The 66,757-nt window shown below is 41.9% G+C and overlaps 2 protein-coding genes across 6 annotated transcripts; one reads left to right on the top strand and one right to left on the bottom strand.

Annotated features, from left to right (window-relative positions):
* Positions 1–9,707: 9,707 nt before the first annotated feature.
* On the bottom strand, positions 9,708–45,242 carry LOC129836505 (uncharacterized). 5 transcript variants are annotated; one of them, XM_055902816.1, is made up of 8 exons: positions 27,123–27,209; positions 22,954–23,036; positions 22,389–22,718; positions 19,651–19,971; positions 18,534–18,656; positions 17,156–17,188; positions 13,225–13,286; positions 9,708–12,905 (listed from the first exon to the last, which is right to left on the bottom strand). In XM_055902816.1, exons 2-7 carry the CDS (start codon positions 23,024–23,026, stop codon positions 13,237–13,239), a joined length of 930 nt encoding a protein of 309 aa, XP_055758791.1. In that variant the 5' UTR covers positions 23,027–23,036; positions 27,123–27,209; the 3' UTR covers positions 9,708–12,905; positions 13,225–13,236. The 5 variants fall into 5 exon arrangements, with proteins under 5 accessions (XP_055758791.1, XP_055758782.1, XP_055758766.1 ...); XM_055902791.1 differs by lacking the exons at positions 13,225–13,286; positions 17,156–17,188; positions 18,534–18,656; ... (2 more) ...; positions 22,954–23,036; positions 27,123–27,209 and adding exons at positions 31,279–31,326; positions 32,506–32,538; positions 33,029–33,154; ... (2 more) ...; positions 36,113–36,195; positions 45,129–45,241 and having other exon boundaries at positions 9,746–12,905; XM_055902799.1 differs by lacking the exons at positions 9,708–12,905; positions 13,225–13,286; positions 17,156–17,188; ... (3 more) ...; positions 22,954–23,036; positions 27,123–27,209 and adding exons at positions 27,472–30,864; positions 31,279–31,326; positions 32,506–32,538; ... (3 more) ...; positions 36,113–36,195; positions 45,129–45,239.
* On the top strand, positions 36,152–61,787 carry LOC129836528 (ADP-ribosylation factor-binding protein GGA3-like). The gene is made up of 8 exons (XM_055902838.1): positions 36,152–36,248; positions 36,583–36,710; positions 52,649–53,800; positions 53,895–53,998; positions 54,385–54,465; positions 54,651–54,788; positions 56,558–56,639; positions 60,503–61,787. Exons 3-8 carry the CDS (start codon positions 53,725–53,727, stop codon positions 60,517–60,519), a joined length of 498 nt encoding a protein of 165 aa, XP_055758813.1. The 5' UTR covers positions 36,152–36,248; positions 36,583–36,710; positions 52,649–53,724; the 3' UTR covers positions 60,520–61,787.
* The last annotated feature ends 4,970 nt before the right edge of the window (positions 61,788–66,757 follow it).

Genomic DNA, 66,757 nt, shown 5'->3' with positions numbered 1-66,757 from the left:
TTTTCTACATGTGAAATTACTTTCCATTGAGAAGAGTAAAACACATCATATCTACTATTATAAACATACACCTACCATTCACTACTACCAGAGTGGAGCTTGTTCCTTGGTTGATATAATTTGACTTTTGCGTAAACACACCAGCAGACACCTGTGATGGTAATGGTCAGTTGGTCCACAGGTCCCTCAGTCTTCACTCTGTCCCAGTAGCGTTTCCTGGGGCTCAGCTTGGAGTCATGCTGGTAGTAATAGAGCACCTCCCTGTCTCTGTCCATCCCAACATACAGGTACATTCCTTCCTGGTCTTTTAGAGTGGTGGAGCACTTCATGGTAACCTGTTCCCCTGTCTTTACCCGGAGAATGGTTTCTATGGAAAATAGGTGGAAGAAACAGAAACCATGATTTGGTGCAATGTAATACATCGATTTTTTACTAAAAACATAACTTCATAGTTTAACTTTTACGTCTGCACCCATTTTTCCCCCAGAAAGGTTTAAATACCTTCTAAAAGCAAGGACTATTATACATTTTTACTTTGGTTGGGAGGTAATATGTGACTGTCACTTTTAATTGAGACAATCACTTTCCGAAAAAGGTGTTCAACTAAATTGATACTTCACGGTTCAAATACATTTAAATATATATATATTTTTAAAGTGTTACACTATTATTATTATTTTTTTGCAGAATAACATTTGTGTTGATAGTCAGAGTGGCCTAGGTGTTGTTGCCTACTATCACCACCTGGGGTCAGCCAGGATCCAGTTGCAGAGGGAGTTGTTCAGTCCAAGGGTCCCAAACTTGTAGTCTGTAGATCTGTTGGGGTGGTATGCAAATTGGAGTGGGTCACGGTTACCCAACTGGTGGTCCGCGGGATGACTTTGACATGCAGGTGGTTTTATTTATTTGGCCCCCCAAGTTTTCTGAGAATTATTTTTAAATAAATGCAGTATATATACACAGTGCATTCGGAAAGTATTCAGACCCAGTGACTTTTTCCACATTTTATTACATTACAGCCTTATTCTAACAGATTACACTGTTTATACCCCTCAATCTACACACAATACACCATAACGACAAAGCAAAAACAAGTTTAGACATTTTTATATATAAACAACTAACTGAAATATCACATTTACATAAGTATTCAGATCTGTAACGGATTTCCTCCTCCTCTTCATCCGAAGAGGGGGAGCAGGGATTCGGCCAAAACGCAGCGTGGTTATATGACATGATATTTATTAAACAAAACCGAAAACACGAAGAACACTTGAATAGATACAAAAACAACAAACGACGTAGACTGACCTGAACGTAGGAACTTACATGTAACGAAGAACGCACGAACAGGAAAAACAGACTACACAAAAACCGAAACCGAAACAGTCCCGTGTGGCGTAACATACACAGGAGACAACCACCCACAACAAACAATGTGAAAACACCTACCTTAATATGGCTCTCAATCAGAGGAAATGAAAACCACCTGCCTCTAATTGAGAGCCATATCAGGTCACCCTTTAACCAACATAGAAACACATAACATAGACTACCCACCCAAACTCACGCACTGACCGTCAAACACATACAAAATAACAGAAAACCCGTCAGGAACGTGACATAAACCCCCCCCTCAAGGTGCGTACTCCGAACGCACCACCAAAAGTCTAGGGGAGGGTCTGGGTGGGCGTCTGACCACAGTGGTGGCTCAGGCTCTGGGCGAGGTCCCCACCCCACCATAGTCAATCCCAGCTTACGTCTCCCCCTTAGAATGACCACCCTCATAATACACCCACTTAACTTTAATGGTAACCTTAAGATAAGAGGCAGCACCGGGACAAGGGGCAGCACCGGGATAAGGTAGCTCAAGACAGAGAGATAGCTCAAGACAGAGAGATAGCTCAAGACAGAGAGATAGCTCAAGACAGAGAGATAGCTCAAGACAGAGAGATAGCTCAAGACAGAGAGATAGCTCAAGACAGAGAGATAGCTCAAGACAGAGAGATAGCTCAAGACAGAGAGATAGCTCAAGACAGAGGGGCAGTTCTGGATTACTGGCGGCTCTGGCGGATCCTGTCTGGCTGGCGGCTCCTGTCTGGCTGGCGGCTCTGGCGGATCCTGTCTGGCTGGCGGCTCTGGCGGATCCTGTCTGGCTGGCGGCTCTGGCGGATCCTGTCTGGCTGGCGGCTCTGGCGGATCCTGTCTGGCTGGCGGCTCTGGCGGATCCTGTCTGGCTGGCGGCTCTGGCGGATCCTGTCTGGCTGGCGGCTCTGGCGGATCCTGTCTGGCTGGCGGCTCTGGCGGATCCCGTCTGGCTGGCGGCTCTGGCGGATCCCGACTGACTGGCGGCTCTGGCGGATCCCGACTGACTGGCGGCTCTGGCGGATCCCGACTGACTGGCGGCTCTGGCGGATCCCGACTGACGAATGGCTCTAGCGGCTCGGGACAGACGGGCGGCTCAGATGGCGCCGGGGAGACGGATGGCTCAGATGGCGCCGGGGAGACGGATGGCTCAGATGGCGCCGGGGAGACGGATGGCTCAGATGGCGCCGGGGAGACGGATGGCTCTGGCCGGATGAGACGCACTGTAGGCCTGGTGCGTGGTGCCGGAACTGGAGGCACCGGGCTAAGGACACGCACCTTCAGGCTAGTGCGGGGAGCAGGGACAGGGCACACTGACCTCTCGAAGCGCACTATAGGCCTGGTGCGTGGTACCGGCACTGGTGGTACCGGGCTAAGGGCACGCACCTCAGGGCGAGTGCAGGGAGAAGGAACAGTGCGTACAGGGCTCTGGAGACGCACAGGTGGCTTAGTGCGTAGTGACGGAACTGGAGGCACTGGGCTGGAGACACGCACCATAGGGAGAGTGCGTGGAGGAGGAACAGGGCTCTGGAAACGCACTGGAAGCCTGGTGCGTGGTGTAGGCACTGGTGGTACTGGGCTGGGGCGGGAAGGTGGCGCCGGAAATACCGGACCGTGTAGGCGTACTGGCTCCCTTGAGCACTGAGCCTGCCCAACCTTACCTGGTTGTATGCTCCCCGTCGCCTGACCAGTGCGGGGAGGTGGAATAACCCGCACCGGGCTATGTAGGCGAACCGGGGACACCATGCGTAAGGCTGGTGCCATGTAAGCCGGCCCGAGGAGACGTACTGGTGGCCAGATGTAGGGCCGGCTTCATGACATCCGGCTCAATACCCAATCTAGCCCTACCAGTGCGGGGAGGTGGAATAACCCGCACCGGGCTATGAACACGTACAGGAGACACCGTGCGCTCTACTGCGTAACACGGTGTCTGCCCGTACTCCCGCTCTCCACGGTTAGCCTGGGAAAGGGGGCGCAGGGCTCCTACCTGCCCTAGGCCCACTACCTCTTACCCCCCCCCAAGAAATGTTTGGGGTTTCTTCACGGGCCTCCGTGCTAGCCGCATACCTTCATATCTCCGGTTCCTCTCTCCGGTTGCCTCCGCTCTCCTCACTGCCTCCAGCTGTTCCCATGGGAGGCGATCCCTTCCAGCCAGGATCTCCTCCCATGTGTAGCAACCCTTGCCGTTTAACACGTCTTCCCATGTCCATTCCTGTTTAGTATTCCACTGCTCGAACTCGGTTCTGGTGTGGTGGGTGGTTCTGTAACGGATTTCCTCCTCCGAAGAGGGGGAGCAGGGATTCGACCAAAACGCAGCGTGGTTATATGACATGATATTTATTAAACAAAACCGAAAACACGAAGAACACTTGAATAGATACAAAAACAAACGACGTAGACTGACCTGATCGTAGGAACTTACATGTAACGAAGAACGCACGAACAGGAAAAACAGACTACACAAAAACCGAACAAACAAACCGAAACCGTCCCGTGTGCGTAACATACAGACACTGACACAGGAGACAACCACCCACAACAAACAATGTGAAAACACCTACCTTAATATGGCTCTCAATCAGAGGAAATGAAAACCACCTGCCTCTAATTGAGAGCCATATCAGGTCACCCTTTAACCAACATAGAAAACATAACATAGACTACCCACCCAAACTCACGCCCTGACCGTCAAACACATACAAAATAACAGAAAACCGGTCAGGAACGTGACAAGATCCTTTACTCAGTACTTTGTTGAAGCACCTTGGCAGCGATTACAGCCTGGAGTCGTCTTGGGTATGATGCTACAAGCTTGGCACACGTGTATTTGGGGAGTTTCTTCTATTCTTCTCTGCAGATCCTCTCAAGCTCTGTCAGGTTGGAGGGGAGTGTCGCTGCACAGCTATTTTCAAGTCTCTCCAGAGATGTTTGATCAGGTTCAAGTCCGGGCTCTGGTTGGGCCACTCAAGGATATTCAGAGACTTGTCCCAAAGCCACTCCTACACTGCCAGCTGGGCTGCGCATGCTCTGAGTACGCGCCCTGGAATACTTCCGGCCCCGCGGCATTGTGAGTGTTGACCAGATTAAAAAACCTTACGTCGGCCTCGGAGAGCGAGAACACCCAGCCCTCTTCAACTGCGGGAGCCCTTGTGAATGGCTCAGTGTTGTCTTTTTGCCTAAACGTGGATAAGATGCATTGAATTCGTCAGGTAGAGAGGCTTATATGTTCCATTTGCTGGTTAGCTAGCAAATTTCTTGCCATATTAACATAGATGTGAAAAGAGTCCAAACAGATCAAAACAAAAGAGATTGTATCAAGAAAGAACGTTGAGAACTTGGAGTGACAAGTGAGAATTATTCTTGCAAGCTGACATGACGTTGCATGATGTAGCCTAATAAAATGAATTTTCAGACATCGCAAGATAAGTGTATTCAACCAAATTAAACTCGCTATATCATTTTCCACAGCAGTCAGATTCAACCCTGACTGCTATCGAGTTTATATAAATCCCTGTTGCACGTGTAAAACCAGAGTCAAGTCCAGCCCCAAGGACCGCCAGAGGGCTCTATTCCTGACGTTGTCTGATCTCTGGTGTCCCAAGGCAGTCAGCCCAGCTGGTGATACACTCGTGTCCCTGCGACGAGCAGGTACATAAAACATCCTCCAATTTGGCTGCAAAGGCATTGGTTTCCTCCTAAACTAGCTTCAATGGCAACCAGGCCTAAAAACCAGGGAAAATATCGGTAGCGTCCGAAATAAAATAAAAATGTGCTAGCACCACGCTAGGGTGGTTAATGCTACTTCCGGAGGTTGCAAACAGCCAATCCGGTTTCACCATTCTGTTGTTTACCCCTTGGATGAACTCACCTATGACAATGGCATCACCTTGGTCTGTGACCACCATGAATTCATTATTTATTTTACCTTTATTTAACCAGGTAGGCTAGTTGAGAACAAGTTCTCATTTACAACTGCGACCTGGCCAAGATAAAGCAGTGCGACACAAACACAGTTACACATGGAATAAACAAACATACAATCAATAACACAATAGATAAAGTCTATGTACAGTGTGTGCAAATGAGGTAGGATAAGGGCGTGAGGCAATAAATAGGCCATAGTGGCGAAATTAATTACAGTATGGCAAATTAAACACTGAGGTGACAGATGTGCAGAAGATGAATGTGCAAGTAGCAGTACTGGGGTGCAAAGGAGCAAAATAAATAACATGGTGATGAGGTAGTTGGATGGGCTATTTACAAATTGGCTATGTACAGGTGCAGTGATCTGTGAGCTGCTCTGACAGCTGGTGCTTAAAGCTAGTGAGGGAGATATGAGTCTCCAGCTTCAGTGATTTTTGCAGTTCGTTCCAGTCTTTGGCAGCAGAAAACTGTAAGGAAAGGCGGCCGAAGGAGGAATTGGCTTTGGGGGTGACCAGTGAAATATACCTGCTGGAGCGCCTGTTGCGGGTGGGTGCTGCTATGGTGACCAGTGAGCTGAAATAAGGCGGGGCTTTACCTAGCAACGACTTATAGATGACCATGACCTGGAGCCAGTGGGTTTGGCGACAGATATGAAGCGAGGGCTAACCAACGAGAGCATACAAGTTGCAGTGGTCAGGGGTGGGTAGTAAATGGGGCATTGGTGACAAAACGGATGACACTGATCAACTGCATCCAATTTGCTGAGTAGAGAGTTGGAGGTTATTTTGTAAATGACATCGCCGAAGTCAAGGATTGGTAGGATAGTCGATTGTCTAGCCCTGTTGATTTGTAGGGGTCCAGATTTTGCAGCTCTTTCAGAACATCAGCTATCTGGATTTGGGTGAAGGAGAAATGAGGAGGCTTGGGCAAGTTGCAGTGAGGGGTGCAGGGCTGTTGATCGGGGTAGGAGTAGCCAGGTGGAAAGCATGGCCAGCCGTAGAAAAATGCTTCTTGTAGTTTAATTATTGTGGATTTATCGGTGGTGACAGTGTTTCCTAGCCTCAGTGCAGTGGGCAGGAGGTGCTCTTATTCTCCATGGACTTTACAGTGTCCCAGAACTTTTGGAGTTAGTGCTACAGGATGCAAATTACTGTTTGAAAAAGCTAGCCTTTCCTAACTGCCTGTGTATATTGGTTCCTAACTTCCCTGAAGAGTTGCATATCGCGGGGGCTATTCGATGCTAATGCAGTACGCCACAGGATGTTTTGTGCTGGTCAAGGGCAGTCAGGTCTGGAGTGAACCAAGGGCTATACCTCTTCCTGGTTCAACATTTTTTGAATGGGGCATGCTTATTTAAGATGGTGAGGAAAGCACTTTTAAAGAATAACCAGGCATCCCCTACTGATGGAATGAGGTCAATATCCTTCCAGGATACCCGGGCCAGGTCGATTAGAAAGGCCTGCTCGCTGAAGTGTTTTAGGGAGCGTTTGACAGTGATGAGGGGTGGTCATTTGACCGCAGACCCATTACGGACGCAGGCAATGAGGCAGTGATCGCTGAGATCCTGGTTGAAGACAGCAGAGGTGTATTTGGAGGGCAGGTTGGTTAGGATGATATCTATGAGGGTGCCCGTGTTTACTGATTTAGGGTTGTACCTGGTGGGTTCATTGATCATTTGTGTCAAGTTGTCTAGGTGTTATAATTATTTCAGCTCTGCCCAAACTTGAAAACGGCTTGCTCAACCCGTGAAGGATGCAAAGGGACAACTCAATTCCTTTCCAGTGTTTTATTATGGTTTTGATGCCATTTGTTGAATATGTTGAAACAGTTGATTTGTTGAATAGAGTAGTTGAATGACAGAGGAATAGGAATAGCAATAGGTTGATAACCTTAAACAGAGAATAAACATGCATTATTTTACACTAAACAATGCATGACACAGCAACAAAGCATGGCTTTGAATAAAGTAAACGTTTAAACAATTTAACCTAGCACTTCTAGCAATTACTTCTGCAGTCAGAAAATATCCACAACAAAAGAAGTCACATCTCCTACCAGAGTTAAACATGTAAATTGTGCTAAGCACTGGATGCAACATAATAAATAATTCCAAACATTACATACCAGTTGCGTCTTTAGGGTTGAACAATGAGCTGTGTGTATGTTGAGGACCAAACATTTTATACCCATGCTTATCTGCCAGGTGCGCATGTAAAAGTAGTCCCTCCAGAAATCCTGGCTCAATTTTTTAGTTCCACCCGGGTTTTGGGGTTATCTGCCCTCTTGAGGCCTGGAGGTCTTTAAAGGAAGAGCTGCCATTTTGCTCATGTTTTGAGTGCTCTGTTTTTTGACGCAACAATTTGTGTGAGATTGAGAGCATCAAGCTTAGATTGTAGGATGGCCGGGGTGTTAAGCATATCCCAGTTTAGGTCACCTAACAGCACGAGCTCTGAAGATAGATGGGGGGCAATCAATTCGCATATGGTGTCCAGGGCACAGCTGGGGGCAGAAGGTGGTCTATAGCAAGCGGCAACGGTAAGAGACTTGTTTCTGGGAGAGGTGGATTTTTAAAAGTATAAACTCAAATTATTTGGACACAGACTTGGATAGTAAGACAGACTTCATACTCCCCGGTGTCTGCCATCTTGGTATTTGTCAACAACATGAAGACATTCATATTCTTGTTGTTCCAGGATGGCTCAGCCATTCCAGCAGTCATTCTAAAACAAAATAATACTGGCTCATGCTGTGCTGTTCAATCACAACAATGCAGGATATTCAGCCACTCTTGTAGGACAATGGAAATTGAATAGAACTGCATTCCAATGCATTTCAACATGTGGCCATCATAACACCCTGATGAAGTCTATACACTGAGTATACAAAACATTAACACATGCTCTTTCCATGACATAAACTAACAAGATGAATCCAGGTGAAGCTATGATCCCTTAATGATGTCACTTGTCTAATCCACTTACATCTGTGTAGATGAAGGGGAGGAGACAGGTTAAAAAAAGATTTTTAGGCCCTGAGACAATTGAGACATGGATTTTGTATGTGTGCCATTCAGAAGGTGAATGGGCAAGACAAAAGATTTAAGTGCCTTTGAACGGGGTAGGTGACAGGCGTACCGGTTTCTGTCAAGAACTGCAACGCTGCTGAGTTTCACGCTAAACTGTTTCCTGTGAGTATCAAAAATGGGCCACCAACCAAAGGACATCCAGCCAACTGTGGGTCAGCTAGATGTTACGCTGGTGGAAATATCGCACCTCTACGCCCCTGTCCAGCCCAAAAGAGAGAGGCGGCGGCAGGTGGGAGGAGCTATAGGAGGACGGGCTCATTGTAATGGCTAGAAAGCAATAAATGGAACAGAGTCAAACATGTAGTTTCTATACGTTTGATACCGTACCATTGATTCCAGCTATTACAATGAGCCCGTCCTCCTATAGCTCCTCCCACCAGCCTCTGACATACAGGTACATTCCTTCTTGTTCTTTTTAAAAAGTGGAGCACTTCATAGTAAACTTCTCCCCCATCTTCACCCAGAGAATGGCTTCTATAGAAAAGATAGGGAAGAAAGAGAAACCATGGTTGTTAGATTCAAAGATACATATGTACCATACTGATGATTTAACACAGAATCAACCTTGATTGGTGGATTTGGGTTCTGAGAATATGAAATATACTTATTCATGTCACTGAGGGAGAGAGGGGAATGTATAATGTTTACATTCTGTCTGGATATGTTATTGTTAGCCATCAGGGGTCCTATGGGAGAAAAGAAACTGTCTGGTACAAGTCAACATGACAGCCGTGAGTTGGGGAGGAGTGAGCACTTTGGGGTAGAGGTCAGGTCAGGTCAGATGAAGTGAGGAAGAACAGATATCACTAAGGTTCTGTCTAGCAACAGAGATGCACTGGCTGTTCAGATGTGGAGGAGGAGACTCAACATAGGAGAAAGGGTTAAATATCAGAGCTTGTGTGAATATGTATTTTGTCTGTTCAGCTGTTCGATCCTTTGGGGTGGAAAAAAAACGTGGTTTAAGCTTTCATAGTGTCCGTTGAGTTCTTACTCTGATATTTAGAACCTAACAGTGGGAGGAAACAGCTTGCCTTACCTGCTGCTGAGGTCAATTCATTGAGTGACAAGTGGGACAACAGAAAACACCTCAGAAGTGGCATCACCATCACCACAGCTGGCTGTGTACTGCTGTCTCTGTCTTACATCTGCTTATATGGACACAGGAAATAGGATACATCTGATATCACAGCCCCACACAGTCAACCACACCTGCATGTATTACTGAACACTATATACAATCTAATTCAGAATTTGTCATTTAATTTTATGTTATATATTAAATTATATTATAATTTCAATGGTTTATTCTGTTAGACAAATAAAATATGGTGAGTGGAGAATTTATGGATTGCATTGTTATAAAAACACAACAATAGACCCACCTGTAAATCAACTTTATTGCATTCCAGTGGTGATTTTAGCATGTAAATTTATGTAGACCCTAAGAGTTTGTGGGCACCGTTTGCCACCGTTATAGTGCAATTTATGTATTGTGTTGTGGCTTTGCTGGCATGCATCTAAAACTTTTTTTTTGTGAGGCGTCTGTTTCTCAAACTAGATACTTTAATGTACTTGTCCTCTTGCTCAGTTGTGCCTCCCACTCCTCTTTATATTCTGGTTAGAGCCAGTTTGCGCTGTTCTGTGAAGGGAGTAGTACACAACACTGTACGAGATCTTCAGTTTCTTGGCAATTTCTCACATGGAATAGCCTTCATTTCTCAGAACAAGAATAGACTGTCGAGTTTCAGAAGAAAGTTTTGTTTCTGACCATTTTGAGCCTGTAATCGAACCCACAAATGCTGAGTATCTGGAGCATCAGCTAGTCCAAAGGCCAGTTTTATTGCTTCTTTAAAATCAGAACAGTTTTCAGCTGTGCTAACAATTGATCATTAGAAAACCCTTTTGCAAATAGCCGTTTAAAATGATAAACTTGATCAACTTTAGCTAACAACGTGCCATTGGAACACAGGAGTGATGGATGTTGATAATGGGCCTCTGTAGATATTCCAACAACACAAAAAAGCAGTTTCCAGCTACAATAGTCATTTACAACAATAACAATGTCTACATTGTATTTCTGATCAATTTGATGTTTTAATGGTCACAAAAATGTGCTTTTCTTTCAAAAACAAGGACATTTCTAAGTGACCCCAAACTTTTGAACGGTAGTGTATATTTTTTGGGGGCAAAATAAAACCACCGGCCCATGGGCTGCCAGTTAGGGGAACCCTGCTCTAATGGACAAGTTGTCTTCTGTTCAGTGTCACATTTTTGGATTCAATCAAACCAGGGTTGTATTCACATGGAACGAAATGATAGCAGATTGACCAAAATGTGTGGGGACCACCTGAACTTGTCCAATAAGAAACATTTGTTTTCCGTTGAATTGTTTTGCTACGGTGCGCACTAATGAATGCAACCATGTACTGTCGCTGGGATAAAAATAGTCTTTAGGTACTGTAACTACTTATATAATGCATAATGATGGATAAAAAAAATAAAAAAATCTTTGTGCAGTAATTATATAAATTTTTCTCACAATGGTTTACTGCTTTTGGTTCCTTAAAACAGTTTAGACCTTAGAACATTTCAGATTAGCCTCACCATCAATTATGATTTTTATTTTATTTTTATTTTTTTAAAGATTGTAGTAATTAAAAACTACAATTAAAATCGTCATCCTATTTACAAAACCTGAACAGTGTCAAGGTGTGGGATTTGAAAAGGCATTTCAAAGTGTGAAATATACAAAAAAACAGGGGACAACAAAAAAGTATGTGGAGTAGGCCTCAAGCAGGCACATCAAAAAAAATCGCTTGATATACACTTCATACAGAGAAGAAAACCCATTTTGTTGAACTGCGAAATAAACAAAACTTTACACATGAACATCTCAAACCACCATAGAGCTAAGCCAAAAGTCCAAGCTTCTTTGGAAGAGCCCTGACCAGTGCCAAGCAGGCTAGAATATAAATCGATTAATCATTCTAGCTGTATCTATAGTGCCAACTTCCAATCATGTACTGAAGTAAGAAGGAACTGATACAAGATTTGGCAGGAATTATGGGAGGTGGAGTCTTGTCGTGGACACCATTCACCTCAAGCTGCCACAATACAACAGATTACTCAGTCTATATGTAATGCCATCAGCAACATGGTAGCAGTAAAACATCATGGGAACTGAAACAGTCATTATATAACTACAATATTAAGACAATAGCAGCCTCTTTCATAACATAAAACAATTGTGGCATTTACATAAGTATCATAATCAACCACCAGGTAAACATTTACATGTTCAACTTGAAACTAATAACAAATTCTCTCAGATTACTAATTGACTCTTGTTATTCAGGTTTACAGTTGCGTTCCATTGCACTGCCTTCATGGAGGCGAGCCCTGGGCAAGATATAAATATAGATCTGAATTTTACACCAGCAGATGGCGCAAGACAAGAAGAAAGGAGAAAGAGGAAGGCCACAAACAAAATCCTCTGTGGGAGGATCAACAGGCTGACTTCTAGTAATGATTATATGTTACATTCAGTGCCAAAAATTATAAAACACAAAGTCAAGTCAAAGGTTGTATGCATTCCAAATGGCACCCTATTCCCTCTGGTCAAAAGTAGTGCACTATATAGGGAATTGGGTGCCATTTGGGACTCAATCAAATAGAATAGAAACAATGTGGGGACTCACATTCTTCCCAGAGATATTGTAGCAGAATCAAAGCCCAGGGAGAATACTGGCAGACGCATTAGTAGCTGTTGAAACCTGATGATCAACATGTTTACAGTTTTCTTCCATTGCATTTCCTGGACGTGCGCTCTGAGCAAGATATAAATCTGCATTTTACACTAGCAGATCGAGCAAGACAAGGAGAAAGAGGGAGGCCAAAAACTAAATCTGTGGTAGGAGCAACAGGCTGGCTTTTGGTTATAAGAGTGGTTGTTGTACAGTCTTGCCAAACCCTCTTTCAGAAGGGAAACCAGTTTAAGTACATGTTTTCAGAAAAGTGCAGTGTTCAAATTGAATGTTCGCACAACCTTAGTATAGAACAGCGTGTAACATTAGTGATTTGATGGTATGGTGTTACAGTATAGTAATAACAACCAATTGTGTAGAATCTACAGTAGAGGAAACGTGGAATGTTAAACCATGCACCTTGCAGTATAGTGTGTACAGTGATTCGATTACCTGGTATTACAGTGTACCAATGTTCTACAGTGGTAGAATCTAGAGTGACACCATGGCTACCCTGTATAGAAATATTGATATATAGGGCAGTTACATATCATTTGTAATCAACCACAGACTTTAAAGGCTGCCATCAGTAGATTGTGAAGAAATAAATGCCTCAATTAGAATGACCTGAGTGCCAAAGTGACTGTCATCGGACACTTAACAGGAAACAGTCCAAAGGATAGTGACAAGCCCCTTATTGATCGTCAAGGAAACAGTCCCTTACAGAGACTGCCAGTTAACGAATCAGTTACTAAAGACTGGAATGCTGGTCCTGTCACTGTTTAGACCTGGAGAGACAGAGTGAGAGGGAGAGAGAGAAAGAACGAAAGAGAGAGAGAGCATATTGTTACACAACAATAGAAAGTAAAAACAGGAGACACTTCACTAATCATTACAAGGAGCAAGAGCAGCATGTAAACTACAACATAACTACAAGGTTAACTACAGGATACTCAATCATTTAAAAAAAACATGTCCCCTATGAAGCTATGGTGCTGAATAGAAAGATAGCTATTCTAAATACAGTAGATGTAGATACAATAGGTTTTAGATATTCATTTTAGATGTGCAATAGAGATAGACATATTAGATGTAGATACAACATACAGTAAGGATAACTTATCCTTCCGCCTCATCGTGGTGCCTGTCAGTTGGGTGGCCACTGTCCCCTATAACCAACAAGGACAAGTCAGAAGCTGATCTGTGACATATTGTGGAGGAATGTCATGTAACGTTTCAATCTCAAGAGGAGCATTGCCTCCTCCAAAATTCAGTGAAAATAAGAGTTGGGCAGAAATAAAATAAAACGTTAGTCAAGAGACTTGCAAGTAGGGCTGGGTGACATGGCCTAAAAGTAATATCTCAATAACAAAATCCAGAGGTTTGGACGAATACCGATATATCTCCATTTCTTGTTTTTCTCTAAACAAATTTAAAAAAGCCAAGACTTAATTATTAACAGAATTTTCTTTATTCAAATGTTTTAAAAGGCCTCAAGGCCCATTTGTGCAAAACAAATTAACACATCCACATGTCTATTCTATTGTTTAGGAATGTTTGACCACTAGCTGTTTAAATGTAATTTATATAATCATTTTGATTGAAAATGTATTAATTTAGTTAATTTGTTGTTATAATTAAAACAGCCTGTGGTTATTTGCTATTGGATTGGCAGAATGACAACTACTAACACATTAGCCTACAGCTGGCCTGAACATAACTTTTTTGAATGCACTTTAATTATCCAATGTCACACTTACCGATGGCGAGGAGAAACCTGTGCCTAAAGCACAGCAGGCGGGTCCAGTAGTTCAAGCGCAATGCTTTTATCATGTTGCTCCTGCTGTCAGTTATCATGCACACCTGTTGGTCTTCGCTCATCTTCCACGATGCCAGAGTCTTTGAGATCCTGGACTATTACTTCACCCGTATGATCATCGGGGATGTTAGACATCTGTTCTACAATTTCCAGTCTTCATTTATGTAGTGGACTGTCAAATTTAGGTATGGCTCTGACGTTCTGCTCGACCATAGATCGGCTGTGGTGGAAAAATAAGAAACACTAGCCAGCTTCTCTGCGACTCTTTCGCGGGTAGCAGTGTATATTCGCGGCAGGGCTTCTCCGTGAAATACTTACGGCTTGGCAGCTGATTTGTGGTCACCTGTACCTAGCAGATTTTTAAACGCTGACTTTTCTACTGTAAAGATTGGAACCATATCTTTCGCTATGTAATAGGTCACTGCATCCGTTATCTCCTTCCACCTCAAACTTTTGTCATAAGGGATTACATTTGAAAAGGAAGCGACTATGGCAGTTTGTCTTTTAGCTGACATTTTGGAAATTGGGCGACTGGAATCGGCATTGCGTAGTCTCACGAATTCCTCCCATTCCACCGCGTGTTTCAGTTGCAGGTGATGGAAGGGGTTGGTTGTACTGCTGCTTTTCGTAGCAACTGTCTTTCGACACATTTTGCACAGGACATTCGTTTGCTGAACAACAGACCTCTTCAACCCGAACCACTTCCATATTACTGAAAAAACCTTGCTGCCCTTTTCGGGGATGATTTCATGCTCACGAGTGGCTGAGTTGGTTTCCCTACTGTCCATTTTGGTGGAACTCTTACCGCAGCTACACTTCGTCAGCGTGGTTACAATTTGTGAAAGGCTGTGTAGGGTTGTGATTGGTGGATAACCTATGTGCACGTGTTGGCACGCAATTGGGACATGATTCCACATTGGGCTGACAGCGAAGAGACAGTAAGACGCTGGATTTGTAAAACGTTACAACATTATAACAGAACCTCAATTCTTGCGATAGACATTTTCCATATCGCATTAAAACAAACTCTAATATATCGAGAGAAAAAAACTTGATCGCCCAGCCCTACTTGCAAGACAGGTCTTCCCTCACAGTGCAGATAGGCCCATATTTCACCCAGCATTACATAATAAACTCAGCAAAAAAAACGGCCATTCAAAGATAATTCGTAAAATCCAAATAACTTCACAGATCTTCATTGTAAAGGGTTTAAAAACCGTTTCACATGCTTGTTCAATGAACATGCACCTGTAGAACGGTCGTTAAGACACTAACAGCTTACAGATGGTAGTCAATTATGGTCACGGTTATGAAAAATTAGGACACTAAAGAGGCCTTTCTACTGACTCTTAAAAACACCAAAAGAAAGATGCCCAGGGGCCCTGCTCATCTGCGTGAAGGTGCCTTAGGCATGCTGCAAGGAGGTATGAGGCCTGCAGATGTGGCCAGGGCAATACATTGCAATGTCTGTACTGTGAGACGCTTAAGACAGCAGTACAGGGAGACAGGGCGGACAGCTGATCGTTCTCGCAGTGGCAGACCACGTGTAAAAACACCTGCATAGGATCGATACATCCAAACATCACACCTGCGGGACAGGTACCGGCTGTCAACAACTGCCTGAGTTACACCAGGAACGCACAATCCCTCCATCAGTGCTCAGACTGTCCGCAATAGGCTGAAAGAGGCTGGACTGAGGGCTTGTAGGCCTGTTGTAAGGAAGGTCCTCACCAGAAATCACCGGCAACAACGTTGCCCACGGGCACAAACCCACTGTCGGTGGACCAGACAGGACTGGCAAAAAGTGCCCTTCACTGACGAGTCATAGTTTTTGTCTCACCAGGGGTGATGGTCGGACTCGCGTTTATCGTTGAAGGAATGAGCGTTACACTGAGGCCTGTACTCTGGAGCGGTATCGATTTGGAGGTGGAGGGTCCGTCATGGTCTGGGGCGGTGTGTCACAGCATCTTTGGACTGAGATTGTCATTGCAGGAAATCTCAACGCTGTGCGTTACAGGGAAGACATCCTCCTCCCTCATGTGGTACCCTTCCTGCAGGCTCATCCTGACATGACCCTCCAGCATGACAATGCCACACTACTTATTCTGTGCGTGATTTCCTGCAAGACAGGAATGTCAGTGTTCTGCCATGGCCAGCGAAGAGCCCGGATCTCAATCCCATTGAGCACATCTGGGATTTGTTGGATTGGGCGTTGAGGGCTGGGGCAATTCCATTCAGAAATGTCCGGGAACTTGCAGGTGCCTTGGTGGAAGAGTGGGGTAACATCTCACAGCAAGAACTGGCAAATCTGGTGCAGTCCATGAGAAGGCAATGCACTGCAGTACTTAATGCAGCTGGTGGCCCCACCAGATACTGACTTACTTTTGACCCCCTTTTTATTCAGGGACACATTATTCAATTTCTGTTAAGTCATATGTCTGTGGAACTTGTTCAGTTTATTTCTGTTGTTAAATCTTGATATGTCATACAAATATTTACACATGTTAAGTTTGCTGAAAATTAACACAGTTGACGTTTTCTTTTTTTGCTGAGTTTAGGATGACCAAAATAAATAATCTCCCTTCACCACAGCCATGCAGCTAAAACACCAAAATTAGAACAGGGGTGAGTCAATTCTTAAGTTTTCCCCATGAGAACAATACAAAAGTGGAGCTATCATCATCGCCAACTGTTTTGGTAAACAATTAGTAATCATCCGGCCTCCATTTTATACTCCACTTGTGACGGATGAAACACTACCCTTTGACCTACATTCAATCAAATAAGTCATTAAATTCAAAGGGAGGGAACAGACAGACATGTGTTCCGGCTGAGTGGCTAGTTTCACAAACCAAAATCATGTGAATGCTAGCCTGGTCAAATATCTGTTTGTACTACTCTTGCCAACTCCATAGCTCATTGTCAAGACAAAGATGTTAGGCATGACAATGAGTGACAAGGGGTTGACATGATAGCCTGAGGGCCAGTCTGTTTGGGCTATGTGAATGCATTACGGAGTGTTGCTTTTGCCTTGGAAAATGTAATCATTTTCATTTGTTGAGTTATAATTATCAAATTATGATGCTGGTCATTATAAATTATATGTATTGCTTTTACAGGGAATTCTGTGAACTGTCTAGGAAAGACGGGAAACCATGAACCCAAAGTGACAAACAAAAATTACATTTTTTAATAAATACTGAATATTGAAGGACATACTCATTAATGGTAAGGTTGACTGCCTTCGAGCCCCTGTGGAAAAAAAGAACACAAGACCTACTATTACAATTTAGCTTAAGACAAACTATACTGAACAAAAATATAAATGCAACATGTAAAGTCTTGGTCCCATGTTTAATGTCCTGAATTAAAAATCACAGAAATGTTCCATATGCACAAAAAATGTATGTCTCTGAAATTGTGCACAAATGCATTTACATCCCTGTTAGTAAGCATTTATCCTTTGCAAAAATAATCCATCCACCTGAGAAGTGTGGCTTGTCAAGAAGCTGATTAAACAGCATCATTACACAGGTGCACCTTGTGCTGGGGACAATAAAAGGCCACTCTAAAATGTGCAATTTTGTCACACATCACAATGCCACAGATGTGTCAAGTTTTGAGTGAGTGTGCATTTGGTATGTTGACTGCAGGAACGTCTATCAGAGCTGTTGTCATATAATTTAATGTTCACTTCTCTACCATAACCCGCCTCCCAAAGACGTTTTAGAGAATTTTGCATTACGTCCAACCGGCCTCACAACCGCATGTAACCACGCCAGCCCAGGACCTCCACATCCGGCTTCTTCACCTGCGGGATCATCTGAGACCAACCAACTGGACAGCTGATGAAACTGAGGAGTATTTCTGTCTGTAATAAAGCCCTTTTGTGGGGAAAATGAATTAGCTGGTCCTGGCTCCGGAGTGGGGGGCTTAGGCTCACCCATTGATGCACCCCTTCCCAGTCATGTGAAATCCATAGATTAGGGTCTCATTTAATGTTTCCAGTTAACTGATTTCCTTATATGAACTGTAACTCAGTAAAATGGTTCAAATTGTTGCATGTTGCGTTTATATTTTTGTACAGTATACAAAAAAGTTAATAAGTAAAGCAAAAGTGATGATGAACAATAAATAGCCTACTAGTGCAGTTCATGCTTAATCCATTAATATTGACTTGGATTGAGTATCAAATACACTGATTTTCATGGTTAGTATAAGCCTATACCACACATGGCTGAAAGCCACTGATCATATAGTAAAGATGTCTGATGTTTAACTACTGTACATGACGACTGGCTGAGCCTGGGTATTTTTACTAGGTTGTTTGACTACTGAGGTACTTGGCAGTGTAACTTTAAGGTTTTCATCCCTATTCAGAGCCAAAATGGGTGGCTGCCAACTGCCAAAGCATGCAGTCCCACTATACAGGTTCATTTAGCACGCCAAGCAGAGATCCATGATACACAACAAAGCTTCATATCTGTTCACGGAGGAGTTACACACACAGAGAGATCACACATATCAGCCAGGCCCATGTAGCACAGTCTAAGAGAGCTGTCATCAGTCTGTACTGTACGACAATTCATGTACTTACGTTGGACAGAGCGCCTCTTTAATATCAGCAGCGCAGCAAGGAGTCCAATGACCAGAGATCCTATGACCCCAACTGTGGCAAGCCACTGGGTAGTGGAGTCAGAAGCAAAATCATCTTTTGAACCTTCAAACGCAGGTGGAAAATAAACAATTCACAGATATTTGAATTAAATACAGGTAGTGCTACTCTGTGCATCTATGTCTGGTCTCAAAGTCCATGATTGAGAACAAATAAAACAATTATTTTTACAAATCTAATCCAGCAGACCTGGATTCAGTCAACCAAAGTTCAATGTCATTTCAACTAAATAGAAGTTCCAATATTATTCTAAAATATCAAATACACAGGAAAAGGTCAGTTATGATTCTTGATTATTTTGATATCCTAAAATAAACAGACTAGAGCTCTTTTCTAATCTAAATATAATCTTAATTTACTTCCCATTGCTAAAACTAATTCGTTTTCTCATCAGATGGATAATTTGTATTTGGAAATTCCCCACCAGGCAGGTCAGAAAAAAACATTCAAAATGGCTGCGAGAGGTGGGAAACAACTGCAGATAAGGAATGTTCTGGTAAGAAGGTATTATGACTGCACTGAATCGTGATAAGATGGAGCATTAGAGACAGATTGGAGACTATGAGCTCTAATTTGCAACTAACTCCACTATCATTATTAACCTAGTAACTTCCTCTAGGCTCACCAGATGACAAGCAGACTGGATTAAGCAAACATTGAAAATCTTCTGGAATCATATTGAAACATGTATGGAATGTTTCTTAGCCAAACCACGACTTTCATCTTCTTTTTTCCAGTTTCAAGGAAGATGTTGAGTCAGATTTGGGAGCATGTTATGGCCTGATCTACTCCACCCCTCAGTGACATGTTCTCTCATTATAATCTGATTTATTGTGCTCACACATGATAAAGATGTCGTAAAAAAGGCCTATGCTGATTAAAGTAGACTAGATTGAGGCTGAATTGTTTACAATGATCAGGGTTAGGATGAGCGAATCAGGGAGACTGGCATGTTTTGGATTTGGCCCTGCTTTCAAAAAGGATGACATCACAAACATTCATACACACTGTGTATACTGACCACGATGGCAGAACGTACCTGCTGAACATACAAACGGGATCTCAAATGATGCCTTCCCCTCCTGGACTCCATTGGTGTTGTGCACTGTGCATGAGTAGTTTGTGGAACCACTGTATGTAGCCTTCAGAACGGTTAGTTTACTGGAGAGGCTAAACAGTGTGTCGTCTGTCTTTTTGGCCACCAGTTCAGCACTGCCTGTGCAGTTCGTGCCAAACTGGTCAAACCACCAGATCAACCCTTTCTGGTGCCCACCTGTAGAGTTGCAGAAAATGGTCACATCTGTGTTCTGTTTTATGCAGTTCTCAGGACTGGAACTCATGGTTGGTGATTTGTACATAGCTGGAAGAGAGAGAGAGAAAGAAATTATATTACATAAAGTTAAAGTTGGAAGTTCACATACACCTTAGCCAAATACATTTAAACTCAGTTTCACAATTTCTGACATTTAATCCGAGTAAAAATTCCCTGTCTTAGGTCAGTTAGGATCACCACTTTATTTTAAGAAGGTGAAATGTCAGAATAATAGTAGAGAGAATGATTTATTTCAGCTTTTATTTCTATCATCACATTCCCAGTGGGTCAGAAGTTTACATACACTCAATTAGTATTTGGTAGCATTGCCTTTAAATTGTTTAACTTGGGTCAAACATTTTATGAAGCCTTCCACAAGCTCCCCACAATAAATTGGGTGAATTTTGGCCCATTACTCCTGACAGAGCTGGTGTAACTAAGTCAGGTTTGTAGGCCTCCTTGCTCACACGCGCTTTTTCAGTTCTGCCCACATTTTCTATGGGATTGAGGTCAAGGCTTTATGATGGTCACTCAAATACCTTGACTTTGTTGTCCTTAATTAAGCCATTTTGCCACAACTTTGTAAGTATGCTTGGGGTTATTGTCCATTTGGAAGACCCATTTGCAACCACGCTTTATCTTCCTGACTTATGTCTTGAGACGTTGCTTCAATATATCCACATAATTTTCCATCCTCATGACGCCATCTATTTTGTGAAGCACACTAGTCCCGCCTGCAGCAAAGCACCCCCACAACATGATGCTGCCACACCCGTGTTTCACAGATGGGATGGTGTTCTTTGGCTTGCAAGCCACCCCCTTTTTCCTCCAAACATAAAAAGTGGTCATTATGGCCGAACAGCTCTATTTATGTTTCATCAGACCAGAGGACATTTCTCCAAAAAGTTCGATCTTTGTCCCCATGTGCAGTTGCAAACCGTAGCCTGGCTTTTTTTAATGGCAGTTTTGGAGCAGTGACTTCTTCCTTGCTGAGCAGCCTTTCAGGTTATGTCGAAATAGGACTCGTTTTACTGTGGATAGAGATACTTTTGTACCTGTTTCCTCCAGCATCTTCACAAGGTCCTTTGCTGTGGTTCTGGGATTGATTTTCACTTTTCGCACCAAAATACATTCATCTCTAGAAGACAGGACGTGTCTCCTGCCTGAGCGGTATAACGGCTGCGTGGTCCCATGGTGTTTATACTTGCTTACTATTGTTTGTACAGTTGAACGTGGTACCTTCAGGCATTTGGAAATTGCTCCCAAGGATGAACCAGACTTGTGTGGAGGTCTACAACTTTTTTCCTGAGGTCTTTTGATTTTTCCCATGATGTCAAGCAAAGAAGTACTGAGTTTGAAGGTAGGCCTTGAAATACATCCACAGGTACACCTCCAATTGACTCAAATTATGTCAATTAGTCTATCAGAAGCTTCTAAAGCCATGACATCATTTTCTGGAATTTTCCAAGCCGTTTAAAGGCACAGTCAACTTAGTATATGTACATTTCTGACCCACTGGAATTGTGATACAGTGAATTATAAGTGAAATAATCTGTCTGTTAACAATTGTTGGAAAAATTACTTGTGTCATGCACAAAGTAGATGTCCTAACCAACTTGCCAAAACTGTAGTTTGTTAACAAGAAATTTGTGGAGTGTTTGAAAAATGAGTTTTAATGACTCCAACCTAAGTGTATGTAAACTTCCAACTTCAACTGTACATGTGGGTGCAGTTCGCAACAACATCAGTGGGTAAACACCGTTAAGGCAGACTTTGCACCTTTTCAACACCCATATAACTTGGAATGAGATTACTGGAGGAGTGATCTTTAATCAACTTGAATTACCTTTCTTTTATCACTCACATGTTCTAATTGAGTCTGTGTATATTATTTGTAAACACTGATTGCATGACATGGGTAGAATGGCATTATGGAGGCTAGTTGTGGACATTCCCACTGGTACTACTCTGTGCTGTTTGAGCACTGTCATTCTGAAACAATAAGTAACTCTGTGCTCCTGCTGTGCTGTCCAATCACACACACATACAAATAGATCTGAACTCCCCCTGAACATATTCCAGACTTAACATCCTTATCAACTTTGTATCATGTGTGTGTGTGTGTGTGTGTGTGTGTGTGTGTGTGTGTGTGTGTGTGTGTGTGTGTGTGTGTGTGTGTGTGTGTGTGTGTGTGTGTGTGTGTGTGTGTGTGTGTGTGTGTGTGTGACAACAATGGAAGTTGAATAGAACTTCATTTCAAGATGTGGGCATCATAATACCCTGATGAAGGCTATGAGCTGAGACATATTTCAAAAAATAAAATGTTGTATTGTATTCTTATATTGCCCTTAAAGAGTGGCTGAATATCTCACATGTTCCGTTTTATCCTTTCATGAACCTGTGTTGAAAGGTGCTTGTATTTTTATAATCACATTTAGTTGAACTGTAGAGAGTATAGGACTCACCTGTGACACTGAGGCTCATTGTAGCTGTAGCATCACCACTGTCTGTTCTCACCATGCATTCATACACCCCCTTGTCGGCCATCTTGGTATTAGTCAACAACAAGGACACATTCATATTCTTGTTGTTCCAGGACGGCATGGCAAATTTATATCCAAGGGCTGAGGCATTTTCATGTTTATGGTATTCCAACAAAATTGCATCACCTCCCACCCTCTTCCAGGTCACCGTCAAGATGGTCACGCTCTGAACAGCTTTGACAATACACTCTAGCAATGACTGCTGACCATAAACCCCATGGTATTCTCCTTTACACTCCAGTTCGACAAATGCTGTAAGTAAAATATCATCACAGAGTAAAAGACCACATAAATACAGAAGATAATTACTGTTATAGTAGTCAGTTTTCTCATAATGTGACCAATCTTATTGAGCATTTAGTAAAAAATTATATACAGTTCTTCTAAACCACAAAGTTAATAATCTGCTGAAAACAATAAATACATTGTTGTATTTTTGTATATAACATTTTATAATCATTATTATGGAATTCACGGCACAACTTACTCTCAGAGAAATTTCCAGCTCTGATACAGGCTAAATGGATCGCAACAAACAGGAAGCTGGTAGCTGAAGTCATCTTTGGATTTCTGAGTAGGAAGAGAGAAATGTACAATGACAACACTTGTCACAGCAGTATGAGGTAAGTCTCTAGACTGCGTGAGGTAGGTCTATAGACTGCCTATCACTCACAGAGTGGCACTGGACTGTCATATGGAAATAAAGACATAAAACAGTTGCTAACAGAAAGAAATCTAAAGTAAAGGGTTGAATACGTCTTAATTATACTGAACAAAAATATAAACGCAATATGTGACAATTTCAAACATATTATTGATTTAGAGTTCATATGATGAAATCAAAGTATATTGAAATAAATTTACTTAGGCCCAAATCTATGGATTTAACATGACTGGGAATTCAGATGCATCCATTGGTCACAGATACATTTAAAAATAAAAAGGCCTCACAGTATTTCTGTGCATTCAAATTGCCATCGTTAAAATGCAATTGTGTTCATTGTCCGTAGCTTATGCCTTCCCATACCATAACCCCACCGCCACTATTGGGCACTCTGTTCACAACATTGGCTCAGCAAACCGCTTGCCCACACGACGCAATACACTTGTCTGTGGTTGTGAGGCTGGTTGGACGTACTGCCAAATTCCCTAAAAGGATGCTGGAGATGATTTATGGTATAGAAATGAACATAAAATTCAGCTCTGGTGTACATTCCTGCTGGCAGCATACCAATTGCACACTCCCTCAAGACTTGAGACATCTGTGGTATTGTGTGGTATGACAAAAACTGCACATTTTAAAGTGGCCTTTGAGTGTCCCCATCACAAGGTGCACCTGTGTAATGATCATGCTGTTTAACCAGCTTCTTGATATGCCACACCTCTCAGGTGGATGGACTATCTTGGCACTAACAGGGATGTAAACAAATTTGTGCACAATATTTGAGAAAATATTGTGCGCATGGAACATTTCTGGGATCTTTTATTTCAGCTCATGAGACTTGGGACCAACAGTTTACATGTTGCATTTATATTTTTGTTCAGTGTAAGTGCATAGTGAATGAGGGCCTAACAACTGTCCCCTATTAAACTATCTACTGGTCACCTTCCACCTGGATTGTCAACATGCCTGTTTCAACTATTTCTTTGGCAGGCAAACACAATAAAATGTGAACATTATACAAATAGACAAAAGAGCATTTACATTTTAATAATTTAGCAGACACTTATCCAAAGCGACTTAAGTGTTCATCTTAAGATGCACTATATGTACAAAAGTATGTGGACACCCCTTCAAATGAGTGGTTTCGGCTATTTCAGCCACACCCGTTGAAGACAGATGTCTAAAATTGAACACACATCCATGCAATCTCCATAGACAAACATTGGCAGTAGAATGGCCTTTACTGAAGAACCCAGTGACTTTCAACTTGGCACCGTCATAGAATGCCACCTTTCCAACAAGTCAGTTCATCAAATTTCTGTCTGCTACAGCTGCACCGGTCAACTGTAAGTGCTGTTATTGTGAAGTGGAAACGTCTAGGAGCAACAACGGCTCAGCCGCAAAGTGGTAGGACACACAAAATCGTCTGTCCTCGGTTGCAACACTCACTACCGAGTTCCAAACTGCATCTGGAAGCAATGTCAGCACAATAACTGTTTGTCAGGAACTTCATGAAATGGGTTTCCATGGCCAAGCAGACGCACTCAAGCCTAAGATCACCATGCACAATGCCAAGCTGTGGCTGGAGTGGTGTAAAGCTCGCCGGCATTGGACTCTGGAGCAGTGGAAACGCGCTCTCTGGAGTGATAAATCACGCTTCACCATCTGGCAATCTGACAGATGAATCTGGGTTTGGCGGATACCAGGAAAACGCTACCTGCCACAATGCATAGTGCCAACTATAACGTTTGGTGGAGGAGGAATAATGGTCTGGGGCTGTTTTTCATGGTACGGGCTAGGACCCTTAGTTCCAGTGAAGGGAAATCTTAATGCTACAGCATACAATGACATTCTAGACGATTATGTGTTTCCAACTTTGTGGCAACAGTTTGCAGAAGGTCTTTTCCTGTTTCAGCATGACAATGCCCCCATGCACAAAGTGAGGTCATTACAGAAATGGGTTGTTGAGATCGGTGTGGAAGAACTTGACTGGCCTGCACAGAGGCCTGACCTCAACCCCATTGAACACCTTTGGGATGAATTGGAACGCCGACTGCAAGCCCATCAGTGCCCGACCTCACTAATGCTCTTGTGGCTGAATGGAAGCAAGTCCCCACAACAATGTTCCAACATTGCTGGAGAGCCTTCCCAGCTGTAATAGCAGCAAAGGGGGGACCAACTCCATATGAATGCTCATGATTTTGGAATGAGATGTTTGACGAGCAGGTGTCCACATACTTTGATAATGTAGTCTAGCTAGGTGGGTCAACCACATATCGCAGACATAGTAAATACATTTTTCCTCAAAGTAGCTATCAGCAAAGTTAGAGCTAGTAAGGGAGGGAGAAGTCAAGTGCAAAAGGCTTTTTTTCACACTGAAGAAAACGCATTCTATTACTAAGAAAACAATGTGTGGGAGATGACAGTACTGTTAAATTAATTCAAGAGTTATTCTCACCCACAATATACTTGTTGCTTCTGGAGCCAATGTACAGTCGTGGCCAAGTTTTGAGAATGACACAAATATACATTTTCACAAAGTCTGCTGCCTCAGTTTGTATGATGCCAATTTGCATATACTCCAGAATGTTATGAAGAGTGATCAGATGAATTGCAATTAATTGAAAGTCCCTCTTGCCATGCAAATGAACTGAATCCCCAAAGAACATTTCCACTGCATTTCTGCAGTAGGCTTCAGGGCGCCCAAGAAAGTCCAGCAAGCGCCAGGACCGTCTCCTAAAGTTGATTCAGCTGCGGGATCGGGGCACCACCAGTACAGAGCTTGCTCAGGAATGGCAGCAGGCAGGTGTGTGCATCTGCACGCACAGTGAGGCGAAGACCTTTGGAGGATGGCCTGGTGTCAAGAAGGGCAGCAAAGAAGCCACTTCTCTCCAGGAAAAACATCAGGGACAGACTGATATTTTGCAAAAGGTACAGGGATTGGACTGCTGAGGACTGGGGTAAAGTCATTTTCTCTGATGAATCCCCTTTCCGATTGTTTGGGGCATCCGGAAAAAAGCTTGTCCGGAGAAGACAAGGTGAGCGCTACCATCAGTCCTGTGTCATGCCAACAGTAAAGCATCCTGAGACCATTCATGTGTGGGGTTGCTTCTTAGCCAAGGGAGTGGGCTCACTCACAATTTTGCCTAAGAACACAGCCATGAATAAAGAATGGTACCAACACATCCTCCGAGAGCAACTTCTCCCAACCATCCAGGAACAGTTTGGTGACGAACAATGCCTTTTCCAGCATGATGGAGCACCTTGCCATAAGGCAAAAGTGATAACTAAGTGGCTCGGGGAACAAAACATCGATATGTTGGGTCCATGGCCAGGAAACTCCCCAGACCTTGATCCCATTGAGATATTGTGGTCAATCCTCAAGAGGCGGGTGGACAAACAAAAATGCCAGGGCGGATTGCAGAGGTCTTGAAAAAGAAGGGTCAACACTGCAAATATTGAGTCTTTGCATCAAAAAAATTTATGTAATTGTCAATAAAAGCCTTTGACACTTATGAAAGGCTTGTAATTATACTTCAGTATTCCATAGTAACATCTGACAAAAATATCTAAAGACACTGAAGCAGTAAACTTTGTGGAAATTCATATATGTGTCATTCTCAAAACTTTGTGACTGTAGCTGAAGAATGCGAAAAGGTATAAACAGCTGCAATGGGAGAATAAGCAATTTTTCCCTCCCTTGTGGGGACTACTGGAAGGACCTTTCACAGAAAGATGCATGAAATATGCCTACAGATACAAAACTGCAGGCAATGATCAAGGGATAGGATGTAGTACCCCGCTAACTTGGTTGTGGTTTGAGACACCAAAAAATCCATATAGTATACTTCACATGTGGAGAAAGCTCCAAAATGTTGGACACACAAAATGAAATATTTGCAGGACTCAGAACCTTCATTTTAATGCGCTGTGTTAAACATGATTTAACACAGAATCAACCTTGATTGGTGGGAGGAAACAGCTTGCCTTACCTGCTGCTGTGGTCAATTCATTGAATGAGAAGTAGAACAACAGCAAACTCCTCAGCAGTGACATCACCATTACCACAGCTGTCTGTGTACTGCTGTCTGTCTTTGTCTGACATCTACTTATAAAGAACAGGAAATAGGATACATCTGACATCACAGTCCCTCACAGTCAACCACACCTTTCATGTATTACTGCAGTCTAATTTAGAATTCTTAATTGAATCTAAATGCTATATATATATATATATATATGTTATTCGAATCTCAATGGTTTATTGTGTTAGTGTGTTGGACATAAAATATGGTGAGTGGAGAGTTTAGATGGATTGCATTGTTATAAAAGCACAACAGATCCAACGGTAAATGAACTTTATTGCATTCACAGAACTACAGGCATGTTAAAAAAGCATATCAAAGTTACATCATGTTGTGTTCATGTTATTCATCTTTCAGATATCGATTTTTCTCAATGTTAATCAAACTCATATCATATCTTCTCTTGTCACGCTTTGCATCAGAATTTGAATGTGAGGAGAGAATTCCCTCTAGTGGACATGTTGCTTCTGTTCAGTGTCACATGTCTAACTTCAGTTCAATCAATCCAGGGTTTTATTCACAAGGGACGAAATGAAAGCCGATGTAGATGGACTCCCTGAACATAAGATAAGTTTTCCGTTGTGAATTGTTTTGCTACTGTGTACTAATGTACTGTCGCTGGGCAAAAAAAATAGAGTCTTCAGGTAACTACTTATATAATACATCATTTTTTTTTCTCTTTGTGCAGTAATTACATACATTTTCCTCACAATGGGTTTACTGCTTTTGGTATCTTAAAACTTATGAAAACAGTTTACATCGTAGATCATGAAAGAACGCAGATTAGTCTCCCCATCAATTATGATTTTCATTTGTTTAAAGATTGTAGTATTTAAAATCAACAATTGAAAATATTTACAAAACATTCAGTGTAACAGCTTTCTCACTGTCCTATATTTAATGAACAGTATCAAGGTGCACGATTTGAACAGGAATTTCACCGTGCAAAATATACCCAGAAATATCATACAAAATGATATTCTGCATTTTACATGTTTTATCTGGACAAAGCAAAAATGCTTTAATCTCAATGACATCCTTAATAACAAAGTCACATGTAAAAACATACAAAATGGAGTAAGGTACATATGAGGTAAGGTGCAGAGTAGGCCTCAAGCAGGCAAAAACAGGAAGTTGTCTGTTTTTTGTTCCTATTATCAAAACACTTGACATATCACTTCATACAGACAGGAGTCCTCTCTCATCTTGGCCTCTTACACTACGAAATAACATGTCTTATTTTTGTTAGAATTGGCAAATAGTCATAACTTTACACACAAACATCTCAAGCCACCATAGTAGATGTGAGCAAAAATCATCAACAACAAAAAATATCAAAAAGCCCTGACTAGTTCCATGCAGGCTGGCACAGAGATAGGTTAATCATATCTGTATCTACAGTGCCAACTGACACGTATGCACTTAAGCAAGAAGGAACAGATACTGTAGAAGAGTTGGAAGGAATTGTGGGAGGTGTAGTCTTGTTGTGAGCGGCATTCACCTCAAGTTGCCACAATACAACAACAGATGGCTCAGTCAATATGTAACGCCATCACCAGCAACATGATCGCAGTAAAACATCATGTGAACTGAAACGATCATTATGTAAATATCAGACAATTGCTGCCCCTTCCACGACACAAAATGTTTTGAAATGTTTTTCCAACGTGATCATAATCAACCACCAGGTGAAGATGTTTACGTTACCTTGAAACTAATACCAATTCTCTCTGATTAATAATTGACTCTAGTCCATTGTTTTTCGTGTTTACTGTTGCGTTCCATTAAACTGACTTCATGGAGGCGAGCCTGGGCAAGACATATACATAGATCAGAATTTTCCACCAGCAGAAAAAGGAAGGACAAAACAAAAGAAACTGTTGCGGTAGAACTATTGAAGCAACAGGCTGGCTGTTGGTAACAAGGTTGGTTAATGTTACAATAAGCTCCAGAGATTACACAAAGTCAAGTCAAAGGTTGACTTCAAAATGGCACCCTATTCCTTCTCGTCAAAAGTAATGTACTATTTAGCATAACATTTCTTCTCATACACATTGTAGCAGAATCAAAGCCCAGGGAGAAAAGTGGCAGGCACAGCAGTATCTATAGAAACCTGATGATCAACAAATCTTTGGTCAAATGAAACATGTCGTATTGCACTATACAGTCTTGCGAAACCTCAGAGGCAAAACTAGTTTAACTTCATCTTTTTTTTTTTAAAAGTGCTGTGTACACTCATGAAGAATGTTCCCTCTAAGCTGCGCATGTGCAGCTCCCCGGGACTGATATGCAGAAGAAATATCAGCCCTGTGCGAGACTGAACTTTACTCAACTTTCTAGAGTTTTCCCCGTTAGTTAACACTATCAGCGTTTCCCTTTACTGTGGGAATTGTGATCGAATCAACGCAATATCAGCCACTTTCAATACAACATACCGAAACAAAACAAACTATGCAAGACTTACTATGCACAACTAAATATATAAGCGATTTTGTTGTAGGCAGAACTCATCGGAGTAGGATTCTATTGCATTGACAGGCAGACTCAGGCTTGTACTCTACACAGACCAGTGCACCATAACCTATCAGAGCTGCAGTAGGCCTATATGCAAATAGACTATTGCCATATATAGATCTGTGCCATTCACTTTGAACTGGACTGTTTTTACAGCGTGAGCGGTTGTGAGTAGATCAAAGCGAGAGCTATATGTAGCGACGTGTGCACATTTGTACATTTGTTCACTACGAGTTATTAGCCCAGTTATTGATAATTTGTAGTCAGATATTGGGGGGGGTGATTGCTTCCTACAAGAACACAAAACGTGTGCCTTTCAGTCTTGAATAAGCTAAGTAGCCAATAGGCAGAGGGTAGCATAATTTGTCTCATTCTCTGTAATAATGGTATGGGAATAATGATGCAAGTGGTTTCTTGCATCACACAACACAACAACATTTTCAGTCACCTCCTTGTCTGAAGGACAAGTGGATAAACAGGTTAATGTGAAGCCCTGCATGTTTTTTTTCAAAAGTCTCATTGAATGTCGGCCAACATTGAACACCTCACATTGGTTGCTACTGTAGGCTGAATGATAGAACAGCTATTTCCATGTTATAATGTTATGGGATGCATTTTCTCCATTGTTTATTATGGTAGGCCACTCTGGTATGCCTAAATTATGATCAAATAGCCACAGTAGCCTACTTGACTACTGTTAAAACTAACTTAAAGCAGGTACAGCCTCGGTGTTCACAGTAAACCCGCACCGGAAGTTGCACAGATTTTCACAATATTCAAATTTGCGCTCAGCAGACCTGAGCTTCAACAATCATGCTGGTAGAATCTACAGTATACCTACACCATGGCAACTCTATATATAACCATTCATGTTAGGCTTTTAAACATAGGCTGTTAAAGAGTTATATCATTTGTAATCAACCACAGTGCTTAAAGGCTGGTATCCTCAGTAGATTATGAAGAAACAAATGCCTCGAATCAGAATGACCTGAGTGCCAAAGTGACTGTCACCGAACACTTAACAAGAAACAGTCCATCAAAGGACAGTGATGGTAACAAGACCCTTATTGATCGTCAAGGAAACAGTCCCTTCCAGACTGCCAGTTAACAAATCAGTTCCTGTCGCTGTTTAGACCTGGCGACAGGGAGACAGAGAGAGAGAGAGAGAGAGAGAGCAAAAGAGAGTGAGAGTGAAAGAGAGAGACAGACAGAGAAGGCGAGACAGAGAGAGAGACAGAGAGAGAGAGAGAATGATAGAGAAAGAGCATATTGTTACAAAATAATAGAAAGTAAAAACAGGAGACACTTCACAAATCATTACAAGGAGCAAGAGCAGCATGTAAACTACAACATAACTACAAGGTTAACTACAGGATACTCAATCATTTAAAAAAAACATGTCCCCTATGAAGCTATGATGCTGAATAGAAAGATAGCTATTCTAAATACAGTAGATGTAGATACAATAGGTTTTAGATAGATATATTCATTAGATTTACAATATAAATATAGATATATTAATTGTAGATTGAACACGTGGACACAGTACCTTCTGCCTCAACATCTTGATCATGCCTGGTATCTGTTTGGTGGCCACCTAAAAAAGAAAAACAGTATGTCACAGAGAAGCTGATCTGTGACATATTGTGGAGGAATGTCATCGAACATTTACATCTCCAGATGAGCATTGCCTCCTCCAAAGTTCAGTAGAATTAATAGTTGGGCAGAAAGAGAAAAGTTAGTCAAGACAGCAAGTCTTTCCTCTCAGTGCAGGTAGGCCCATATTTCACCCAGTATTACATAATAGTATGACCCAAATAAATAATCTCCCTTCACCACAGCCATGCAGCTAAACTAGCTTATTTAGAAAAGGGGTGAGTCAATTCTTAAAATTTCCCCATGAGAACAATGGTAAAGCAAAGCCACTATCATCGCCAACTGGTTTGGTAAACAATTAGTAATCATCCGGCATTCATTTTATACTCCACTTGTGACGGAAGAAACACTACCCTTTGACCTACATTCAATCACCCTAGTAGTCATGTTTAATAGGATAGCTAAGTCAGATACTGTGTGTACAGCATATCAGATATTATACAGTGACAGATACAGGGACGGCCTCGGACCAGAAATCTAACAAACAGGCAATAATGTCTAACACACAGGCCCATTTTTGCGCCTGGAGGGCCGAACACCTGCCCTGGACTGAGAGGACAGATACTGTATGTACAGCATATAAGACAATGTAAACAAAGTTTCTCCCTCTGAAGCTACAGTAAAGAGGAACTGATAGAGGATGTGGTTAGTGAGGAGATTTGGAAGGGTGAGAACAGACAGACATGTGTTATTGGTGAGTGGCCACAGTTTCACAGTTTTACTGACCAAGGCTGAGTGGCTAGTTTCACAAACCAAAATCATGTGAATGCTAGCCTGGTCAAATATCTGTTTGTACTACTCTTGCCAACTCCATAGCTCATTGTCAAGACAAAGATGTTAGGCATGACAATGAGTGACAAGGGGTTGACATGATAGCCTGAGGGCCAGTCTGTTTGGGCTATGTGAATGCATTACGGAGTGTTGCTTTTGCCTTGAAAATGTAATCATTTTCATTTGTTGAGTTATAATTTTTATCAAATATTCAAAATATGATGTAGGTCATTATAAAGTATATGTATTGCTTTTACAGTGACTTCTGTGAACTGTCTAGGAAAGACGGGAAACCATAAACTCAAAGTGACAAATTAAAATGACATATACTGAATATTGAAGGACATACTCATTAATGGGAAGGTGGACTGTCTTCGAGCTCCTGTCAAAATCGACACAAAACCTACTATTACAATTTAGCTTAAAACAAATTCAATAAAAAAGATCATCATTAAACCAGAAGCGATGCTGATGAACAATAAATAGCCTACAAGTGCAGTTAATGCTTAATCCATTAATATATTAACACTAAATAGCCTACAAGTGCAGTTAATGCTTAATCCATGAACAGATTATAGTTTAATTACAATATTATACACTGAGTATACAAAACATTAAGCACACCTGCTCTTTCCATGAAATAGACTGACCAGGTGAATCCAGGTGAAAGCTATGACCCTTATTAATTGATTGGCTGAGTTACCAGACAACATTACAGGTTGTGTAATCCCCCATGCAAAGCCAAAATGGATGGCTGCCAGAGCATGCAGGCTTGGCAGAGGCAGAGCCACTGTACAGGTTCATCTAGCACCAGCTAGCATGACAAACAGATACATGATCAGATACATGAGTATGACAATTAATGTACTTACGTTGGGCAGAGCGCCTCTTAAATAACAGCAGTGCAGCAAGGAGTCCAATGATCAGAGATCCTATGACTACAACCGGGGCAAGCCATTTGGTGGTGGACACAATATCTAAGTGGTCAGCTTTACTACCTGGACAGACAAAATTGACATCAATTGGGAGTTACAAAATCAATAGGCAATTCATATGAAGTGAAGAGAAAAAGGTTAGTTGTGCTTGGGTCAAAGTCAGTATCAGGGCATTTCACACACACAGACTTGAGCTCTGTTCAAATCTGCATGCATCTTAATAACCTTTTACTGCAGTGGGCTAAAATCAAGGTCACACAGAGAGATTATTAGTCTTAAACAAATCTTGAAGACTGAAATATAACAAAAGCTTTTGACATAGAAACATTGGATTTGTAAAAAAAAAAAAGAAAAGAAAAAGAAAAAAAGGAAAATATTCATAACATTCCACCCATGAGGCCAGAGAGGGCCCTTTTGGTCATTGACTGCAAGAATGGGCTACTTTACTTCCCATTGCTAATTCGTTTTGGCATTAGATGCATCCTTTGTCTTGGAAAATGCCCTGCCAGGCTAAAGAACAACAGCTGGAGGACTGCTTGTAGTCCTAAAACCCGGAAATGAGTTACTCTGGGTTCGTTCAGCCATTCATATGGTGAAAATGAATGGGGAAAGAATATGGTTTTGAGATAAATACCGAAAATAAGGTCAGAGGTTAACAAAGGTTTTGGAGATTTTATACATTTTGTTCTATGAGATACTATTAGTCAGTTAACATGACCTTTATGAATTATGAAGCCTTTATGTGCTTTATTAAATTACATAAAGGCTTCAAAATTCACAAAAAGTTATGCTAACTGATGAAGATTATCTCGTAGAACAAAACATAAGATCTCCTAAACCTTTGCTTACCACAGACCTTATTTTTGGCGTTTATCCAAAAACCCTACAAAAACTCCATTCGTTTCCCCATTGGTTTCGTCCAACAAACCATTGGGGGAGTTAGTGCCTACAAAAAGATGCCATTATTATTGCTATCTATTGTTTCTTACCCAAATCAAATCAAGACAAGCATTTTCCTTTTTTTTCCAGTTTCAAGGAAGATGTTCAGTCAGATTTGGGAGCATGTTATGGCCTGACCTACTCCACTCCTCAGTGACATGTTGTTCTCTCATTATAAGGCTGACTTTTATTGCGTTCAGAAATGTGATAAAGATGTCGTAAAAAAAGGCAAATGTTAATAAAAGGAGACTAGATTAAGGCTGAATTGTTTTACAATGATCAGGATCAGGATGAGGGAATACGAGAGACTGGCAGGTTTTGGACTTGACCCTGCTTTTACAAAGGATGACATCACCAACATATTCATACCCATAGGTAGCAGGCACGGCAGCACGTACCTAAGTCTCGCGGCGCAAACTGGATCACAAATGATGCCATCCCCTCCTCGGCACCATTGACATTGAGCACTTTGCACGTGTAGTTTGTGTAACTGGATGTAGCCTTCAGCACTGTGAATTTACTGGAGAGGCTGAACAGTCCATCTTCAGTCTCTTTGGCCACCAGTTCAGCACTGCGCGTCCAATTGCTGCCAAACTGGTCAAACCACCAGATCAACCCTGTCTGGTACCCGCCTGTAGAGTTGCAGAAAATGGTCACATCTGTGTTCTCTTTGATGTTGGTCTCAGGGATGGAGCTCATGGTTGGAGTCTTGTACTTAGCTGGAAGAGAGAGAGGAAGGGAAACATATATTATACATGTGGTTGATATACGCTACATCAGTAGTTATACAACGACAGTGGGTAAACATTGTCCGGTAAACATTATCCAGACGGACTTTGCACCTTTTCAACGTCAATCCAATGGTTATGACTTGGAATGAGATTACCGTAGGAGTGATTTTAATCAACTGGAATTACCGTTCTTCTATCTCTATTACATGTTCTAATTTGGTCTGTGTACACTGTGATTGTATACCATGGGCAGAAAGAAAATATGGAGGCTAGTTGTGGAAATTCCCACAACTAGCCATTTGAGCACTGTCATTCTGAAACAGAAAGTAACAATGCTCCTGCTGTGCTGTCCAATCACACACTTACAAATAGATCTGAAATCCCCCTGAGAATATTCCAGAATTAACATCCTTAACAACTTTGTCTCATAACTGTATGGAAGTGCTTTCTCAGAATTGAAAAGCCTGTCCAGCTATATTTCACAATTCTATCCTCGATACAAGTCTTAGTGGTTGTATGGTTGCGTGTGTGTGTGTGTATGTGTGTGTGTGTGTGACAACATTGAAAGTTGAATAGAACTTAATTCCAAAGCATTTCAGCGTGTGGGCATCATAACCTATGAGCCGAGACACATTTAAAAAACATGTTCTCTATTCTTCTATTGCCCTCCAAGCTTGGCTGAATATCTCACATATTTAGTTTGCTCCTTTCATGAACCTGTGTTGAAAAATGTGTATATTTTCCTAAAATCACACTTGGTTGAACTGTAGACAGTCTACGACTCACCTGTGACACTGAGGCTGATTGTAGCTGTAGTATCACCACGGTCTGTGTTCACCATGCATTCATACACCCCCTTGTCGGCCATCTTGGTATTAGTCAACAGCAAGGACACATTCATATTCTTGTTGTTCCAGGATGGCATGGCAAATTTATATCCAAGGGCTGAGGCATTTTCATGTTTATGGTATTCCAACAAAATTGCATCACCTCCCACCCTCTTCCAGGTCACCGTCAAGATGGTCACGCTCTGAACAGCTTTGACAATACACTCTAGCAATGACTGCTGGCCATAAACCCCATGGTATTCTTCTTTACACTCCAGTTTGACAAATGCTGTAAGTAAAATATCATTACAGAGTAAAAGACCACATAAATACAGAAGATAATTACTGTTATAGTAGTCAGTTTTCTCATAATGTGACCAATCTTATTGAACATTTAGTAAAAAATTATATACAGTTCTTCCAAACCACAAAGTTAATAATCTGCTGAAAACAATAAATACATTGTTGTATTTTTGTATATAACATTTTATAACCATTATTATGGAATTCACGGCACAACTTACACTCAGAGGAATTTCCAGCTCTGATACAGGCTAAATGGATCGCAACAAACAGGAAGCTGGTAGCTGAAGTCATCTTTGGATTCCTGAGTAGGAAGAGAGAAATGTACAATGACAACACTTGTCACAGCAGTATGAGGTAAGTCTCTAGACCCCGTGAGGTAGCTTTATACACTGTCTGTCACTCAAAATCGCGCCGGACTGCAAAAAAAGCAGCAGAAAGCAGCTCCCCAGCTGAGGCTAGTCAGAGTCTTCACAAGGATCCAGTCTACCACCACCAGGGCAGAGCATCTACCAGGCAGTCAGTCTAAGTTTAAATTCAGCTTGTAATAGATCATTCTGTCAGATTAAGCCTCACTTTAAAATGTTGGTTGTTGATTCATATGTGTTCTTGTTTTGATGGCTGTGCCATTTTTATTGTGATTACACACGAATGGTTCTTAATTTATTATTTTCTTATTTTAATGCAATAGATGTACCAAGGGATGACACAGAAACATCTGGCTCCGAGCAAGACAGTGAGCCAGAGCTGCCATGAATGTCACCGGGCCCCTCCCAACTGCATCAACCACCAGATATGCTGTTCCAAAAGGAACCAATGGTAGGCCAGGACTATACTTCAAACTACTCATTTTAGCTAGCAGCTGTTAGTATTTAATCTTATGGCTCCCTTAATTATACATTTCCATAGAGATATGACATTGTTTCATGTGTATTTCAAGATCCAGATCCTGTACAGCCGTGTTTGAAAACATTTCCCAGAACTCAGCATGGTACTAGGAAAAGGGCTTTCAACAGCTCCTGGTATAAGGACAATTCATGGATTGAATATTCTGTAAATCAAGGTTTTATTTATTGTTTCGCCTGTAGGCAGTTTTTCTTTGCCCAATACACCTGAATCTGCCTTCACATCACAGTCAGGTTTTTGTAACTGGAAAAAGGAGCCGTTTAAAGATTCTGGGTTTAAGCTCCATTCGAAGGCAGAGCATCATATCAATGCTATGTATGCTTGGAATCAGTATAAAAGGGATATTGACAGGAACTCATCAATGTTAGATGTCAAAAATGAGGACCGAAAAAAGAAAGTGGAGGAAAACTGTACTTACATTAAAACAACTGCAGATGTGCTCCTATTAACTGCCACTCAAAATATAGTGCGGAGAGGTAATCGAGAGTCTGATGACTCTCACAACAAGGGTAATGTTTTGACAATCTTAGAAGAAACAGCAAAGCATGATCGTCTCAAAGAGAAAAAGATGAATGCATGTGGCAATGCTAAGTCCACAAGCCACCAAATCCAGAAGGAAGTTCTTGAGGGCTTAGATGAGACGGTACAAAGTGAAATAATAAGAGAAGTAAAAGAAAGTTACGTTTTTAGTGTAATTGCAGATGAAAACAAAGATTTGAAGAAAAAATAACAAATGTCTTTAGTTGTGAGGTTCAATTACAAAGGGGCCATCCACGAAAGCTTTTTACACTTTCAGTCAGCTGAAAGCTTAGATGCAGCAGGGCTCACAAAAATGATAATTGATTGCCTTGAAAAACATGGTCTGGACTACAGAAATAATCTTGTGGGGCAAGGCTATGACGGTGCATCCGTCATGAGCGGAAAGCATTCTGGTGTGTCTGCACGGATTAAAAACAGTGCAAGATTTGCATTCTGTGTCCACTGTAATGCACATTGTTTGAATTTCGTTCTTGTAAATGCTGTAAAATCAGTGCCTGAGGCAGTTCACTTTTTTGCTCTCCTGCAGAGGCTTTATAACTCTGTATCTGGCTCGTACGTTCATCTCAAGTGGCTTGTAGTTCAGAAAGAGTTGTATCCATATCAGCAGCCCAGGGGACTACAGAGACTTACGGATGTAAGGTGGGCATGCAGATACATGGCATGCCGTAATCTGAGGGACAGGCTTCCAGCAGTTCTGAGAGTGCTACAGGATATCACACTTGAAAATAGTGGTGATAGATTAGTGGAGGCAAGGGGCCTTCTTTCTCAGATAGATTTACATGTCATAGGGCTTTTGGTTGTCTTTTGTAAAGTGCTTGGTGATGCCAAATGTCTTTCTGACATGCTCCAATCAAGCTCTCTTGACCTAGCAAGGGCTGTGGATCTAGTAGGTGCCCTTACAGACACACTACAGGACTACAGAAGTGAGGGCTACTTTGGAGAACTATGGAAAGAGGTTGAAGAGATTGCAGAGCACTGCAAAATAAGTGTACAAACAGTGTGGAAAAGACAGCTTACGATTTCATGACTCATTGTTGAAGAGCACCGTAGGACAGAAAAATTGTGACCAAAGTGATGGTGAGAGCTTCCAAAGAGCTATCTTTTATCAGGTGCTTGACAGTCTCACAGCTGAGCTGCAGAGGCGTTTTTCAAAGAAGAATTGCGAGATAATGCAAGGGGTCCAGTCTTTCAACCCAAAGAGTACAACATTCTTGATTGAGGAGCCTGTTTGCCTTTGTTCAGACCTTTGAGTCAGATTTAGAGGACCTCAAACATGAGGTTCATCAAACCAAGCGGCTTCTTGATAGGAGAGAGAAAAGTGGAAGGGACAGACCGTCTACTCTCCTTGACTTTGTTGTGTTTCTAGAACCTTCTAGAACCTTCCATGAGCTATTTTGACTTTGTAAGATTTCTGTTGTTACACCAGTCAGCAGTGCTTCTTGCGAGAGAAGGTTCTCAGCTGTAAAACTGAATAAAACCCACCTTAGGACAACAATGGTTGATGACAGGTTAATTCTGAATAGGTCTATCGGACAATTTTCTTGGGCAACTATAACTATATCTATTTTGCCAATTGGATTGGTCCCCTCTACCACACGGAACCCCACTAATCTACCGACGGAAACGCACAAGGTGGCTAAAAACAGACCTCCATCCTCTGCCAGCTTGCTACCCATGGCCCGGCTAGCTGTCTGAATCGCCGTGACCCCAACCAACCTCACTACTCCCTCGGCTAAGCATGCCTCTCTTTAATGTCAATATGCCTTGTCCATTCCTGTTCTGGTTAGTGTTTATTGGCTTATTTCACTGTAGAGCCTCTAGCCCTGCTCATTATACCTTATCCAACATTTCAGTTCCACCACCCACACATGCGATGACATCACCTGGTTTCAACAATATCTCTCTCATCATCACTCAATGCCTAGGTTTACCTCCACTGTATTCACATCCTACCATACCTTTGTCTGTACATTATACCTTGAAGCTATTTTATCGTTTTATTCACTCTTTAGCCCACTCTGCCAACCCGGATGTCCTAGCCGTGTCTGAATCCTGGCTTAGGAAAACCTCCAAAAACTCTGAAATCTCCATCCCTAACTAAAAAATGTTCAGACAAGATAGAACGTCCAAAGGGGGCGGTGTTGCAATCTACTGCAGAGATAGCCTGCAGAGTTCTGTCCTACTATCCAGGTCTGTACCCAAACAATTTGAACTTCTACTTTTAAAAACCCACCTCTCTAAAAACAAGTCTCTCACTGTTGCCGCCTGCTATAGACCACCCTCTGCCCCCAGCTGTGCTCTGGACACCATATGTGAACTGATTGCCCCCCATCTATCTTCAGAGCTCGTGCTGCTAGGTGACCTAAACTGGGACATGCTTAACACCCCAGCCATCCTATAATCTAAGCTTGATGACCTCAATCTCACACAAATGATCAATGAACCTACCAGGGACCACCCCAAAGCCGTAAACACTGGCACCCTCATAGATATCATCCTAACCAACTTGCCCTCTAAATACACCTCTGCTGTTTTCAACCAAGATCTCAGCGATCACTGCCTCATTGCCTACATCCGTAATGGGTCAGCGGTCAAACGACCTCCACTCATCACTGTCAAACGCTCCCTGAAACACTTCAGCGAGCAGGCCTTTCTAATCGACCTGGCCAGGGTATCCTGGAAGGATATTGATCTCGTCCCGTCAGTAGAGGATGCCTGGTTATTTTTTTTAAATGCCTTCCTCACCATCTTAAATAAGCATGCCCCTTTCAAGATATTTAGAACCAGAACTGGTTCTCTCCAGACCTGACTGCCCTTAACCAACACAAAAACATCCTATGGCGTTCTGCATTAGCATCGAACAGCCCCCGTGATATGCAACTTTTCAGGGAAGTTAGAAAACAATATACACAAGCAGTTAGGAAAGCCAAGCAGAAATTTGCTTCCTGCAACACAAACTCCAAAAAAGTTCTGGAACACTGTAAAGTCCATAGAGAATAAGAACACCTTCTCCCAGCTGCCCACTGCACTGAGGATAGGAAACTCTGTCACCACCGATAAATCCACTATAATTGAGAATTTCAATAAGCATTTTTCTACGGCTGGCCATGCTTTCCACCTTGCTACCGCTACCCCGGTCAACAGCACTGCACCCCCCACAGCAACTCGCCCAAGCCTTCCCCATTTCTCCTTCTCCCAAATCCAGTCAGCTGATGTTCTGAAAGAGCTGCAAAATCTGGACCCCTACAAATCAGCCGGGCTAGACAATCTGGACCCTTTCTTTCTAAAATTATCTGCCGAAATTGTTGCAACCCGTATTACTAGCCTGTTCAACTTCTCTTTCGTGTCGTCTGAGATTCCCAAAGATTGGAAAGCAGCTGCGGTCATCCCCCTCTTCAAAGGGGGGGACACTCTTGACCCAAACTGCTTCAGACCTATATCTATCCTACCCTGCCTTTCTAAGGTCTTCGAAAGCCAAGTCAACAAACAGATTACCGACCATTTCGAATCCCACCGCACCTTCACCGCTATGCAATCTGGTTTCAGAGCTGGTCATGGGTGCACCTCAGCCACGCTCAAGGTCCTAAACGGTATCTTAACCGCCATCGATAAGAAACAATACTGTGCAGCCGTATTCATTGACCTGGCCAAGGCTTTCGGCTCTGTCAATCACCACATCCTCATCGGCAGACTCGATAGCCTTGGTTTCTCAAATGATTGCCTCGCCTGGTTCACCAACTACTTCTCTGATAGAGTTCAGTGTGTCAAATCGGAGGGCCTGTTGTCCGGGCCTCTGGCAGTCTATGGGGGTGCCACAGGGTTCAATTCTTGGGCCGACTCTCTTCTCTGTATACATCAATGATGTCGCTCTTGCTGCTGGTGAGTCTCTGATCCACCTCTACGCAGATGACACCATTCTGTATACTTCTGGCCCTTCTTTGGACACTGTGTTAACAACCCTCCAGACGAGCTTCAATGCCATACAACTCTCCTTCCGTGACCTCCAACTGCTCTTAAATACAAGTAAAACTAAATGCATGCTCTTCAACCGATCACTGCCTGCACCTGCCCGCCCATCCAGCATCACTACTCTGGACGGTTCTGACTTAGAATATGTGGACAACTACAACTACCTAGGTGTCTGGTTAGACTGTAAACTCTCCTTCCAGACTCACATCAAACATCTCCAATCCAAAGTTAAATCTAGAATTGGCTTCCTATTTCGCAACAAAGCATCCTTCACTCATGCTGCCAAACATACCCTCGTAAAACTGACCGTCCTACCGATCCTCGACTTCGGCGATGTCATTTACAAAATAGCCTCCAATACCCTACTCAATAAATTGGATGCAGTCTATCACAGTGCCATCTGTTTTGTCACCAAAGCCCCATATACTACCCACCACTGCGACCTGTACGCTCTCGTTAGCTGGCCCTCGCTTCATACTCATCGCCAAACCCACTGGCTCCAGGTCATCTACAAGACCCTGCTTGGTAAAGTCCCCCCTTATCTCAGCTCGCTGGTCACCATAGCAGCACCCACCTGTAGCACGCGCTCCAGCAAGTATATCTCTCTGGTCACCCCTAAAGCCAATTCCTCCTTTGGCCGCCTCTCCTTCCAGTTCTCTGCTGCCAATGACTGGAACGAACTACAACAATCTCTGAAACTGGAAACACTTATCTCCCTCACTAGCTTTAAGCACCAGCTGTCAGAGCAGCTCACAGATTACTGCACCTGTACATAGCCCATCTATAATTTAGCCCAAACAACTACCTGTTCCCCTACTGTATTTATTTATTTAGCTCCTTTGCACCCCATTATTTCTATTTCTACTTTACACATTCTTCCACTGCAAATCTACCATTCCAGTGTTTTACTTGCTATATTGTATTTACTTTGCCACCATGGCCTTTTTTTGCCTTTACCTCCCTTATCTCACCTCATTTGCTCACATTGTATATAGACTTATTTTTCTACTGTATTATTGACTGTATGTTTGTTTTACTCCATGTGTAACTCTGTGTTGTTGTATGTGTCGAACTGCTTTGCTTTATCTTGGCCAGGTCGCAATTGTAAATGAGAACTTGTTCTCAACTTGCCTACCTGGTTAAATAAAGGGTAAATAAAAAAATAAAAAGTCACCTCAGAATTCTCCGTGTTGAGCCAAGGAGGCACGCTCCCTCAACATGGATGACTTTGTGAAACATTTTGCCAGTTCTCACCAGAACCGCAGAATTATGCTGTTTTAAATCTACCTAGGATAATTTGGCACTTAGGCTGGTCATGATTAAAACCTGCACTGTGTACTAGCTAGTACACTGGCATTCTAACATTATAAATCCAAAGGGTATGATGTCACACAGATTTCATTTGGTCTTGATTAGGCCAATTCCAAAACTTGTCTTTGCTATTAGTTAACATAATATATATTAGCATAAATATGATACTGCACGTTTGTAATATTGATGGAAACCAAAATGATTTTCATTTTTCAAGTCCATTTCTGCTTGATACCTGGTATGTCAAATTGCAGTGTGTTTTTTTTGTAAATTTCCTTTTTTGTAAATAAACTATGCAATTTATTTAACACACAAATGCTATCTTATCTCCAGGGTGCTTTATTTTCTGAAAATATTTTGATGTTCAACACATATAGACCCAGATGATATATTCATGAAAACAGAGTGATCCAAGTCTCTCCAGTATGTGAGTACAGTACAGTGTGTGTGTGTGAGAGAGAGAAATAAAGAAATTGATCTGCAGTTCTGAGGTAGAGACACTGACTATTCATAGTATGTTAAAAAATTCTAGTGAGGTAACCCTTTTGGACCACACTATCTGCCACATTGAAGAACTCTGGGTTAAGTGAATTATCACTTCTACCTCTAATCAGCAATCATAGGATTCATTCATGCTCCTTAACCGCCAGGTTAGGGTTACACACTCATTTTCTGTCATGGTCTATGGACCCCCTGAAGTAGCCTTGCCCCCCCCCCCCCCCCCCCCCTGGCCACACCATGTAGAAAACTCTAGCTCTGCCACTGTTTGTAAGGAAATGAAAAGTCATGGAAATTTCTTTCATAATTGTTGTTAACGTAATTCATGAAAGCACACTTTTAAATATGATCAATCAATTAAAAAACGACATATCAGCCATTATCGGAATGACCCTTCAGTGCATGTCTGTGGTGTGTGCCAGTGTGAGTGGTCCATTGCCCGAGGAGAGAGAGCGAGACATTTCAGCAGCAGGTATAAAATAATGACGGATTAACTAGATCACCAATTTAAAACATAACTTGTAGCAGTTATCTCGCTAGTTAACTATCGCTATCTAAGCATTAGTTCCGTTGTTGCCTTTCCACCCGCACTGTCGAGCCTAAATAGATCTGCACTGTTGGAAAACGGGAATTCTCCTCAATTAAACAGTAGCCATGTAATTGCGACAACGTAACAAAAATATTTGAAGAATAGCCTAATTGACAAATAACTTGCTGTGCATAGATCTCCCCCGAAACATGAATATTTATGCCGTATATATAAACATGTCTAGTTAGATACCTTTGAAGTAGCCTACCTTATCCATTTGATCCCTGATTTATTGAATGAGGGAATTCTTTTATAAAGACAAAAGTATTTGGTTGTAATGTTGAAAAAGCCAGGAGCTCTCCAGATGGAGGGTTAACCACATGTTGACATGTGATTAACAGTGCAGTTCTATGTGGGGGGCTAAGTGCCTTGGTCAAGGGCACAACGGCAGGAGGTGGTAGGTCTACATATCCTCATTGCTTCTAGAGCCAATGCAGCTGAAGAATAGGAATAAACAGCTGCAATGGGAGAATAAGGGATTTTCTTTTCTCCCTAGTGACGCATAAAATAGGCCTACGGATGCTCAGATGTATGGAACAATCGAGAGACAAATGTGCAGTACCCTTCTCTTCAATTTTTTCTTTAGCAGTCTTTGTACTCCACCTGGTCTTTGATAGTACTGTATATATTTTTTTAATGACATATTTGTCATTGTGATATATAGAGTGTACTGCCTTGCACCTTTGCGTTCCCAGATGGTTGTGATGCAATTATCAATTCCTTTTTTAATAAACTAGACATTGTATGGGTGTAATGTTAATAGAAAACATTTTTTATCTGGAGTAAACCAACCAGTTATTGAATACATTTTGCAGTAGAATCGCAGTTGAGTAAAGGGGAAGTAAAGGAGAAGGAAGTTCTATAACTATAATTCAGTTTATGGACTCAGCACTTCACGTGGTTGTGGTTTGGGAAAAAAAACGAACAAGCAATTCCATATAGTATACTTGACATGTGGAGAAAGCGCCAAAATGTATGATAACACAAAAGGACTCCGAACTTTCTCTTTTACTGTGCAAATAGATAAGAGGTGGTATAGCCTGTTCGACTAGGGAAAGTCCACCATGTATTTTGAGGGTAATATTAGCCCTAAGCAAAGAAACATTACTAGTAACCGTACCTCAAAAATCTACTCCTCGTGAAGGATAGCCTAACGTTACCCATAATGGTTTTGAGTAGCCACTGTCAGTTGCATATAACTCACAACAACCCACATGCAGGCAACCTAGTTATTCTCAAATCCTCCATGTAGTGTACTGTAGGCAGGGTCAACTTTTAAAAAGTTGCACATACAAATAATTGTGTCTCGAACACACTAACATTTATTTTTCAAATTTATAAAACAATATCAATGAGCAACAATTAAGAATATTTACTCAGAAAAACAAAACAGTCTACAGACAAGGAAAACGTAAAAATCTTACCTCGCAAACCCCTACAGGCTGTTGACGTTTAGAAGGTGTCGAAAGATCTGATAAAGATTGCAAAATTGACATGCAACAGGCTGTTTCGCTACTTTCGCTTTCGCTATTACGTGTCAATTGACGTGTCAATTACTGTACGTGCCTTCAGAAAGTATTGACACCCCTTTAATTCCTAGGTACAAATCTGTCGTTCTGCCCCTGAACAGGCAGTTAACCCATTGTTCCTAGGCCGTCATTGAAAATAAGAATTTGTTCTTAACTGACTTGCCTGGTAAAAATGTATTTTAAAAAAACACACAAATCACCATAATGTCAAAGTGGAATTATACTTTTCGAAATTTTGACAAATAAATTAATAAAAAATGAAAAGATGAAATGTCTTGAGTCAATAAGTATTCAACCCCTTTGTTAAGGTAAGCTTAAATACATCCAGGAGTAAAAATGTGCTTAACAAGTCACATAACAAGTTGCATGGACTCACTCTGTGTGCAGTAATACTGTTTAACTGAGGAGGGATTAACAACATTGTAGTTACTCTCCACAATATTAACCTAATTGGCTGAGTGAAAAGAAAGAAGCCTGTACAGAATAAAAAATATTCCAAAACATGAATCCTGTTTACAACAAGGCACCAAAGTCATACTGCAAAGAATGTGGCAAAGCAATTCACTTTTTGTCTTGAATACAAAGTGTTATCTTTGGGCAAATCCAATACAACACATTACTGAGTACCACTCTCCATATTTTGAAGCATAGGGATGGCTTTATCATGTTATGGTATGTTTGTAGTCGTTAAGGACTGGAGAGTTTTTCAGGATAGAAAGTAAATGGAATGGCGCCAAGCACAGGCAAAATCCTAGAGGAAAACCTGTTTCACTCTGCTTTCAGAATGACAATAATCTAAAACACAAGGCAAAATCTACACTGGAGTTGCTTACCAAAAAGACAGTGAATGGACCTGAGAGGCCGAGTTGTAGTTTTGACTTACATCTACGGCAAGACCTGCATTTTTTTGTCTAGCAAAGATCAACAACCCAAAAAAAATAAATCGAATAACATTGGGCAAAATTGCGAGATAAAGCACAATACAGGTGTGGAAAGCTATTGGAGACCCAGAAAGACTCAGAGCTGTAATCGCTGCCAAATGTGTTTCTACAAAGTATTGACTCAGGGGTGTGAATACTTATGCAAATGAGATATTTATGTGTTTCATTTTCCATACATTTGCAAAAATGTATAAAAACACGTATTCACTTGGTCATTATGGGGTATTTTGTGTAGATGGTGAGAGAAAAAAACACACAATCAATTTTGAAATCAGGCTGTAACACAACAAAATGTGGAACAAGTAAAGGGGTATGCATACTTCCTGAAGGCACTGTATATTAACTTTTCTATTCATTGAACAAATATCAAGGTAGAAAATTTCCCAGTCATTGATTGAAACAAACAAATTGTAGTGTCTGCTACAATAAAGACCGTAGCCCCCTTCAAAAGGTAGTCAACTGTGCGTAAAATGTGATTGACATTCTGACTGGAAAGAAATATTGAAATACAACGCCACCCCTTTCCCTTGGCACCAATGCGGCACTTGCACGAGATAGAAAATATTCAGTCGCAGTCTGGGAATTTTGCAGTTAATAAATCCCTTTCCTGCAGTCAAATAACCAAATCGCCGTCTAGTGGCCTCATGGGTGAAATATTATTCATCTTTTTCATAATTAAACAATTTATTACAAACGATGAAAATCTGGTGTTTTTTTTATATTTCAGTCTTCTGTGATGTATATACAGTCGTGGCCAAATGTTTTGAGAATGACACAAATATACATTTTCACAAAGTCTGCTGCCTCAGTTTGTATGATGGAAATTTGCATATACTCCAGAATGTTATGAAGAGTGATCAAATTAATTGCAATTCATTTCAAAGTCCCTCTTTGCCATGCAAATGAACTGAATCCCCAAAAAACATTTCCACTGCATTTCAGCCCTGCCACAAAAGGACCAGCTGACATCATGTCAGTGATTCTCTCGTTAACACAGGTGTGAGTGTTGACGAGGACAAGGCTGGAGATCACTCAGTCATGCTGATTGAGTTCGAATAACAGACTGGAAGCTTCAAAAGGAGGGTGGTGCTTGGAATCATTGTTCTTCCTCTGTCAGTCATGGTTACTTGCAAGGAAACACGTGCCGTCATCATTGCTTTGCACAAAAAAGGCTTCACAGGCAAGGATATTGCTGCCAGTAAGATTGCACCTAAATCAACCATTTATCGGATCATCAAGAACTTTAGAGCGGTTCAATTGTTGTGAAGAAGGCTTCAGGGCGCCCAAGAAAGTCCAGCAAGCGCCAGGACCGTCTCCTAAAGTTGATTCAGCTGCGGGATCGGGGCACCACCAGTATAGAGCTTGCTCAGGAATGGCAGCAGGCAGGTGTGAGTGCATCTGCACGCACAGTGAGGCGAAGACTTTTGGAGGATGGCCTGGTGTCAAGAAGGGCAGCAAAGAAGCCACTTCTCTCCAGGAAAAACATCAGGGACAGACTGATATTCTGCAAAAGGTAAAGGGATTGGACTGTTGAGGACTGGGGTAAAGTCATTTTCAGAGGTTGAATCCCCTTTCCGATTGTTTGGGGCATCCGGAAAAAAGCTTGTCCGGAGAAGACAAGGTGAGCACTACCATCAGTCCTGTGTCATGCCAACAGTAAAGCATCCTGAGACCATTCATGTGTGGGGTTGCTTCTTAGCCAAGGGAGTGGGCTCACTCACAATTTTGCCTAAGAACACAGCCATGAATAAAGAATGGTACCAACACATCCTCCGAGAGCAACTTCTCCCAACCATCCAGGAACAGTTTGGTGACGAACAATGCCTTTTCCAGCACCTTACCATAAGGCAAAAGTGATAACTAAGTGGCTCGGCGAACAAAACATCGATATTTTGGGTCCATGGCCAGGAAACTCCCCAGACCTTAATCCCATTGAGAACTTGTGGTCAATCCACAAGAGGCGGGTGGACAAACAAAACCCCTCAAATTCTGACAAACTCCAAGCATTGCTTATGCAAGAATGGGCTGCCGTCAGTCAGGATGTGGCCCAAAAGTTAATTGACAGCATGCCAGGGCGGATTGCAGAGGTCTTGAAAAATAAGGGTCAACACTGCAAATATTGACTCTTTGCATCAATTTCATGTAATTGTCAATAAAAGCACTTATGAAAGGCTTGTAATTATACTTCAGTATTCCATAGTAACATCTGACAAAAATATCTAAAGACACTGAAGCAGCAAACTTTGTGGAAATTCATATTTGTGTCATTCTCAAAACTTTTGGCCACGACTGTACAGTGCATTTGGAAAGTATTCAGACCCCTTCCCTTTTTGCACATTATGTTACTTTACAGCCTTATTCTAAGATTTGTTAAATTATTTATTTTTCTCATCAATATACACACAATACCTCAAAATGACAAAGTGGAAACAGGTTTTTAGAAAATGTTGCACATTTATATATATATATATATATTTAAAAAAAGATAAATATGTATTCAGCCCCTTTGCTATGATACTCGAAATTGAGCTCAGGTGCATCCTGTTTCCATTGATCATCCTTGAGATGTTTCTACATCTTGATTGGAGTCCACCTGTGGTAAATTCAATTGATTGGACATTATTTGGAAAGGCACATACCTGTCTATATAAGGTTCCACAGTTGACAGTGCATGTCAGAGCAAAAACCAAGCCACGAGGTCGAAGGAATTGTCTGCAGAGCTCCGAGACATGATTGTGTCAAGGCATAGATCTGGGGAAGGGAGCAATCAGGGGAGAAGGGTATGGTATGGGAGGTGACCAATAACCCGATGGTCACTCTGACAGAGCTCTAGAGTTCCTCTGTGGAGATGGAAAACCCTTCCAGAAGGACAACCATCTCTGCAGAGCTTCACTATGGTAGAGTGGCCAGACGGAAGCCACTCCTCAGTAAAAAGCACATGACAGCCTGCTTGTAGTTTGCCAAAAGGCACCTAAAGACTCTCAGACCATGAGAAACAAGATTCTCTGGTTTGATGAAAACAAGATTGAACTCTTTGGCCTGAATGCCAAGCGTCACGTCTGGAGGAAACCTGGCACCATCCCTATGGTGAAGCATGGTGGTGGGATCATCATGCTGTGGGGATGTTTTTCAGCGCCAGGGACTGATATACTAGTTAGGATCGAGGGAAAGACGAACGACGAAATCCTTGATGAAAACCTGCTTCAGAGCTCTCGGGACCACAGACTGGGGTGAAGGTTCACCTTCCAACTGGACTATGATTAAAAGCACACAGCCAAGACAACGCAGGAGTGGCTTCGGGACAAATCTCTGAATGTCCTGAGTGTCCCAGGCAGAGCCCGGACTTGAAACCAATAGAGCATCTTTGGAGAGACCTGAAAATATCTGTGCAGCGACACACCCCATCCAACCTGACAGAGCTTGAGAGGATCTGCAGAGAAGAATGGGCGAAACTCCCCAAATACAGGTGTGCCAAGCTTGTAGCGTCATACCCAAGAAGACTCGAGGCTGTAATCGCTGCCAGAAGTGCTTCAACAAAGTACTGAGTAAAGGGTCTAAATGTGATATGTCAGTTTTATAAATTTTCAAACATTTCTAAAAAACAGTTTTTGCTTTTTCATTATGGGGTATGGTGTGTAGATTGATAAGGGGGGGAAACTATTTTATCAATTTTAGAATAAGGCTGTAACGTAACAAATGTGGAAAAAGTCTGAATACTTTTCGAATGCACTGTAAAGTGTTATATTGGGATGCAAACTAAAAATGGAATACATTTCAACTCTATATCTGACATGGTAAAGGTTTCTTCTTTTTTTTAAAGCCCATAAATAACCATGTGTGTGAGGTGTATACGTTTCTTTCATAGTAGATTTGTTTAATACTACCAATAAACACACTGTGTGTGTAACGGAATTCCTCTTCTGAGGAGGAGTAGCAAGGATCAGACCAATGTGCAGCGTGGTAAGTGTCCATAATGATATAATTTAATAAACCAACCGAACACTGAACAAAATAACAAAAATACAAACAACCGAAACAGTCCCGTATGGTGAAAACACTAACACAGGATACAAATTATAATCACCAAACACAATGAAAAACAGGCTACCTAAATATGGCTCCCAATCAGAGACAACGACTGACACCTGCCTCTGATTGAAAACCATACTAGGCCAAACACATAGAAATAGAACAATAGAACAAAACATAGAAAAACAACATAGAATGCCCACCCCAACTCACGCCCTGACCAAACTAAAATAAAGACATAACAAAGGAACTAAGGTCAGAACGTGACAGTGTGACCCTGATTTAGCCCAATGCAGTAAAAGGTTAATACATAGTATTATTAAATAGTCAATGTAAATTATTGTGTTTTCGACAATAACTACACAGCCAACTGCCCTATTCCTATTCCCAGCAAAACATAAAGCGACATAGCCGTGTATGGTCAAAATTGACTTTATTAATGTTCATTTTAATTTGTGCCAATATTAATTGAGACTTTTACAGTGATAAACAAACCTGCATGTATTCGGATGAAAAAGTAACGGTCATGTAGCCTATCTTGACCCTTCAACATCTTCAGAACAGTACTTCAACATATGAATTCATTTTAACGTAATTGGCGCGTTTGTGTAGACATTGAACAACAAGTTTTTGAGCAGTTCGAACAAGAACTCTGGATACTTTACTTAATGTACCAAATTTTGGCAAAACGTGTGAATTTTAGTTTCCATATAAATATTCATATTTTTGTTCACGATAAAATAAAATAAAAAATAAAAATATTCAACAATTTCAAAGATTTTACTGAGTTACAGTTCATATTAGGAAATCAGTCAAGTGAAATAAATTCATTAGGCCCTAATCTATGGATTTCACATGACTGGGCAGGGGTGCAAACATGGGTGGGCCTGGGAGGTCACTTGGCCCAGGCCCACCCACTTGGCAGCCAGCCACCCACTGGGGAGACAGGCCCATCCAATCAGAATTCGTTTTTCCTTACAAAAGAGCTTTATTACAGACAGAAATACTCCTCATCTCATGAAACATGGGACCAACACTTTACATGTTGCGTTTATATTTTTATTCAGTGTACAAAGGCTCCACCAAAAATATTTTGGCTGAGTCAGACTCGGAACAAACCAGGTGTGCATTCAGTTTTTGCCAAACAATGAACCTGGCACAAAAGCAACAAATTCATATGTATCAAATTTGTTTTATTTTTTCACGGATCAGAGCTTTTGCCATTGGCACCGGATGGAGTGAGGGACAACTTACACCTCATGCCCTTTGGCCAGCAGGGCTGTGACTACAGCACTACAGTACTGTTTTGCTAGCACAGACTATGTACCGGGATTCATCCGATGGCATTGAGGAGTATACCACCTCAGTCACAGTAACCGTACTTACATATCCCAACCAAAAGCCATGGATTACAGGCAACATCTGCACCGAGCTACAGGATAGAGCTGCTGCTTTCAATGAGTGGGACACTAATCCGGACGCTTCTAAGAAATCCCGCTATTCCCTTAGACCAGGCCTGGGCAATTCCAGTACTCGGAGGCCTGATTGGTGTCACACTTTCCTCCCAAACACAGCTGATTTAAACTAATTGCATTTTTAACTGAAGATCATGATTAGTTGATTATTGGAGTCAGGTGTGTTAGCTGGGGCTGCCTTAGACATACCATCAAACAGGCAAATCGTTAATACAAGACTAAGATTAAATCCTATTACACCGGCTCTGATGCTCGTCGGATGTGGCAGGGCTTGCAAACTATTGTCCTCACCCGAATAAAAGTATGTTGTTTTTTTTCACCCAGATTTCTGCTCTTGCATTCATTGGGGGACAAGACACACACCCTTTGACATGGAACATTCTTGCGCACATGTTTTCTGACAGTGTTGTAAGGAAGATCAACTGGAAAGTATCACGACTCAAGATATGACCCAGATGCAGACATGGGGGGCGGATAGTACAGTTCTCAGATCATTTATTAGAAACACGGGGCAGGCAAAAGGCAGGTCGAGGGCAGGCAGAGGTTCGTGATCAGATCAATCAGAGTCAGGCAGGTACAGGACGGTAGGCAGGCTCGGGGTCAGAGCAGGCTGAGGTTCATAATCAAGTCAGAGTGAGGCGGGTACAGGACGGCAGGCGGGTACAGCGCTGGCATTCAGCTCTGGCATTTGATTGGCTCTGAGTATCTTTGGAACTCTACCCATGCGAAATACAACGTGTCACTTCTTTCCACTTAGACTCTGCCGTACTCTACGACTTTATATCGTTTTTCTGAGAAGAACTTCTCCAGACTTTCAAATAGTATGCGAGAAGCCTAAGCTTCCGAGGCTACGTATAACTCAACTATTAGAACACATGTACAAATGAATATCACACTCACTAACATAGTGCTAGCAACACAAACATCTTTAAACATTTCCTTAGTGTTGAGTGTCTGTTTATTTGTTTAGGTGCTGCACGGAAGTGTCACATCTCCCAGACTGCAACAGATAAAGAAATACTGAGGCATGCCATCAATCTGGCATCCGACCGTAGAAGGGGTCGCAGAGCGCGCACTAAAGCTGCAGAGGAGGTTCTAAGAGGAGCTGCAGAGGAGGTTCTAAGAGGAGCTGCAGAAGAGGTTCTAAGAGGAGCTGCAGAGGAGGTTCAAACTCCGTAGCAGTATCTAAACATGGGAAAAGAAACAGGATAACATGCTTGAGACTCAAGCATTTGAAAATGTGATAACATACACAGAAACCAGCCTATATACACAAACGCTCCATAAATGTTCAAAATGTCAACATAGCCGCAGGAAGTAGGGGTGACGAGGGTTCTGCAGCACTCATAAATAAATACATATATTTTATATAGAAATATTTTTTTCAAAATGTACACCAAATGACTGCACTAGGCCGTTATTACCCCGGTATGAGAGGAGAAAAATACTTGTCAGCAGAGTATATAAAAATACTCCTCAAAAGTGGAAGTTAAATTCCCCATGTCATTGTCTCCATTCTAAGAGGAGATTAATGAAAAGGGGTAAGTTATTAGAAAACACAACAGAAAGGAGTAGATTATTCTCATTTATTGCCTGGGAATCTCATGCCAGAAGTGATAACGTTTTAAAAGCTTGATAGAGTAATAAGCAGCCAAACACTTCATCTAATCAAGTAGAACGAAACTAAAACTGCTTAGCTCTGCCATTTCATGAATTGACCCTAACGCTCACTAGGTTTCAGACAAAGAGCCCTTGAGGGGAAGAGCTGTCCACTGATGTCCATAGAGAAGTCAGTGTAATGTAATGAACTCCAGAGTTAATGTAATGTAATGACTCCAGACATTCTAAATGAACTCATCAAAGGGGTGTCACCTAAAGTAAATAGATAATATCACTATCAACTGTTTTCTGTTGGTCCTTGACCCCATAGATCTGTAACTATAATGTGTTGCTGTGTTAAAATGGAATCCATCCAGATTAACCCTGTTCCTGTTCCAGTATCTAGGTAACAGAGTGTCGGAGGTGGTGAAGAAGAGATTGGTAGATATGCTCTTCAGCTGGACACTCTCTTTACCCGATGAGGCTAAGATCAGTGAAGCTTATCAAATGCTGAAGAAACAAGGTAGGATTTCAGCATTTTAAAAATACCCTATTTCAGGTTTTCATTGGTTTTGTCACTTTTGGCCATGGCACTCCTAACTGTGGCCTTTTTTCAGGTATTGTCACTGTTGACCCGGAGGTTCCTCTGGATAAGACACTGATGCCGTCGCCCCCCTCCCGGCCCAAGAACCCTGTGTTTGAGAACGAGGAGAAGAGCAAGGTGAGATGCTTCCTTCTTATGATGTTTGATGGAAGATGTTTGTATACGGACGATGGAAACAGACTATGTGGGGAAAGTGTTAATTGTGCTCCCTTAAAAAAAATCTGTTTGTGAATTCTGTCTTTGGGATGCAAATAGCATAGGCTAGATAGTTTATGCCTATGTCATAAAAATAACAATTACACTATAAAACCGTCCTGACTATCTCACCCTCTCTCATTGGTCCTGGCATGTTTGCTATTCTGAGCTTCAAGTTGGTCTATGATCAAAGATGTTTTCTCAAGCCCTGGGATCTGTCACAGGGATTGGCTGCTGTGACTGGACCCTACTGTGGGAAACAGACTAGAGTACTAGAGACTCTGACTTATTATTCTCTCTCTCTGTAGCGACTGGCTGAGCTTCTGAAGAGCAAAAAGCCTGAGGATCTACAGGAGGCCAACCGCCTCATCAAAAACATGGTCAAAGAGGTTAGCCTACATGCATCATCATACAGACACGCATCCAGTGACGTAGGCAGTAGTTGTGTAAACAGAGCTGCTCCACAAACATAATGATGTTGATGACGACCATAATGACGACAAGGGATTGAATCCGGCCCTCTGTCAGTCACTGTGTCCCAGTGGGTTTAAGGCAGGTGTGTGCTGTGTTTCAGGATGAGGTGAGGCTGCAGAGAGCGTCGAAGCGCAGCGGCACCCTGGAGGAGGTCAACAACAGTGTTAAACTGCTCAACGAGATGCTCAGCCACTTCAGCGGAGACCACTCAACGGATGGAGACAAGGAGCTTATCAAAGTTCGTCCACATCTTACTTCACTATCACTATTGTACTCTTCTGTTTTCCAAGATAGACACTATTTTTATAGACTAACGTTTTATAGACTCATTTCTTATAGACAAACTTTTTTTACAGACTAACGTTTTTATAGACTAACGTTTTTATAGACTAACGTTTTATAGACTCATTTCTTATAGACTAACTTTTTTTTTTATAGACTAACGTTTTATAGACTCATGTTTTTATAGACTCATGTTTTTATAGACTAACGTTTTTATAGACTCCTGTTTTTATAGACTCAGGTTTTTATAGACTCAGGTTTTTATAGACTCATGTTTTTATAGACTAACGTTTTTATAGACTTACGTTTTTATAGACTAACGTTTTTATAGACTCAGGTTTTTATAGACTCAGGTTTTTATAGACTCAGGTTTTTATAGACTAACGTTTTTATAGACTCATGTTTTTATAGACTAACGTTTTTATAGACTAACGTTTATACAGACTAACGTTTTTATAGACTAACGTTTTTATAGACTAACTTTGTGGAAGATAGAAAGAGTTCGCTGGCAGCACAACAGAAGGTAGTTTTTTCTTTTTTTTCTCCTTTACTCCAAATACAAACTTATACGAACTACAACTTACAGACACACACAAACAGTGTGTTCATCTCATCTGCCCAGACCCGCATGCTCACACCCCCATCCCTAGTTCCTGCATTACTGTTTGCCACTTGGTCTTAAATTGTACCAATTTTTTTTTTCTCGGTCGCCCAATGCTATTTAAATAACGAATCATTAGATGACAACTAAGGCAACGGTGGTGGATTGATTGAGTTCCACGTTTTTAGTATATACTTCTTCAAGATGAGTGATGAGAAGAGAATCGTTCAGGCCATTGGGTATCTCACTAATGCCCCATATGCCATGTCTTGAAATATGCAGACAGACAGATTTAAAGTAATTTACATTGTAATACTTCTGATAGCCAACTTTCTAGCTCCGCCCATATAATTTGGACTTTATATAATTCCCAGAAAGCATGGATTATTGAGTCTTTATGAGTTCTACACTTAAGACATGACTCTGCCATTGTGCTGTTAAATTTATGAATTTTGTCTCTTGTATAATCAATTATATACATTAATTTATATTGGATTAAGCATACATTGTACAGTGGTTAACTGTAATTTCGTTAGTTATGCTCCAACTTTCCCTCCATCTTGTGCCAACATCAGTTCTTTTTAAGTCTTGGTTCCAATAGTTAATATTTTTTCTATGAGATTGTCAGTTGGATAGGCTCTCTGCAAGGTTTTGTACATCTTCCCAATCACATTAACATCCCTTTCTGACTCAAATAAGATTCCCTCAAGGTTACTCTGTCCAAAAGATTTCAAATCGAAATTTCGTGATATGTAACTTTTAAGTTGCATGTATTTGAAACTATCTACATTGGTCAGCCTAAATGTACTTTTTAATTCTGCCATGGAAATAAATGTATTTTCTGTTACCAAGTCATTTATGCCTTTAGTTTTCCATGTTGACCAATTTATCAATGAATTCTGAAAAGCTATGTTCCATAAGGTTGTGTTTTTAGGGAGTGATATTGGTTCTAGAAGAATACGTTTCATTTTCTTCCAGATTGTTATAGTGTTCTTAACTATGAAAAATCATGAAAAGCTATGAAAAATCTGTCTATTATTGTAACCACATTGTTAATACACTTTGGAAGCATATATGAAATGTCATCACATAATATTATTAATGGTGTTGTTTTTTCATTTCAGGAGCTTTACGGTGACTGTGACAAGTTGAGGGGGACTGTGTTTAAGCTGGCCACAGAGACAGAGGACAATGACGGCAGCTTAGGTAACCAAAACCCCATGAGGCCTGCCATCTTATTGGCCAAAATAGTAAAATCCCTCCCATTGGACATATTGATTGGTTGGATGAGCTATCATTGTGACCTTTGACCTCTTGAGGATCATTGTAAATCTTAAGGCAGCAGACAAAATTCCTTTGTCCTCTCACTATGGATAACCGGCCCTTCGAACATTAACATGCAATAAATGGACTTTGGGACAATAGCTTTCGTCAGCCATTACCACAATGGTGGTAATGACGATAGATAGAATATGAAAATTCATGTTGTTTTTGTTTTGTTATTAAAAGTTAAAGGATAACGTTATAACGAAAACATTGGAACTTTAAGAGTTTTCCTAATATGTGCCTAATGTTTGCATATTGTACGTTGTGTGGAAAATGTCCAGATCAAAGAGAATGTTTTTGTAAATATGAAATGTGAAGTTAGTTGCCTAAATTGGATCTGAGTAAAATCCAGACATTGCCTCGTAACTTGGTATGCCCAGAGAATTGCCCTAAAGGCAGAAACGCCTATTTCTGACCCGAAGGTATAAAACATGTGAGTTAACTTATTTGATATAGGGGGCAGCATTTTCACTTTTGGATGAATTGCATGCCCATACTGAACTGCCTCCTACTCTGTCCCAGATACTAATATATGCATATTATTATTACTATTGGATAGAAAACAGTCTCAAGTTTCTAAAACTGTTTGAATTATATCTGTGAGTAAAACAGAACTCATTTTGCAGCAAACTTCCATACAGGACGTGAAAAATCTGAAAACGAGGCTCTGTTCCAGGGCCTGCCTATTCAACTGGCTTATATTTATCGATATGCATGCACTTCATACGCCTTCCACTAGATGTCAACAGGCAGTGGAAGGTGGAATGGGGTGTCTAGCTTGATCTGAGGTCGAACAAGAGCTTTTGGAGTGGCAGGTCAGGAATTTCCTTTCTCTACCTAGGCGCACGAAGCACCTCCATATTGTCTTCTGATAAGTGTTCGGTATACACGGCTAATATCTCCGGCTCTGATTTTATTTGATACATGTGATAATAACATCGTAAAGTATGTTTTTTCAACCGAGTTTTATCAGATTATTCAACGTTTATTGGGACTTGGAGTTTTCCGTTCTTTGCGTCGAGAGAAACTGGGAACGTCATCAACATTGGCTAGCATTGTGGCGCGAATTCGACAGGAGAAAAGGACATTCTAAAACCAAACAACGATTTATTCTGGAAATAGGACTCCTTGTACAAGATTCTGATGGAAGCTCAGCAAAAGTAAGAACAATTTATGATGTTATTTTGTATTTCTGTGGAAAATGTTATTTCTATTCTCCGCCGTTTTGGCGGGCGCTGTCTCGCAATAACGCAAGCTGTTTGTTATGGTAAAGTTATTTTTAAAAATCTAACACGGCGGTTGCATTAAGAACCAGTGTATCTTTCATTTGCTGTACAACATGTATTTTTTAGTAAAGTTTATGATGAGTTCTTTGGTCAGATTAGGTGAGTGTCCAAAATAGCTCCTGACATTCTGGGGAAATGTTGCTACATTTTCACAATGTATAACCACGGTTTGCAGCTCTAAATATGCAAATTTTCGAACAAAACATAAGTGTATTGTATAACCTGATGTTATAAGACTGTCATCTGATGAAGTTGTCCAAGGTTAGTGATTAATTTTATATCTTTTGCTGGTTTTTGCGAATGCTATCTATGCGGTGAATAAATGTGTTTGTGTGTGTGGCTATTGTGGTAAGCTAATATAATGCTATATTGTGTTTTCGCTGTAAAACACTTTAAAAAATCGGAAATATTGGCTGGATTCACAAGATGTTTATCTTTCATTTGCTGTACACCATGTATTTTTCATAAATGTTTTATGATGAGTATTTAGGTATTTCACGTTGCTCTCTGTAATTATTCTGGCTGCTTTGGTGATATTTTTGATGGTAGCTGCAATGTAAAACTATGATCTATACCTCAAATATGCACATTTTCGAACAAAACATACATTTATTGTATAACATGTTATAAGACTGTCATCTGATGAAGTTGTTTCTTGGTTAGTGACTAATTATATCTCTATTTGGTCGGTTTTGTGATAGCTACCTGTGCGGTAGAAACATGGTGAAAATATGCGGTTGAGTCTTTGGCTATTGTGGTTCGCTAATAGAAATACATAGTGTTTTCGCTGTAAAACATTTTAAAAATCGGAAATGATGGCTGGATTCACAAGATGTTTGTCTTTCCTTTGCTGTGACTTGGACTTGTGATTTCATGAAAATTATATTATATGATATCCCTGTCCCGTTAGGCTAGGCTATGCTAGTCAGCTTTTTTGATGAGGATGCTCCCGGATCCGGGATGGGTATTAAGTAAAGGTTATTAACCTCTACATCACCAGAGGAGGAGTAGGATAAGGGTACGGCTAAAGGCTATAAGAACTGAGAACAGAGAATAAAAGGGGCAGATTTCTGGGAGTGGTAGAATAGATTCAGGGCATCATGTACAGACAATGGTATAATAGGATGCGAGTACAGTGGAGGTACACCTAGGCGTTGAGTGACGATGAGAAAGGTTTCGTATCTTGTGGCACCAGTTAAGCCAGGTGAGGTCTCCGCATCTGTATGAGGTGGGACAAGAGAGCTATCTAAGGCATTTTGAGCGGGACTGAGGGCTCTACAGTGAAATAAAACAATAAGAACTGGCCAAGACAGCAGTAGACAAGACATTTTGACATTAGAGAGAGGCATAAAGCAATCACTGGTGTTGCTGACAATGTATATTCCTTAATGTTGATGGATGAGTCCTGGGTGAATGATTTAAAAAAATATATATATTCTCAAAACATACCTGCCGCAATGAGTCTGCCTCCTCTGTCCAGCACCTCAGTATTCTCTGTGTTTGTGTCTCCCTCTTGAGTTGTTGAGACAACAACGGGTAAATAGCGATGAATGGGCAGAGTGGGTCAGTTAGGTACATACAGGACCTGAGTTCGAGGCTGGGGCCGACAGGTAAACAAAATGAGGTACCGTGTTATTGAAACAGTCCTGCGGGCATCAGTAGGTGAGTCAGGGTGCGTTCGGTAGTCACTACCACACTAGACGAGCAGGGGACACAGCATTCAGAAAAGCTAGCGGGCTAGTAGATGGTTCTTCGGCGACATCGTAACTGAATAGCCTGTTGAGACCACGTCGGCAGTCCAGTCGTGATGGATCGGCGGGGCTCCGTGTCGACAATAAAGGGTCCAGGCCAATTAGCAAAGGAGGTATTGTAGCCCTAGAATTAGCTGGTATATGGGCCTAGCTCGAGGCTAGCTCAAGGCTAGCTGGTGCTTACTTCGGGACAGAGGCGTTAGCTAACAGTAGCCACTCGTTTGCAGCTCGCTAGCTGCCATGATCTGGTGTAATGATCCAGAGTGGCAGGAATCCTGTGATGTGCTACAGAGGAGGAGTCCAATATGCTCTGGGTTGATATCGCGCTGTGTAGACTGGCGGGTGTTGTTCGAGCTAAGGCTGGCTGGTGACCGAGAAAAAGGTGAAGACTGCTAGCCGTGGCTAAAAAAGACTAGTAGCTAGTTAGCTGGCTAGCTCCTGATGGAAGTTCCATTTATAAGGAATAAAAATAGCAGATCCTGATGGAAGTTCCAGTTATAAGGAATAAAAACAGCAGATCCGTACCACATTTTATCGTATTTCTGAGAAGAACCTCTCCAGACTTTCAAACGGTATGGGAGAAGCCTGGGCTTCCAAGGATATGTATAACTCAACTAATATCACACTCACTAACATAGTGCTACACAAATATCTTTAAACATTTCCTTAGTTTATACAACAAGTTGTGTCTTTTTTTAATTTTTAGGTGCTGTACGGAAGTAACCACCCACAGTGTGGTGAAGAAGGTGCAACAGAGCCTCTTCAACCTCAGGAGGCTAAAGCAATTTGTCTTGTCAGCTAAAACCCTGACAAACGTATTACAGATGCACAATTGAAAGCATCCTGTCGAGCTGTATCAACGCCTGGTACGGCAACTGCACCGCTCGCAACCGCAAGGCTCTCCAGAGGGTGGTGTGTCCAACGCATTACCGGGGAAAACTACCCTCCATCCAGGACAGCTACAGCACCCGATGTCACAGGAAGGCCAAAAAGATCAAGGACATCAACCACCCGAGCCACTGCCTGTTCATCCCGCTATTATCCAGAAGGCGAGGTCAGTTCAGGTGCATCAAAGCTGGGACCAAGAGACTGAAAAACAGCTTCCATCTCAAGGCCATCAGACTGTTAAACAGCCATCACTAGCACATTAGAGGCTACTGCCTATAGGCATAGACTAGAAATCACTGGCCACTTTAAGGAATGGAACACTAGTCACTTTAATAATGTTTACATATCTGGCATTACTAATCTCATATGTATATACTGTATTCTATACTATTCTACCCTATAATAGTCACTTAATAATGTTTACATTTCTTGCATTACTCATCTCATATGTATATACTGTATTCTATACTATTCTACTGTATCTTAGTCCGTTCCGCTATGACATCGCTCGTCCATATGTATATAGTCTTAATTCATTCCTACTTAGTCTCACAGCTGCTCCTGCAACACCCTCTACTGCTCATCCTGTGTCTCCTTGACCTGCCACTACTCCCCAAGTACTCTCTCACTCTCCCTCTCTCTCCGTGTGTGTGTGATTGTGTGGGCGGAGACAGGTGTGCTGGAGTCAGAGCAGATCCTCACCAGCTGCAACCTGTTCCACAATCAAGACCTCTACAAATACTCAGTCCTACCACTTCCAGATTGTAATCTCTGCTCAGTCAGTCTACGCTTCTAGCCGTTTGTGACGATTACAGCATGTTATCCTGTTTTTCTTGCCTGATGCTGTTTTCCTCCCTGCTACAGTTCCGCCTGCTATGACTCTGGTCCCTGACTCTAGTTCCACGTCTTGTCATCCTGCTACTCTGTCCTTGATTACACACTCTACTACTCCCTTGGATTCCCCTCCGGAACTGCCTACCCTGTCCCAACCCCTCTCGCTCCAGCCTCAGCCTCCGCACCTGGTTTCCTGCAACCCACCCGAACTTCCCCTGGCCTGCACTCCATCTTCCCCCTGTGGTTCAATAAATACCTTGGTTACTTAATCCCAGTCTCCTCATCTGAGTTTGCTCTTGGGTTCCCCTGTGCTCTTAGATTTGTGTGTATTGGGTATATGTTATGTAATTTGTTAGATATTACTGCACTGTAGAAGCACTGCACTGTAGCTAGAAGCACAAGTATTTCGCTACACCCGCAATAACATCTGCTAATCACGTGTATGTGACCAATAACTTTTGATTTTAACAGATCAAATCAAAGTTTATTTGTCACGTTCGCAGAATACAACAGGTGTAGACCTTACAGTGAAATGCTCACTTACAGGCTCTCAAAAAAGGTATTAGGTAAAAAAATAGGTAAGTAAAGAAATAAAAACAGTAAAAAGACCGTGAAAAACAGTAGCGAGGCTACATACAGACACCGGTTAGTCGGGCTGATTGAGGTAGTATGTACATGTAGATATGGTTAAAGTGACTGCATATATGATGAACAGAGAGTAGCAGTAGCGTAAAAGAGGGGTTGGCGGGTGGTGGGTGGCGGGACACAGAGGAAAAATTTTCGAGGATGCAATAAGATGGTACAATCTGGCATTCAACCATAGAGGGGATCACAGAGAGTGCACCAATACTGGAGAGCATGTTCTAAAACCGGAAGACTAAGGTCATTAACCTTTCCCAGACTGCTCAGAGGGAAACGTCTGAAAAACACTGCATTGTGGAAGTCTGGGAGAGTCACATCCGAGCCAGATTGTTCTTGTAGCTCATTAACCCCTGCACGACCAGCTGGAGCAGTCTTCAATCTATCATTCAAGAGTGGGGGACCCACTGACAGGGAGCACAGGGATGGGAGGACCGGTCTGAACCCACAAAGATGTGGCTGTGGTAGAGCTGAGACAATAAACCGAAAATTACAGACTCCCACATTGCCGAAAACTACAGACTCCCACATTGCCGAAAATTACAGACTCCCACATTGCCTTCCTCTCACCGAATCATTTTGCGCATGTCGGATGATTATCTGTGATTTCTGATACACAATGTTCCTGTTCAAAGGCACTTAAATATTTTGTCTTGCTCGTTCACCCTCACATACACAATCCATGTCTCAATTGTCTCAACTTAAAAATACATATTTAGCCTGTCTCCTCCCCTTCATTGACAAGGATTGAAGTGGATTTAACAAGTGACATCATATTTGGCTCATAGATTTCACCTGGATTTACCTGGTCAGTCTGTTATGGAAAAAGCAGGTTTCTTAATGTTTTTAACAACAAGCACTCAAAACGGGCACTGAAGTTATAACTTTGACATGTAAAGACTACAGATACAATACAAAAAAATGACATTAGAATTGCCCATTATCTGGACATATTCTCTGCATTTAGAAATAATGATTCCAGTGTGTTGGATTTGACAGCTTGGATCCCCCGTGTGGATTTTAGTTTCCATAGAAATGTTCAAGTTCCCAACTTCATGTAACACTACATCATGTATCCCACCAATTAATTAATATGACATACAATTTAGTCCAGCATAACCTTAAATAAAAAAATATTTCACAGTACATTATTTTTTTTACAAAGGATTCACCAAAAATGTTTTGGTTGAGTCGGACTCGGGAACAAACGAGGCGTGCATGCATTTTTTTCCAAACAATGGTAACTGTGCAAAAACAATTGCGCATTGGAGCATTTGCCATTTGCACCAGGATGGAGTGAGGGACAACTTAAACCTCATGCCCATTAGCCAGCAGGCCTGTGACTACAGCACTACAGATGCCAGAGGCTTGGATCAGGTAGTTAAAGTGCTTCTGTCAAAGAACTCTTACAAATATTTAAAAAAGAGGGGGTATCAAAACAATGGACTCGGGGAGGGAGGAAAGAGAGGAGGACGGGACGAAATTCCTGGAATCACATGAACGGTTGGGGATTCTTCTTTTATTTCTTCTTTTTTTTGAGAATAGGATGGCAGAGTTCGGAGAGAGAGAGCGATAGGAAGGAAGGAGAGGGACCTCAACCCGGGATAAGGCTGGACTTGCCCTCTGGGGAGTTCCTGTGGCATGACAGCATCCCTGCGGCAGGCTGGGAGAACCTTCATGACAGCTGGAGCGTAACGTCCCTCTGCTCTGGAGCAGGACTGGCCTCTGCACCTACATCATTATCTAAAGATGGGAAAGGAGACTGGATAGCATACTTGAGACTTTTAAGCATTTAAACATGTTTCACTGTAGAGCCTCCAGCCCTGCTCAATAGGCCTTAGCTAGCCCTTATGTTCCACCCTCCACACATGCGGTGACCGCACCTGGCTTAAATGGTGCCTCCAGAGACAAAACCTCTCTCATCGTCACTCAATGCCTAGGGTTACCTCCACTGTACTCACATCCTACCATACCCTTGTCTGTACATAATGCCTTGAATCTATTCTTCCATGCCCAGAAACGTGCTCCTTTTACGTTCTGTTCCGAACGCACTAGACGGCCTTTAGCAGTACTCTTACCCTACTCCTCCTTTGTTCTTCTGGTGATGTAGAGGTTAACCCAGGCCCTGCAGCCCCCAGCATCACTAAGATTCCCCAGGCGCTCTCATTTGTTGACTTCTGTAACCATAAAAGCATTAGTTTCATGCATGTTAACATTAGAAGCCTCCTCCCTAAGTTTGTTTTATTCACTGCTTTAGCACACTCCGCCAACCCGGATGTCCTAGCCGTGTCTGAATCCTGGCTTAGGAAGGTCATCAAAACTACAGAAATTTCCATCCCTAACTATAACATTTTCCGCCAAGATAGAAAAGCCAAAGGGGGCGGAGATGCAATCTACTGCAGAGATAGTATGACAGAACTCTGCAGGCTATCTAGATCTGTGCCCAAACAATTTGAGCTTCTACTTTTAAAAATCCACCTTTCCAGAAACAAGTCGCTCACCGTTGCCGCTTGTTATAGACCCCCCTCGGCCCCTAGTTGTGCCCTGGACACCATATGTGAATTGATCGCCCCCCATCTATCTTCAGAGTTCATACTGTTAGGTGACCTAAACTGGGACATGCTCAACACCCCGGCCGTCCTACATTCTAAGCTAGATGCCCTCAATCTCACACAAATCATCAAGGAACCTACCAGGTACAACCCTAAATCCATAACCATGGGCACCCTCTTAGATATCATCCTGACCAACCTGCCCTCTAAATACCTCTGCTGTCTTCCACCAGGATCTCAGCGATCACTGCCTCATTGCGTCCTGGGTTCGCAGTCAAACGACTACCCCTCATCACTGTCAAACGCTCCCTAAAACACTTCAGCGAGCAGGCCTTTCTAATCGACCTGGCCCGGGTATCCTGGAAGGATATTGACCTCATCCCGACAGTAGAGGATGCCTGGTTGGTCTTCAAAAGTGCTTTCCTCTCCATCTTAAATAAGCATGCCCCATTTAAAAAATGTAGAACTAAGAACAGATATAGCCCTTGGTTCACTCCAGACTTGACTGCCCTTGACCAACACAAAAACATCCTATGGTGTACTGCATTAGCACCGAATAGCCCCTGCGATATGCAACTTTTCAGGGAAGCCAGGAACCAAAATACTCAGTCAGTTAGGAAAGCTAAGGCTAGCTTTTCAAACAGAAATTTGCATCCTGTAGCACTAATTCCAAAATGTTCTGGGACACTGTAAAGTCCATGGAGAATAAGAGCACCTCCTCCCAGCTGCCCACTGCACTGAGGATAGGAAACAATGTCACCACCGATAAATCTACGATAATCGAGAATTTCAATAAGCATTTTTCCATGGCCCTTTCCATGCTTTCCACCTGGCTACCCCAACCCTGGCCAACATCTCTATACCCCCTGTAGCAACTTGCCCAAGCCCCCCCCAACCCTGGCCAACATCTCTACACCCCCTGCAGCAACTTGCCCAAGCCCCCCCCCCCCCCCCACTTCTCCTTCACCCAAATCCAGACTGCTGATGTTCTGAAAGAACTGCAAAATCTGGATCCCTACAAATCAGCTGGGCTAGACAATCTGGGCCCTCTCTTTCTAAAGTTATCCGCTGAAATTGTTGCAAACCCTATTACTAGCCTATTCAACCTCTCTTTCGTATCGTCTGAGATACCCAAAGTTTGGAAAGCTGCCGCGGTTATCCCCCTCTTCAAAGGGGGAGACACTCTAGACCCAAACTGTTATAGACCTATATCCATACTGCCCTGCCTTTATAAAATCTTCGAAAGCTAAGTTAATAAACAGATCACCGACCATTTCGAATCCCACCGTACCTTCTCCACTATGCAATCTGGATTCCGAGCTGGTCATGGGTTCACCTCAGCCACGCTCGAGGTCCTAAACAATATCATAACCGCCATCGATAAAAGACAATACTGTGCAGCCGTCTTCATCGACCTGGCCAAGGCTTTCAACTCTCTTAATCATCGCATTCTTATCGGCAGACTCAATAGCCTTCTCGAATGACTGCCTCGCCTGGTTCACCAACTACTTCTCAGATAGAGTTCAGTGTGTCAAATCGGAGGACCTGTGGGGGTGTCTCTATGGGGGTGCTGGTGATTCTCTGATCCTCCTCTACACAGACGACACCATTCTGTATACATCTGGCCCTTCTTTGGACACTGTGTTAACATACCTCCAAACGAGCTTCAACGCCATACAACACTCCTTCTGTGGCCTCCAACTGCTTTTAAATACTAGTAAAACTAAGTGCATGCTCTTCAACCAATTCCTGTCCGCACCCTCCCGCCCGACAAGCATCACTACTCTGGACGCTTCTGACTTAGAATATGTGGACAACTACAAATACCTAGGTGTCTGATTAGACTGTAAACTCTCCTTCCAGACACACATTAAGCATCTCCAATCCAAAATTAGATCTAGAATCTCGCAACAAAGCCTCCTTCACTCATGCCGCCAAATTTACCCTCGTAAAACTGACTATCCTACCGATCCTTGACTTCAGTGATGTCATTTACAAAATAGCCTGCAACACTCTACTCAGCAAACTGGATGTAGTCTATCACAGTG

This window comes from Salvelinus fontinalis, chromosome 3 (genome assembly GCF_029448725.1).
Source record: "Salvelinus fontinalis isolate EN_2023a chromosome 3, ASM2944872v1, whole genome shotgun sequence".
NCBI classification, from domain to species: Eukaryota; Metazoa; Chordata; class Actinopteri; order Salmoniformes; family Salmonidae; genus Salvelinus; species Salvelinus fontinalis.
The sequence above is the reverse complement of the archived record's forward strand: the minus strand, read 5'-3'. Positions and strand labels throughout refer to the sequence as shown.

Coding starts and splice junctions, on each gene's coding strand:
- LOC129836528 (XM_055902838.1), top strand. CDS start 53,725: ATGCTCTTCAGCTGGACACTCTCTTTACCCGATGAGGCTAAGATCAGT. Junction 53,801..53,894: donor TCAAATGCTGAAGAAACAAG/GTAGGATTTCAG, acceptor GCCTTTTTTCAG/GTATTGTCACTGTTGACCCG. Junction 54,789..56,557: donor GAGACAAGGAGCTTATCAAA/GTTCGTCCACAT, acceptor TTTTCATTTCAG/GAGCTTTACGGTGACTGTGA.
- LOC129836505 (XM_055902791.1), bottom strand. CDS start 36,185: ATGACTTCAGCTACCAGCTTCCTGTTTGTTGCGATCCATTTAGCCTGT. Junction 34,750..35,547: donor AATCAGCCTCAGTGTCACAG/GTGAGTCGTAGA, acceptor TCTCTCTTCCAG/CTAAGTACAAGACTCCAACC. Junction 33,155..34,428: donor GTTTGCGCCGCGAGACTTAG/GTACGTGCTGCC, acceptor TTGTCTGTCCAG/GTAGTAAAGCTGACCACTTA.